The 71,192-nt window shown below is 40.5% G+C and overlaps 5 protein-coding genes across 9 annotated transcripts in view; 2 read left to right on the forward strand and 3 right to left on the reverse strand.

The window, feature by feature from the left end:
- The window catches only part of si:ch211-160d14.6 (equilibrative nucleoside transporter 4), a 14,607-nt gene extending 4,155 nt beyond the window's left edge, over nt 1-10,452 (forward strand). For both annotated transcript variants that reach the window (XM_017717299.2, XM_017717298.2), the window contains exons 4-11: nt 1,175-1,288; nt 1,543-1,671; nt 2,631-2,705; nt 2,810-3,084; nt 3,738-3,861; nt 4,922-5,109; nt 8,176-8,416; nt 10,169-10,452. In XM_017717299.2, coding sequence (XP_017572788.1) covers nt 1,175-1,288; nt 1,543-1,671; nt 2,631-2,705; nt 2,810-3,084; nt 3,738-3,861; nt 4,922-5,109; nt 8,176-8,416; nt 10,169-10,320 — 1,298 coding nt within the window. In that variant the 3' untranslated portion in view covers nt 10,321-10,452. The remainder of the gene's footprint in view (nt 1-1,174; nt 1,289-1,542; nt 1,672-2,630; nt 2,706-2,809; nt 3,085-3,737; nt 3,862-4,921; nt 5,110-8,175; nt 8,417-10,168) is intronic.
- A 13,477-nt stretch (nt 10,453-23,929) lies between these two features.
- Nucleotides 23,930-26,209, forward strand: LOC108439099 (endonuclease domain-containing 1 protein-like). The gene is made up of 3 exons (XM_017717300.2): nt 23,930-24,050; nt 24,623-24,944; nt 25,052-26,209. Exons 2-3 carry the CDS (start codon nt 24,651-24,653, stop codon nt 25,757-25,759), a joined length of 1,002 nt encoding a protein of 333 aa, XP_017572789.1. The 5' UTR covers nt 23,930-24,050; nt 24,623-24,650; the 3' UTR covers nt 25,760-26,209.
- Nucleotides 26,210-41,062: 14,853 nt separating this feature from the next.
- Nucleotides 41,063-47,755, reverse strand: LOC108439100 (endonuclease domain-containing 1 protein-like). Of its 3 annotated transcripts, none has more exons than XM_017717301.1 (3): nt 47,690-47,755; nt 42,379-42,714; nt 41,063-42,260 (listed from the first exon to the last, which is right to left on the reverse strand). In XM_017717301.1, the coding sequence occupies exons 2-3, from the start codon at nt 42,670-42,672 to the stop codon at nt 41,631-41,633; spliced, it is 924 nt and encodes a 307-aa protein (XP_017572790.1). In that variant the 5' UTR covers nt 42,673-42,714; nt 47,690-47,755; the 3' UTR covers nt 41,063-41,630. The 3 variants fall into 3 exon arrangements, with proteins under 3 accessions (XP_017572790.1, XP_017572791.1, XP_017572792.1); XM_017717302.1 differs by having other exon boundaries at nt 42,379-42,711; nt 47,690-47,744; XM_017717303.2 differs by having other exon boundaries at nt 42,379-42,745; nt 47,690-47,719.
- A 5,395-nt stretch (nt 47,756-53,150) lies between these two features.
- Nucleotides 53,151-57,632, reverse strand: LOC108439101 (endonuclease domain-containing 1 protein-like). Of its 2 annotated transcripts, none has more exons than XM_017717306.1 (3): nt 57,564-57,632; nt 56,616-56,942; nt 53,151-53,940 (listed from the first exon to the last, which is right to left on the reverse strand). In XM_017717306.1, the coding sequence occupies exons 2-3, from the start codon at nt 56,925-56,927 to the stop codon at nt 53,425-53,427; spliced, it is 828 nt and encodes a 275-aa protein (XP_017572795.1). In that variant the 5' UTR covers nt 56,928-56,942; nt 57,564-57,632; the 3' UTR covers nt 53,151-53,424. The 2 variants fall into 2 exon arrangements, with proteins under 2 accessions (XP_017572795.1, XP_017572793.1); XM_017717304.1 differs by having other exon boundaries at nt 56,616-56,945.
- Nucleotides 57,633-59,687: 2,055 nt separating this feature from the next.
- Nucleotides 59,688-62,607, reverse strand: LOC108439102 (endonuclease domain-containing 1 protein-like). Its single transcript, XM_017717307.1, has 3 exons — nt 62,560-62,607; nt 61,574-61,902; nt 59,688-61,466 (listed from the first exon to the last, which is right to left on the reverse strand). Exons 2-3 carry the CDS (start codon nt 61,874-61,876, stop codon nt 60,939-60,941), a joined length of 831 nt encoding a protein of 276 aa, XP_017572796.1. The 5' UTR covers nt 61,877-61,902; nt 62,560-62,607; the 3' UTR covers nt 59,688-60,938.
- Nucleotides 62,608-71,192: the final 8,585 nt, after the last annotated feature.

Raw genomic sequence — 71,192 nt, forward strand, 5'->3', positions numbered from 1 at the left:
TCATTTCTTTATACCTAATATTAATATTGCTGCTGTTCTGCACTTACCATCCACTACCTTGTACTTTCACTCACTGGCCACTTTATTAGAAACACCCACCTTGTACTTCTGCTCACTGCCCACTTTATTAGAAACACCTATTTTGTACTTCCACTATCAGAAATCCCTACCTTGAAACTTCCCGAGGTTGCTGGAGTTTTTACATGTCAGTGGCACTGCTAGATTAAGACTACAACACTACCCAAAAAGTAACCAAACAAGTGGCTCTGTGGTCAGAAACCAACCACTGGTTAAGGTCTAGAGGATGGCTAACATGTTCATCAACAGATGGGCTACAGTGTCTGTTCACTCACTTGCCCCTGAACTGTGTTATTAGGAAATTGCAAATAGAGACTTGCATGGTTTTCTATGCCTGAGTTATCTGTTGGCACTGTAACAGCAACAATGACAACCACCCATTTCCTATACATTGATATCAGCTTTTCACACTGAGTTGGAGGAAATCTCACCCACTCTTATTTGCAGAATTGCTCTAATTCAGACACATTGTATTCCTTTTGAACATAACCTGCCCATTTAAGGTCCTGCCACAGCATCTCAAAAGATATTAAGCCAGGACTTTGATGAGATCACTGCCTAATATAGTTGCACAGACAGTTGACCAGATATTCTCTTGCAGGAGTTTCTGGTGGAGAGCACAATTCATGGTTAAGTAAAGTGTGGCAAATTACCCAAATTGCCCTGAAGCACAGCATCACACTACCACCACCGTGTTTCACTGTTGGTGGATGTTCTTAATGTGGAAAGCTGTGTTAGCTTTACTCCAGATTTAACCTTGTCTTCCAAAAAGTCCTCCACTCCGTCTTCCACTTTCGAATCAACAGTCGATAAAGCATTATTCCAAAACATTTTTATGGCAAGTGTGAGATGAACCCTTATGTTCCCTCTTGATTAGCAGTGGTTGTTGTCTTGCAAATCTTCCATGGATGCAATTGTTGCTGACCTTATCTGAGGTCAGTGTGGCCTGTGGCTCCTTAGATGTTTGTCTGGGTTCGTTTCTGATTTCCTGGATGAGCCATTACTGTTCTCTTGCCTGGTTGGCTGCATTATACGTCAATATACTGCTCTCACTCTCTTACTGGGGGTCTCTTGGTGCCTCTCTATCTTCTCTCAGGCTCCTCTATTGTGTTTGATATGAGTCTGACGTATATACTGGTGGCTCTCGGTGCTGTCATCCTGAACAATGCTCTGGTGGAGAGACTGAGCCTACACACACGCATTAGCGTCGGTAAGGACACACAAACACACATACAAAACAATGTGTTCCTAAATAATATGAAATAATATGAAATAATAGTAAATGATATTAAATAATACGGCCATTCATAAACAGTATGAGTTATTAGCTTTGCTTAATGTGTTTGGAATTGGCTTCAGTCCTCTGGCATCTTTCTGCCTGTATTTGTAGAATAACTTGAATAATTGATGTTTGACATTTTGCTGTGTGTGTGTGTGTGTTTGTGTGTGTTTGTGTGTGGGTAGGATATCTCTTTGCACTTGGTCCTCTGGTGTTTGTGAGCGTGTTTGATGTCTGGCTAGAACTGTTTAACTCCCGGCAATCCTATGCTGTGACTCTTGCTGCAGTTGCTATCGTTGCCTTTGGATGTACAGGTTGTAGCACACACACACACACACACACACACACACACACACACACTCACACACACACAAATATATATATATATTTATATACCGACTAGGCATAACATTATGACAACCTCCTTCTTTCTACACTCATTGTCCATTTTATCAGCTCCACTTACTGTATAGCTGCACTCTGTAGTTCTACAGTTACAGACTGTAGTCCATCTGTTTCTCTGATACTCTGTTACCCTGTTCTTCAGTGCTCAGGACCCGCATGGACCCTCACAGAGCAGGTACTATTTGGGTGGTGGATCATTCTCAGCACTGCAGTAACACTGTTGTAGTGGTGGTGTGTTAGTGTGTGTTGTGCTGGTACGAGTGGATCAGACACAGCAGTGCTGGAGTTTTTAAGCACTGTGTCCACTCACTGTCCACTCTATTAGACTCTCCACCTTGTCGGTCCACCTTGTAGATGTAAAGTCAGAGACGACAGCTCATCTGCTGCTGCACGGTTTGTGTTGGTCATCCTCTAGTCCTTCATCAGTGGTCACAGGAGGCTGCCCACAGGACGCTGTTGGCTGGATGTTTTTGATTGGTGGACAATTCTCAAACCACCAATCAAGGTGTTTAAAAACTCCAGCAGCACTTCTGTGTCTGATCCACTCAGACCAGCACAACACACTCTAACACACTTCCACCACATCAGTGTTACTGCAGTGCTGAGAATGATCCACCACCCAAATAGTACCCGCTGGTTCTGTGGGGGGGTCCTGACCACTGAAGAACAGGGTAACAGAGTATCAGAGAAACAGATGGACTACAGTCTGTAACTGTAGAACTACAAAGTGCTCCTATATGGTCAGTGGAGCTGATGGACAATAAATGTAGAAAGAGCAAGTGTTTTCAGTGTTATGGCTGATCACTGTATATACAGTATAGTGTTTAAATGTATTATGACCTTAATTTTCCTATTTTGACCTCTGCAGTGCAGCAGTCTAGTTTCTATGGATACACCGGGATGCTGCCGAAGCGGTACACCCAGGGTGTGATGACAGGAGAGAGTGAGCTGAAGCTTTTGCTACTACAGCAACAATACACAACTGTGTTTAGATGTAATTCCTGGTTGTTGCTGTTTTTGTTATTGTTTATTTGTTTACTTGCCCAGGCACAGCAGGAGTGATTGTCTCTCTGAGCCGGATCTTCACTAAGCTGCTGGTGGAGAACGAAAAGAACAACACCATTGTTTTTTTCCTCTTCTCTGTTTCCATGGAGACCCTCTGCTTCCTGTTGCACATGCTGGTGCGACGGACACACTTCGTCCGTTATCACACCAACCAGGCTCGCCATGGAGACACTTGGGTCAAAGGTCAGATCGCGGCACCAGCACAGCAGCAGAGAAGCAGATATCAGATACACCGTGACATCAGTACAGAAGACGAGGTAATGTTTGGTTATTGTTATTAACTTTCATTTGCTGTACATATAAACCTAATGTAAAGATAAATACTGTATTAAACCATCAAACAGGTGGACCATAGCACCAAATGGGTGGGCCGTAACTCCAAACAGGTGGACCATAGCACCAAATGCGTGGAACATGGCACTAAATGGGTGGATGATTGCTCCAAATGGGTGGACCATAGCACCAAATGGGTGGAACATAGCAACAAATGGGTGTATGATTGCTCCAAAAGGGTGGATGATAGCTCCAAATGGGTGGGCCATAGCTCCAAATAGGTGGACCAAAGCTCCAAAAGGGTGGATGATAGCTCCAAATAGGTGAACCTTAGCTCCAAATGAGTGGACCATAGCTCCAAGTACGTGGATGATAGCGCCAAATGGGTAGACCATAGCTCCAAAAGGGTGGATGTTAGCTCTAAATGGGTGGGCCTAGCATAGCATAATTTCAAATAGCTAGACCATAGCTACAAACGTGTGACCCGTAACTCTGGCTGGACCATAACACCAAATGGGTGGACCGTAACTCCAAATGGGTGGACCATGCTGGCCTTCAGTTGTTAGTATGTGGTCATTAAATAAAGACAGTTGGGTGAATTTATAATTGACCGATCTCTCTGTCTCTGTGTCTCTAGGATGGTCCTATCTCAAATGCTCCTGGAGAGGCTGATGCTCCTAACATCATCAACAGTGATGGAACATATGTCAGATTTGATGTTCCCAAACCCAAGACCAAGAGGACGTGGACCAGTGTCAAAGGTGAGAATATCATCATCATCATCATCATCATCATCAGTGTCACCATCATCAGTAAGATCTTCCTAAAGTATTCTGGGATAAAAGTTAATCAACACGTCTAGTGTTTCGTTTGTTACCTGCTTTGATTGGAAAGTTGGGCCTTTACAAAAATTTGTAAGTCTTCACTCCATGACTTCAGCAGCTTTACCTGTTCTTACATTTTAAGAGAGTTTGTTGACTTTTAAATTGCTAAACAGTGCAGCCAAGTGGTGCATCAAAGCAATGATAATCCTGCCAGTTCTTGTGCATTAGTTTACTTGCTAAAAGTGGTAGTTCACAACAAAAATGCATTTTATTTTTTAGCAATCAAAGTCATACACAACATAATGAAAGCATTTAGAAATCACTTAATTTACTTAATTAAATGGTAATTAATGCATGAAAATAATCAACGGTTTTTCGTCAGTCTTAAAGGGTTTATGCAGAAATGTTTGATTTATTTTGTCCAAGTGTAAAAAATGTGGATTGAACCCCCTAAATAGCCAAGAGCCACTGGGGGTCCATGCTTCCATTCCTCACTTTGATAAGCCTATCCCAGCAGTCATCGGGGGGAAGGCAGGATACACCCTGGACAGGTCGCCAGTCCATCACAGGGCAGACAGACACAGACAGTCACTCACACACCCAAGGGTGTGCAATTGGCCTGACTGCATGTCTTTGGGCTGTGGGAGGAAACCGGAGAACCCGGAGGAACCCCACGCAGACACGGGGAGAACGTCTTGCTCAAGGACACCTCAGTCATGTGCTGTCGGCTCTGGGGATCAAACCGGCGACCTTCCGGTCACGAGGCTGGTTCCCTAACCTCCAGCCCACGACTGCCCAAGCATAAAAACCTTATTATGTAATTTGTCTGAGCAGTTAAGGGATTAAACGCTGACAGTACATTCACCGATCAGGTGTAACATTCTGACCACCTCCTTGTTTCTACACTCATTGTCCAGTTTATCAGCTCCACTTACTCTATAGCTGCACTTTGTACTTCTACAGTTACAGACTTGTGTATGTTCTCTCTCTCCTTTAGATGTGATGCTGCGGAGGTGTGCGGTCGCTTGTGTGATCTGGCCCTACATGCTGTCCATCTCTGTGACCTACTTCATCACGCTGTGTCTGTTCCCGGGACTGGAGTCCGAGCTGCAGAACGAAACGCTCGGAGAGTGGCTGCCCATCCTCACCATGGCGCTGTTCAACATGGCCGACTTTGTAGGCAAGGTGAGAGCGCAGACTGCTCAAAGGTCACTCGCCCAGCAGTAGCACAGCGGTAGCCAGAATGTGAATCGGTGCCACCTGAAGAGCTCTGGCACCTTTGGTTTTCATGAATTACAACTGGACCTGAGCTGTGGGAGTGGAAATAAATGGAAATGCAAATCGCTGCCAATGCAGTCTTCATAGAAGCTGTTTAATTATCCAGCGTGATGAACCGTACTGACTGAAAACAACACCCATCAAAAAGCTGGGTCCCACTTCATAGTAAGTGTCTCTAATAACTGTGTAGTTACATGTGAACAACATATGTAACTACTAATGATTTAGTCAGTGTTACAGGCGGATACAGAAGTACACTTTATGTAATTATACATGTGTATCAACTTTAATTTTGCCTCATGTAATTACACAAGGGTAACAACATAAGTGTAATTATATTTGTAGTCAGACTGGAACCGTATATATTATTTTTGTTCAGAAGTATTTTTTTGTGCTTCATTACTACACAGTACCTGTATTAAAAACTACACAGGAACCGTCAGTTTATTTTAAAGTGTAACTAACATTACACTACACAGTTACATGTGTAGAAGATGTAATCCATGTGTAATATTGACTAAATCATCAGTAGTTAAAGTGTTGTTGCATGTTGCTGTTGTCGGAAAAAAACCTCGTATCTCCAAAATGGCAACTTTACAGGAGAAGGAAAAAACTTACTTTACTTTTAATGTACGTCAATGGAACCAGATTTATTTCTAAGTGATTTTGGGTCATTTCTCTCAGTCGAGTCATGATGAAATTTACACACAATATAAAGAGCAACATGTATTTTCAAGTTATGTCAAAAACTGAAAAATGTCAAAAATGGAGATACGAGGTTTTCTTCCGACAACAGCGATATTTTATTGATGTGTAACTCCACAGTCATTAGAGACTATATAAACTGGGACCAAAAGTTGTTCGTTTTTTGTTACTACATGAGGGGGCATTTTATTTGCCATGCTTTGCTCATATCTTGCACCAATTTTCACGGTCGAGTAATTACATATCCAGTATTTTCTGCGGTTTGTCTCATGTTAAACGAAATGCCAGTATAAATGAATGTGTGACTCATATAATGCTTTGAATTTGAAGTGGCCTAGATTATTCGCCGTTATTTATACTGTCAAATCAAAAGTGATTTTAAAGAATTTTGTCCTAAATATGTTGAATTAATTAAGCTATTGGGATGGAAACCTTTTGGAAACGATTTGTTTTAATCACATTTTCATGATATCAGTGTTGAGAACTCCATATAATTATCCCCCACTTCCGAAATCTTATCTTAACCACTTGTGATAACCACAGTGGTGGGGGCACACATTAAACCTTCCACATCAATGTGTATTTTCCATTGAACTTTTTACATTGTACTTCAGCCTTTTTAGTGTATCTATACCAAAGATATACTTTATGCTCCCACATGTTCTCCCTGAGACATATTGGTGCTTCTTAGATCCCAAATTTAAAAAGGGAGCACCTGTAATCAGGCAAGTTAGAATCTGCTACGTGCATTAAAGACCGTAAAACTGCTCACGCTCAAAAACCAGTCCTTCTGATGGACTTTGCACTTTTGTGCACCAGCATCTACTAGATTTGCAGCTACAAAACAATGAATGAAATAACCACTGCCCATAATATTTACATTTACAGCATTTGGCTGACGCTCTTATCCAGAGCGACTTACAATTTGATCATTTTACACAGGGAGGCCAAGGCGGTGTTAGGAGTCTTGCCCAAGGACACTTATTGGTATAGAGTAGGGTGCTTGCCCAGGTGGGGGATTGAACCCCAGTCTACAGTGTAGAAGGCAGAGGTGTTAACCACTACACTATCCCAACCACATAATACTGTTATGTACTGTAAATGAAAGCTATGTTCTGCTGCAATCGTATAAAACTCAATACACATTGCTAACACCACTGGCTATGTAACTAACTAGCCTAGCTGACTACACCAAAATGTTTTAGTCAGATCAGTTTAAGCTGAAGTAATATGTGATTAAGTCCTTAATAGTTCTTAACAATATAGCTGAAGGTTTGAAAAGAAGCTAAATAGAGTCATTCTATTTGGTTTTATTGATTTATTCTTTTAGTTTGTAGATGCGAAGCACCTCACAGCACCTAGTTTGAAAGTCACTCACTCACTCATGTTTAGCAGGTTGAATATTGTCCATAATGGTGCTATTAGCATTCAACCAGCTTTTGGTGCTGCATCCATGACACTATATCTTTGTTTCAGAAGAAAAAAGCATGTTCATGTTCTTAATGTCTCTAGAATATTATCTTGCTGGGTTTCTACTGAAGTGTTCTATTGCAGGTATTCTTAACCTGGAGGTCAGGACGCCCTCTGATCCCAGGGTAGTGATGCCTTAAGACATATACCTTAATAAACACAGAGAACATTATTTCGATGCGTGCAGAAAAGCCCTTCTGAATGGCTTGACCAACAGGCTATGGAAAACGGGATCATTTCAATGATAAATTTGTTTCTGTCGGGGAGGTTAAGAACCTCTTGTCCTATTGGACTTAAATTCAGTAATATGCTTAAATGTATCAGTCTAAGAAGAATAAAACTGACGTTTTCCTGAAATGTGAAACTCCAAGCCCAATGCAATGCACTTTTACAGTGTCAAAGGTGAGAATATCATCATCATCATCATCATCATCATCATCATCGTCAGTGTCACCATCATCAGTAAGATATTCCTAAAGTATTCTGGGATAAAAGTTAATCAATAAGCGTAGTGTTCAATGTGTTACCTGCTTTGATTGGAAGGTTGGATCTTTACAAACATTTGTAAGTCTTCAGCAGCTTTACCTGTTCTTACATGTTAAGAGAGTTTATTGACTTGTAAATTGCTAAACAGTGCACCCTAGTGGTGCATCAAAGCAATGATAATCCTGCCAGTTCTTGTGCATTAGTTTTCATGCTAAAAGTGGTAGTTCACAACAAAAATGCAGACCCAGTGCAATGTGCTTTTACCCAATAGATGTTGATCCCTAATCAAAGTCCTTTTCTTGTCTCCGTCAGATCCTGGCTGCTTGCCCATATGAATGGGGTGGTGTGCAGCTGCTGGTGTGTTCTTGCATTCGTGTCCTCTTCCTGCCCCTGTTTGTGATGTGTGTGTCTCCAGCACAGCACCCCCTGCTGGCTCACCCAGCCTGGCCATGTGCCCTCTCCCTACTGCTGGGCATCAGCAACGGCTACCTGGGCTCTGTGCCCATGATCCAGGCAGCGGGCAAAGTGCCACCACAACAAAGAGAGCTGGCAGGTGAGCTGAGAGGTAGACAGAGAAACTCTGGGTGTACTTCCATCACCACTTTTGATGAACTAAAAAGTTCTAGAAGAACCTGCACAAGAACTGTATAGTTGCTGAATTAGTTCCAGTTTTGAGTTCCCTGCTGGAAAGTCCTAAGCTGAGACCAGCTTTTGGTACTAGCTGGTTTTATGGTACGTCTTATGGTATGCTGACCTGGCTGTCCTGGTCAGCAAGCTGTTTAAGTTCAGCTGGTTGACCATCATACGGAATGTTTTCATTTGTTTAGCTGGTACGTTAGCCAGATAACTCAGATAGCCAGATAACTCAAGCCCAAAGCTGAGGACTGTCCGGTAGGAATGTGCCTCAGCTCTTGCCCTTTTGGACAGGCTTGACTTTGGGCTTGTCTGTCTAAATTGAGTGAACTGACTCCCCGGGTCAACCAGCTTAGCTATCTTAACCAGCTTGGGTCAGTCAAGCTGTTTTTACCACCAAACTACAAAAGAATATAATCTTTACTTAAAATAAGCTTAACAACATAGCTACTGCATCATATTCATTTTGCATGTGGGAAATTCCCAATTTATCTAAACATATGACATTTCTGGTGATTTTTTCATTCCGAGTTGACTCTGATTCTTTATAAATTAGCAGGGTTTACCAGCATTGTTTAACATCTAGATGGTTTTACATTTCTTGAATAGTGCTTAAAAACATTCACTGCGTTCCAATTTGGTGACCCTGTAAGTGAAATTAAATACAGATACCACGGTATGTTTGGAGATGGCTGTGGATGGGATCTTATCTGAGTGTTACCTATGAACAAGTGACCTCCAGCCCTGGTCCTTGATAGCTTCCATAAACTAGACTCTGCAGGAAGGTAGCTCTTCAGGACCAGGGTTGGAGACCACTGCTATATACAAAAGTGAGTGGAAACTGGTTTTACTGGGTCATTTAATCGATTACCAGTGTAGTTTAGTGTGAATATCTTTGCATTTCCCATTTTGTTACTGCAAATAATTATTATGCATTTTGCTATGTCCTCTATCAGTATATTAGCTAGAACCTGTCACTTCAGTGTAGTTTAGCTAGACGGTTTTAACACATCATCATTTACTTTAGACAATCTTGGTACCTTTTTAAATTTATCAAAAATTATTACACAGCATTTTGAAAGTACTTATTTGGTACTTTCGAGTTTGGACCTCACACTTACCTGGTTAATACCTACATTCCTTAAAAAGATGGTTCTTCAAGGGCTCTTTAGTTAAGACAATTTTTTTTATATAGAACCCTGAATACCCAAAGAACCATTTGTAAAGCATTCTTTGCATGGTGAAATGGTTCTTCAGATTGATGGAGAATGTGTATATGGTTATATACGAAACCTTTTTAAAAACGATAACATTCTTGTAACAAGTAAAGAACCTTTTTTGGTGTTACATGGAATCCTTTTCAAAAAGCTTCTCTATAGAAACATAAACAACACATTCTCCATCAATCTGAAGAACCATTTCATCAGGCAAAGAACCCTTTAAGCATGAATAAGCAATGCATGGTTCTACATAGAACTCATGGTTCTAAATAGAGCTTAAAAAGCATCTCCAAGATTCCTGGACCTATGATCCAGGAGCCCCACTGGTTCCTTCAGTATCAAAAGTTCCTGAGAAGGTTCCTGTGGTGGAAGTGCTCCTCTTTCAGATGTGCAGGACTGAAGAAGCTCATTTGAGCTGAAAGGAACCCTGACTTTACTGTTTATTCTTGCAGGGAACACCATGACTGTGTCCTACATGGCTGGCCTGATGCTCGGCTCTGCAGTGTCCTACTCAACCTTCAGCCTGACCTCAGGCTCAGCACACACACGCACACTGAAACTCAACTCAACACTCTCACTGCACAGCTACACACCTGCATTCTGACACCTCTCAAGCTCACTCTGAACACACTCATACACACATACAACCGCACACACTCATTAGCAGTGCAGCAGTGCTGCTAAAGAAACCCGGACGCCGTCTTCTGTCTGGATCAAATAAACACAATTCAGCCAATTCCTGCTGTGCTGGGTTTTCTAGCTAGCATGTGTGTCTATTGTAAAACACTTGCATCTTCATGTCAGAGAGTGTGTGCAATACAGAGAGTGTGTGGTAATAATCCGATAACTGCAAAAAATCTGATTTTCTCAGTGATCCGATCAATGCATGTATTTGCACTTGAGCAATCAGATAATGTGAAACTCTGGGTCTACATGAGTCAGACAGTAATTAGATTTCTGCTTTGCACCCAGTCAATACACTCACAGAAGAACACGTGACTGTAAGGGCCCAGCCTGCCATGCCATGACTCCAATTCCCAGAAGCCCTCGGGCTGATTAGGCCCAACCTGGCAAACCTGTGGACTCCTCTACTTAATGCTGTGGCAAAGAGCAGCACTTTGGCATACCTTTGTCGAGGGGTGACCAGTATGGTACATAGCCCATGTGGGTATTTAAACAAAATAAAAAGCAAAAAATAAAGGAAAGGAAAAAAAAACAGGAAAGAGGGTCAGAAAAAAACTAAAGAGCAAAATTGCCTCAAAACTACTTAAAACCCAAAAGAAGGCTTGATCAACCAATGGCTCCAAGCCATACAAAAGTGTTTGCTCCACTAAGAGCAAACAGGTGAAACGTAAAGTCTGCTTTCCTCTTATAATTAAAGATAAAGTAATTTTTGTGTTCTGATTATTTTTTATGTCACTTTTCTAGTTCAGCCTTTGTTTGAGCATGCTGCTTTCAGCATCCCCTTTGTTTGCCTTTTCCTGCCTTTTTTATTTCCCATTTGTTCACACTCCATTGCCTCAATAAATTAATTTAAGACACTTTCTCATGGGTTTTCCCATCTGCACTTGGGTCCTCCTCCCTCCTGTGACGTAAGCCTAATGTAAAACTCAAACTTCATGCTGTGGCTTTCTTTTTTTAATTGCACCGCTTTGCCTGAAAATATGAACATACATCATCTAGATGATGAAGAATATTTAAATTCTTAATTTCGTCAAGCAGTGATGCTCCAAAAGTCACGCCAACACTGCTCACTTATTTCTGGTACCACCGTCTGTTTTCACACACATGCAGAGTGAAAAATCATTATTTCAAAATACCACAACAATATTTCAAGAATATGTAATTATTTCAATATATTAAGTCAATATTTTAAGAAATAATAATAATGTATTTGTCTGTTTTTTGCAGTCAGTTATTTACTGGATCATTGAAACAGGATTTTGAATGCAAAACAGATTTCTGTAGTCTTGAGCAAAACTCAAATAAGTCATTATTGCAAGATACTAAGTCCATATTTTAAGAAAACAGGTCAAAATGTTTTACATGTTGGTGCCAGAAATAGAGAAGGGAAAAAAGTGGTTGCAAAGTGAATTATTTCTTTTTTACATGAAAAATAAACCTTTACACTGAGAAAAAAGACATCTTGGCAACTTAATCAACTTAAATCTAGTGAGTATATCTCATATTTCTTAGTATAAAACTATTGTAAGAATATCATGAAATGTTCTAAACTTATTTCTGGACATGTTTACTGTTTGGTGTAATTTTAAACTTAAACTGTCTCACGATATTGGCAGATAATTTTCAAAAAATTTGGTTGGATTAGGCAAAATTGTCTGCCAACAGGTTGAGACATTTTCACTTGATGAAATGACTTAAAACAAGTAAAAAAAGATCTGAAAAAAGTTGAAATCCTTTTAATATTCTTACAACAATCTTAAAATGAGAAGTTGTCTATATATCAACTACATGTGTGTGTGTGTGTGTGTGTGTGTGTGTGTATTTGCAAGGCTATGTACTTAGTATTATCCACCCATTGCTAGGTAGATATAGCCTTGCAGTCTCGATAGACAAACACTGGCAGTAAAATGGGTCATACTGCTGAGCTCGGTGACTTCAAAGATGGCACTGTCATAGGATGTCATCTTTGCCACAAGTAAGTTTGTGAAATTTCTCTCCTGCTAGATCTGACCCTGGTCAGTTTTATGTGCTATTATTGTGAATGGACGCACCTTGGAGCAACAACAGCTTAGCCATGAAGTGGTAGACCACGCAAACTCACAGAGTAGGTTTGGTGAATGCTGAAGTGCACAGTGCCAATCCTCTCTTGAATCTCTCACTAAAGAGTGTCCAAATTGTTTTTGAAAGCAACACCAACAAAAGAACTGTGTTCTGGTGAATGCCAGGAGAACATTACCTGTCTGACTACACTGTGCCAACTGTAGAGAATAGGGAGTATGCTGTAGGGTTGTTTTTCAGGGACTGGCCTGGGCCCCCTTTATCATAAGCATGTTGGACAATTGCATGCTTCCAACTTTCTTGGAAGAGTTTTGGGAATACCCTTTTCTGATCCAGCATGACTGTGCACCAGCATACAAAGCAAGGTCCATAAAGGCATGGCTGGGTGAGTTTGGGATACCCTTGGGATGAAGATTGTAAGCCAGGCCCTCTCATCCAACATCAGTGTCTGACCTCACAAAAGCTCTTCTGGAGCTTCAAAATCTCGTGGAAAGAAAGCTTCCCAGAAGAGTGTCTTGGAAGTTACTTGTCTTTGGTGATGTTCTAAAGCCTTGGGTACACTACACGACTGATACAGATTGTATAAAGACTGGGCATTTCACACTATCTGACTGGTGTCTGACAAGGTGACTGAAATATTGGGGATCACACACTACTCAACTTTTATATTGTTGCTGAACTGGACGGAACTGAACTCCCGTAAACTCACATAACCTCAAAGGAACTGACGTGTTTTCCAATGACTATGAGCAAATGGCAAATAAGCAACCATGAAGCACCTCACTGCTGCTGTTTTCCCTGCTGTTAGCAATGGCACAGTAAAGAAGCACACTACTGTGCCCATCGCACACTACTGGATTCTCTCTCCAATGATCAACTCTTACTGACCCTAAAATCTGACTAGAGGCAACTAGCACAGACTAAACCAGACTGAGAATTGAGGCTAAAATTGGTATAAAACTCACATAGTGAATGTGATCTTTTGTATTCCATGTCAATAGAAGCTGTCTCTACTGAGAGTCATGACCCTGCTGACCCAAAAGCAGATGTTGATGAACTAGTTCTCTGTACTTTTGAGGAAGTACTATTTGGGTACAGGTTGCTGTTTTCCACTGCAGCAGGCCTTCTCTGGATAGATTCAACTTTTCTTTTTTTTGGTGTAAAGGCTGTCTTACTTGCTGATTCTTGATTCAATGTTTTTCTGTCTGGTTTTTCACTGCTCTTTTTTAGCTGTAAAACCCAAGAAATCGTGGCCTTGTTTTTGGGATTGTTTGAGTTCTTGTGGGGACTCATTCATTTCTGCATTGCAGTCTGATAGTACTTCTGATACAGCAGGATTCAATGTCATGGCTGAAATCCACATCATATTTGCTCTGCATTTCATTTGTGCTAATCACTTCAGGGGAACACTGCCATGTGCACTCCTTCATGTATTTCTCTTTAATCAGAGGTGTCCAGGGAAGAAAGTCTGCATCTGTGTTTGCTTTTCCAGAATGATACTTCAGGGTTATGTTGACGTCTACCCAACACTGAACAGTTGCATTCAACTTTTCAGTTGTCAAAACAACATAAAGTGGATTGTTGTCACTATAAACAGTCACTAATGGGGCATAAAACAATTGATCTCTAAATCATTCTGTAATTGATCTTAAGATCTAAAAACTCAAATTTTCCAGAGGGCTTCTTGAAAAGTATAGAGAACCTGTGTATCAGCATCCCTCAAACCCTGCAACCTTTCTTTCATACTGTGCTGAAAAGCAGATGGTCCATTTGTCAAGCCAAACGGAATTCGGCTCCATTCAAACAGCCCCTAGGGAGTTGTATTTTTTGGAATTTGGAATTTTGGAATTTTCACTGATATTGCTTTAATGACAGGCTATACCTTGGTCTAAAACTGAGAATCATGTATTACCTCCTAGGCCCTCAAGAATTCCTTAAGAAAGGGATAGTGTGATATTTTTGCAAGCCTAGATTACATTTGCTAACACAGACAACTGTGGATGCATAAGAGGAAGTAGATTGTCTGATAAAATCTTTTCTCAGTAGGTCACAGATGTGATTTTTTACTTCCTCTTACAATGGGCGTGGAATGGCATTGTGGGTTTTGACCACATGGACACTATCAGTAAGTTTGAAGTCCATTTGCAAACCTTCAATATAGCCTATCTCACCTCTGTTTTGAGCAAAAGCATTGCATGCCTCCCTGAGCATTTGTTTCACAATAAGCTGTTGTTCAAATGTTACAGGATTATTGCTGGACACCACAATGTCTCTCAAGGCTGTGTTTTTTCACATCCCTCAAAGCTTATTTGATAAGTCATTAATTCTCTGCACGCACCCTTTAACAGCCCTGACTGGAAGAGGAATGTCAAGATAAGTTGTATTACTTACACTGATAGTGACCTTCAGAGACACCTTGTTAGTGTTTACCAGCTGGCAGGGGATTTCCAGACAATCATCCCATGGCATTCTCTTATCTGGTTCAATCAACATGCAAACCATTCTCATAAACAGTTTTGTCTTCTATGAGCATCATCACTATTAATACTTTTTTGTATCAAATTCAACAGCATTTCAGCCTTTTCTTGTTCAAGTTTCAAACAGTTTCTTGGTTTCCTGACACTTTCCAAGAATTCATTGCTGTCATGTTCATTGCTTTTTAGGGTTCTCTTCAATTGAATTAAAACCAATGATAGGTTTTTCAATGAGTTTATTTCAACCATGTCTGCCATTCTTTCCTGGTAACTCTACATTGCAATGGGACACTATTTTTAGAGATGTCAGGAACTGTCCCAGAGTCATGTCTGTTTCCCACAGAACCTCCAGTGTTCCCTTCTCTGCATCCTTTTGGCCAGGGACTACCACACTTGGTTGCAGGTATGTGCACTGTCCTTTTCAGACTGTCCTCCTAGGTTGACTGGGAATGATGTACTGGAGCTCTCCTCCATTGAACAGTTTGTACTACATATGATATCTGGCCTATGAGCTCTTGAGAACTGTTCTCTTTAAAGTTGGAAAGCAAAGGATTCTCTTTCACCTCCTTAGGACTTTTGACTGAACTGTATATTAGGAGGCATTTACATTTTCAGGTGTATCAACCAAATTAAAGCCCAAGGAAGAAAAAAGTGATAGTGACAAACTTAAAGTAACAAATTATTGTTAGAGAATTCAGATTTAGAGCACAATATTGTGACGCTACAGAAAGTGTTGCCATCATACAAGTTAATACAAACAATACAAACAATGTCCAAGTCCAAGTCTGTACCAATGGGCAAAGGTGGCACCCAGGATGGAGGGAATAAGCGTTTTTTTTTTTTGTTAATGGGACACAACCAAGAAGCTGTTTAAATTGTACCCAAATGTTTAATGTCGTATGGGGTATTAAGCAGTAAGTGTGTTAAAAATTTTACTTATAAAGTCATGGCTAAAAGCAATGGTTATGGGGGGCACCCTTGGCAAGTCCCTCATTATACAGGAAAATAAGAAAAATGAACAGAATTGGTACATACACTAGTACATCATAATGCATTGTCCTCCCATGATAACAGTATGATGTAATGATTTATGTGAAAAAGGAACATAAACATGAAAAATGAAAATAGCATCTTGTCCAGCTGAATTGTGGAGCTAGCAGTTTCACATCCCTCTGGTACAAGGTCAGTTTCCCCGAAAGTGCAATGCTTTTCTGCCTAATAGCCTGGATCCAATGACATAATGAAATAATAGAACCATCAACAGTTCACTGTCAAACCTTCTCTTCATTTATTTGAGACATTTTTAAATGTTTCATGGTACAATTAGTCACATTCAAGTGTTTCAAATCATCCAACTATTTTTAATATAGACAGCACGAATAAACACAAAATGCAGCTTTTAAATCGTCATTCAATTTATTATAAGATAAAGATTTATTAAAAATCTATATCACCTTTGTTAAAAAAAACAATTGCCTCCTAAACTTAATATCTGGTTGTGCCTTGCTTGGCAGTAACAACTGCAATCAAACGTTTGTGATAACTTGCGAAGAGTCTTTTACATCACTGTGGAGGAATTTTGGTCCAGTCTTCTTTGCAGAATTAATATAATTTGGCTACATTGGAGAGATTTTTAAGCATGAACTGCCTGCTTAAGGTCTTATCACAGCATGCCAATGGGATTCAGGTCAGGATTCTGACTCTGTGCCTCCATTATTTAGTTTCTTTTGAGCCATTCAGAGGTGGACTTGCTTGTGTGCTTCAGATCATTGTCCTGCTGCATAATGCAACTGCATTTGAGGTCACAAACTAACAGGCAGATGTTCTCCTTCAGGATTCTCTTATACAGAGCAGATTTCATGCTTCCATCAATTGACAAGTTGTCCAGGTCCTGCAGAAGCAAAGCAGCCCCAGACCATCACACTACCACCATCATGTTTGACTGTTGGTATAATGTTTTATGGTGGAATGTGGTGCTAGCTTTACAGCAGATGTAAAGTCTTCCACCTTTGACTCATCAGTACACAGAATATTATCCCAAAATTCTTGGGTGTCATCTAGACGTTTTTGGTAGATGCAGCATAAGCCTTTTTGTTGTTTTTTGTCAGCATTGTTTTGCGCCTTGCAACTCTCCAATGGATGCCATTTTTACCCAGTGTGTTTATTGTGGAATAATGTACATTGACCTTAACTGAGGCAAGTGTGGCCTGCAGTTCTTTAGATCTTTGTCTGGGTTCTTTTGTGAACTCCTGGGTGAGTTTTTAACGTACTCTTGGTGAAATTTTGGTAGGTCAACCACTCCTGGGGAGGTTTGCCACTTGGTTCACTGGAGTTCCAGAGCCTCAGCAATGGCTTTGTAACACTCCAAACTGATAAATTTCAAAGACTTCATTTCAGAATCAGAATCCTTTATTGATCCCAGAGGGAAATTGCAGTTGTTACAGTTGCAACCATTTATGTTAAATAATAAACACTTTAATAATTTAAAACAAAGATAAAGAGAAATTTGCAATATGTACACAAGATTTAAGTTCTTACGGATACAGTAAATGGCAATGACTGTGATAATAAATATTAACCATCTAGTATAAAGCAGTTCAAATTATTGTACCTCTGAGTTTTTGCACACAATTATTATTACACATATGAATAGTTTGGTATTGAGTTTTGCATAGATGGACCACGCTTTGTGAATCACACACTGAGAGAGGAGTTATAAGAGTTTGATGGCCACAGGTAAAAATGACTTGTGGCGCTCTGTGGTCATTTCGGTAGAATGAGTCTTGCACTGAATGAGCTCCTGTGTCTCATCATGTTGTAGAGTAGGTGGGAGCCATTGTCCATAATGGCCTGCAGCTTAGACAGCGTCCTCCTCTCCGACACTGCCATCAGCAAGTCCAGCTCCACACCCACAACATCACCGGCCTTGCAGATCAGTTTGTTGAGTCTGTTGGCATCTGCCACCCTCAGCCTGCTTTCCCAGCATGCAACAGCATAGAAGATAGCACGTGACTCATAGAAGATCCTGAGCATAGTCCGGCAGATGTTGAAGGACCTCAGGCGCCTCAGAAAAGCCCTGACTGGAAGAGGAATGTCAAGATAAGTTGTATTACTTACACTGATAGTGACCTTCAGAGACACCTTGTTAGTGTTTACCAGCTGGCAGGGGATTTCCAGACAATCATCCCATGGCATTCTCTTATCCGGTTCAATCAACATGCAAACCATTCTCATAAACAGTTTTGTCTTCTATGAGCATCATCACTATTAATACTTTTTTGTATCAAATTCAACAGCATTTCAGCCTTTTCTTGTTCAAGTTTCAAACAGTTTCTTGGTTTCCTGACACTTTCCAAGAATTCATTGCTGTCATGTTCATTGCTTTTTAGGGTTCTCTTCAATTGAATTAAAACCAACGATAGGTTTTTCAATGAGTTTATTTCAACCATGTCTGCCATTCTTTCCTGGTAACTCTACATTGCAATGGGACACTATTTTTAGAGATGTCAGGAACTGTCCCACAGTCATGTCTGTTTCCCACAGAACCTCCAGTGTTCCCTTCTCTGCATCCTTTTGGCCAGGGACTACCACACTTGGTTGCAGGTATGTGCACTGTCCTTTTCAGACTGTCCTCCTAGGTTGACTGGGAATGATGTACTGGAGCTCTCCTCCATTGAACAGTTTGTACTACATATGATATCTGGCCTATGAGCTCTTGAGAACTGCTGTGGTGAATTTGACCTTATTAATTCTATAGTCGTAACATTATTTTCTATCATATTGATTATTAGACTGTGTAGATTCTGGTTGAGTTTATCCTGTGGGCCTCTGACTGAAATATGGTGGAGCTGATTCAGGAGGCAGCTGCACAGGATGGGCCCCCCCTGAATGTAAACAATGCTATATATTAGACTGGGGCTGCTCTGGACAATAACGTATGTTTATACCAAATTTGGCTAAAGAAGATCCATACATCGAAATTGAGGACAGAAACCAGATGGCCACACCGGTATAAAACCTGGAGTTGTAAACGGATGTGTCAGAGAAACAATTGGCTTTTCTCTCCAAGCTTGGTTCGCGAAGGCTTGTCTGTGACTTCGACCTCTCAATGCTAATAAACATCTTTATATGCAAGAGACGAGTGTCACCGAAGAGTTTGTTCCTACACCTTTACAGCATCGCAACTAAAGAAACCACACTGCTCTCTTTAAAGTTGGAAAACAAAGGATTCTCTTTCACCTCCTTAGGACTTTTGACTGAACTGTCTATTAGGAGGCATTTACATTTTCAGGTGTATCAACCAAATTAAAGCCCAAGGAAGAAAAAAGTGATAGTGACAAACTTAAAGTAACAAATTATTGTTAGAGAATTCAGATTTAGAGCACAATATTGTGACACTACAGAAAGTGTTGCCATCATACAAGTTAATACAAACAATACAAACAATGTCCAAGTCCAAGTCTGTACCAATGGGCAAAGGTGGCACCCAGGATGGAGGGAATAAGCGTTTTTTTTTGTTAATGGGACACAACCAAGAAGCTGTCTAAATTGTACCCAAATGTTTAATGTCGTATGGGGTATTAAGCAGTAAGTGTGTTAAAAATTTTACTTATAAAGTCATGGCTAAAAGCAATGGTTATGGGGGGGCACCCTTGGCCAGTCCCTCATTATACAGGAAAATAAGAAAAATGAACAGAATTGGTACATACACTAGTACATAATAATGCATTGTCCTCCCATGATAACAGTATGATGTAATGATTTATGTGAAAAAGGAACATAAACATGAAAAATGAAAATAGCATCTTGTCCAGCTGAATTGTGGAGCTAGCAGTTTCACATCCCTCTGGTACAAGGTCAGTTTCCCCGAAAGTGCAATGCTTTTCTGCCTAATAGCCTGGATCCAATGACATAATGAAATAATAGAATCATCAACAGTTCACTGTCAAACCTTCTCTTCATTTATTTGAGACATTTTTAAATGTTTCATGGTACAATTAGTCACATTCAAGTGTTTCAAATCATCCAACTATTTTTAATATAGACAGCACGAATAAACACAAAATGCAGCTTTTAAATCGTCATTCAATTTATTATAAGATAAAGATTTATTAAAAATCTATATCACCTTTGTTAAAAAAAACAATTGCCTCCTAAACTTAATATCTGGTTGTGCCTTGCTTGGCAGTAACAACTGCAATCAAACATTTGTGATAACTTGCGAAGAGTCTTTTACATCACTGTGGAGGAATTTTGGTCCAGTCTTCTTTGCAGAATTAATATAATTTGGCTACATTGGAGAGATTTTTAAGCATGAACTGCCTGCTTAAGGTCTTACCACAGCATGCCAATGGGATTCAGGTCAGGATTCTGACTCTGTGCCTCCATTATTTAGTTTCTTTTGAGCCATTCAGAGGTGGACTTGCTTGTGTGCTTCAGATCATTGTCCTGCTGCATAATGCAACTGCATTTGAGGTCACAAACTAACAGGCAGATGTTCTCCTTCAGGATTCTCTTATACAGAGCAGATTTCATGCTTCCATCAATTGACAAGTTGTCCAGGTCCTGCAGAAGCAAAGCAGCCCCAGACCATCACACTACCACCATCATGTTTGACTGTTGGTATAATGTTTTATGGTGGAATGTGGTTCTAGCTTTACAGCAGATGTAAAGGACTCATCAGTACACAGAATATTATCCCAAAATTCTTGGGTGTCATCTAGACGTTTTTGGTAGATGCAGCATAAGCCTTTTTGTTGTTTTTTGTCAGCATTGTTTTGCGCCTTGCAACTCTCCAATGGATGCCATTTTTACCCAGTGTGTTTATTGTGGAATAATGTACATTGACCTTAACTGAGGCAAGTGTGGCCTGCAGTTCTTTAGATCTTTGTCTGGGTTCTTTTGTGAACTCCTGGGTGAGTTTTTAACGTACTCTTGGTGAAATTTTGGTAGGTCAACCACTCCTGGGGAGGTTTGCCACTTGGTTCACTGGAGTTCCAGAGCCTCAGCAATGGCTTTGTAACACTCCAAACTGATAAATTTCAAAGACTTCATTTCAGAATCAGAATCCTTTATTGATCCCAGAGGGAAATTGCAGTTGTTACAGTTGCAACCATTTATGTTAAATAATAAACACTTTAATAATTTAAAACAAAGATAAAGAGAAATTTGCAATATGTACACAAGATTTAAGTTCTTACGGATACAGTAAATGGCAATGACTGTGATAATAAATATTAACCATCTAGTATAAAGCAGTTCAAATTATTGTACCTCTGAGTTTTTGCACACAATTATTATTACACATATGAATAGTTTGGTATTGAGTTTTGCATAGATGGACCACGCTTTGTGAATCACACACTGAGAGAGGAGTTATAAGAGTTTGATGGCCACAGGTAAAAATGACTTGTGGCGCTCTGTGGTCATTTCGGTAGAATGAGTCTTGCACTGAATGAGCTCCTGTGTCTCATCATGTTGTAGAGTAGGTGGGAGCCATTGTCCATAATGGCCTGCAGCTTAGACAGCGTCCTCCTCTCCGACACTGCCATCAGCAAGTCCAGCTCCACACCCACAACATCACCGGCCTTGCAGATCAGTTTGTTGAGTCTGTTGGCATCTGCCACCCTCAGCCTGCTTTCCCAGCATGCAACAGCATAGAAGATAGCACTAGACTCATAGAAGATCCTGAGTATAGTCCGGCAGATGTTGAAGGACCTCAGGCGCCTCAGAAAATAGAGACGACTTTGGCCCTTCCTGTACAGTGTTCTTAGCCCAGTCCACTTTATTGTCAATATACACACCCAGATATTTGAATTCCTCCACCGTGTCCACACTGACCCCCCTGATGGACACAGGGGTTACCGGTACCTTGTCCCTCCTCAGGTCCACCACCAGTTCCTTTGTCTTTGTCACATTGAGCTGGAGGTGGTTCTGCTCTCACAATGTGACAAAGTCCTTCACCATCACCCTGTACTCTTCCTCGTCAACCTTGCTGATACATCCAACTACTGCAGAGTCATCAGAAAACTTCTGAAGGTGGCAAGTCTCTGTGCAGTAGCTGAAGTCAGTGGTGTAGATGGTGAAGAGGAAGGGAGAGAGGACAGTTCCTTGTGGAACTCTGACCACTCTGTCCAACATACAGTGCTGCAGGCATACATACTGTGGTCTGCCAGTCAGGTAGTCAACAATCCAGGGCACAAGGAGGGCATCTACTTGCATCACTGTGAGCTTATCACCCAGAAGAGCAGGCCAGATGGTGTTAAATGCGCTGGAGAAGTAAAAAACATGACCCTCACAGTGCTGGCTGGCTTTTCCAGGTGAGTGTATACTCGTTTGAGCAGGTAGATGATGGCATCTTCAACTCCCAGGTGGAGCTGATAGGCAAACTGGAGGGGGTCCAGAAAAGGCTGGACTATGGGTCGGAGCTGATCCAAGACGAGCCTCTCTATGGTCTTAATGATATGGGACGTCAGTGCCACTGGCCTGTAGTCCTTGGCATCACTGGGTTGTGGCATCTTTGGAACAGGAGCAATGCAAGACATCTTCCACATTATAGGGACCCTCTGGAGACTCAGACTTATGTTGAAGACATGTTGAAGTACTCCACAAAGCTGGGACGCACAGGCTTTAAGTACCCTGGGGGGATCCCATCAGGGCCTGCAGCCTTGTTTGTGGGGAGTCTCTTCAGTTGTGTTCTCACCTGGTCAGCAGTGAGACTCACTGTAGAGGTAACGGGTGGTGGGGGGGTGAGATGGGCTGTCACAGGAGGGGGGCAGGCTATCAGGAAGGAGAGGGGGGGTGGGTGGAATGGGCTGCTGAGGACTGGCAGCAGAGGAGTCAGGATGGGGGAGGACAGAGCCTGCAGTGTCAAATTAAAACTGTTAAAGAACAGATTTAGCTTGTTGGCCCTGTCCACACTGACCTATGCCCCTCCGTTGTTGCTGGACCTGAAGCTGGTGATGGTCCTCATTCCACTCCAAACCTCCCTCATGTTGTTCTGCTGGAGTTTCGACTCCAGCTTCCTCCTATGTTTGTTCTTTGCCTCCTTGATAGCTGTCTTCAGTTCCCTCTGGATCGTTCTCACCTCCTCTCTGTCTCCAGCTCTGAAGGCCCTCTTCTTCTTGTTGAGGAGAGCTTTAATGTCCTTTGTTACTCACAGCTTGTTGTTTGGGTAACATTTAACAGTCCTGGTTGGGACAGTGGATTCCATGCAGAAGTTAATGTACTCCGTGATACACTCTGTGAGCCTGTCAATGTGAAGCTCACAGAGTGCCAGCCAATCAGTAGCTTCAAAGCAATCCTGCAGTGCCTTGTAAGTCTTCTCAGACCATTTACTCACCTTCTGCGTGGTCACAGGCTGACTCTTCACCAGCGGCACATAACAGGGACTGAGATTCACCAAGTTGTGGTCTGACCTATCCAGAGGGGGACGGGGGAGCAGCATCCTTAACATTAGCATGCAGCAGGTCCAGTGTTCTGAATTTGAATCTCATCTGTATTTGAATCTCTTTAGAATGTGGCATCATTTACTGCTTTTTGATACTTTCTAGTCTGCTTACATTGCCAGACAGCTTCTATTTAAGTTATGTTTACATTCAACAGATCTGGCAATAATCATGTCTGGGTGTGGCTGGTGAAATTGAACCCAGTAGTCAACTGAATTCAGTTAACTGACTGATTTAGTAGCTAAGGTGGCAACTACTTTTCACCAGGTAGGGCTGAGCAGCATTTTCCTCATTTGAAAACAGCATGTAGTGTCTTGTCTGTATCTTTTTCTATATTGGTTTGTATCTTTGTCTAAGATTAAAAGGAGCTGATGATGTAAGACATTCAGGTGTGACAAATGCAAAAACAGAAGAAACTGCTGAGGGAGCAGTACTCTCAACTCTTGGTTCCTCACCAAGTTTTGTACCACTCAGCAAGTTCCTCACCAAGTTCCTCAACAAGTTTTGCACCACTCAGTTCCCCAGTAAATCACATGTTTTCTAAAACTTTATCAGTGATGAAGACTTCCATGTCTATATATACACATGGAGGCTTCTATATAAACATGTACTCAGAGAGCTGAAGTAGAGAGTCAGAAACAAGCAGACTGCACCTCTTCCAGCACTGACAGGTAAAAACTGAGCTTGAATTCCTTTTGTTGTGTTGTTTGGTTGATTTTTAATGAAAAATCAGACAGTGTAAAACGATCATTTTGAGTTTTACACATTTAGGCCTATTTAACAATTTGAGTCATACAATTGTGTGTTTGAACACTGCTGAGCAAATGAAATGTTCTGTTAATTTTCTAAGTGAAGATAAGTGAACACATCCTCTACAGAAAACACACTTCTGCACATTTTAATAGACAAATACTAATAATTTTCTAAATTAAATTTTTTTTATCAAGACAACATGAAATATAAAATATGCCATAACCTTTCCAATCTTTTGCCACATAACATGTTTTATCTTTTTCATTAAATATGTTGAATTCAGTGTTCTCTGCAAAAGACGTGCTCACGTATTTTTACTTCAGACACATCATTTGACCAAAACTTTGCATATAGCTGTATATGCACACTAATCTAAGTTAATATACCTGATGCTTTTAACCCTGTTTTTCATAAAGTGCTTCTTAGCTTTTATTTTTTTCCTTTTTTTCTGTTAATAAGCCAGAATGTAGACCAGTTTTTTTTTTTCCAGCATCACATACCGCTTCCTGATCTCCATCATGAGCCTCATCTCTCCGGTGCTGCTTCTGCTGGCTTTCTCTGGATGTTCCAGTGAAGTCGTACCTGATTTTACCGAGACATGCCCTGAATTCTTTGCTATGCCAGGAGGAACTCTGTTTCCTCCAACTATATTTACAGGAAATAATTACAAACAGATCTGCCAAAAACGAGAAGACACACATGAATTTGCAACACTGTATGACACAGAAAACAGGATCCCCGTGTACTCAGCCTACAGGTTTGAAGGTATCAAGCATTGTAAAAGACAAAAGATCTGGTATATTGAACCCCAGGTACGTTCTGTACACTTCTTAGTGCACATGCAGATTGATTTTTTTGGTATGATGCAAGTTCATCATTTAAACAGATGATCTTCTTCTCACTAAACAAATTATTACAGCTTGAAGCCCTCGGCCCAAATATGGCATCTGAATCCAGCAAGCTCAAGATACAAAATCAGGCTACAGGTGAAGACTACAAAAATTCAGGCTATGACAGAGGACATCTGGCTCCAGTCTACCATTCCAGGTCACAGAGCTGCTCTCATGCCACCTTCACCCTCACCAACACTGCTCCACAGAACAGCTCTTTCAACCAAGATCAGTGGAGGATTACAGAGGAAGCTGTGGCTCAAACTCTGAACAGTACGTGCTTACCAAATTCGGCTTATATTGTCACTGGGGTGGTTCCTGGCCCTGATAAAATAAAAAACAGAGTTTGCATTCCAAGTCACTTCTGGACCGCTTACTGCTGTCTAGACAATAATCAGCAAGTGATAGATTCACATGGTTTCTTAGGAGAGAACATAAATGACCCAGTGCAGAATATGACAATCAGGGATCTAGAAGGAAAGCTGACTGATCTGTATGGAAAAGGGGCTTTCCATATATTTGGTGGGAAGTGTAAGAAAATTAGCAGCACTCTTCGTAGGTTTCCCTCATATGATTCTGTGAAAGACCATCTTCTGCATTGCCAAGAAAGGCATTCAACTGCTAAAGATTTTCTTACATGTGTTGAAAGAGTGCATCGGAGGAATCGCTGGAAGAATTCTCATCGCCAGCTGAGACCTTTAGGAAAATACTCTTTCAGAATATCAGAATCTTCATGAAAACTGTGTTAAGTGGGTACTAAGAAGAATTTTTCAGAACAGTTGGTGAATGAGGCCCATTGTTCTCATGTTCTTAGGTATTATTTGCCCTTTTTTAAATGAATCACTAACAGTAAATGCAAAAATTGTACATTAACCCTTATCTATGAAGAAGAAAATGATTATTAACATCACAGTAGATGTATATATGGATATCTATGCATCTTGTGCATTTTCCTCAATACAAATTATAGAATATTTCATTAAACTTCATTTAGCGTTTTTAAAAACTTAGTCACTCCTGGTCAAGTGACATGTTTTGTTGATGTTCTAAGTGAACATTAGTGAACACACCCTCTGCAAAAAGCACAATTATGCAAATTTTGTATAACTTTGTTTAAATTAATCTGTAATCTCATCTTTTTCTGCATTTTAATCACTCAATTTCTGTCAATAAATTCTCTTACAGTATTTTGTAAACTGGTGTTTCTTTGGATTGTTGTGAAAAGTTTCTCTGTAAATTCACTAATTTTAGGGCAGTGTGAAGAGATACTATCTTTAGTCTGTCCTGTTTTTAGTTTTAAACAATTAGAATAATTCAGCTCAGACAGCAATTATAGTCCATCAGAATGGACTGCGTTCATTACCATGAAAGAGTGGCAGTTTAAAAAAGGTCCAATTTAAGAATATTGCACTCAGAAAGTGGGATCAGAAATACTATGGAGCGAACACAACATTCAACATGATTTATATATAGATATGACCGTAGTGCGGGTGAAGCACAGAGAACTTGTTGGTGTGATTATTTTTCCTCTCATTTAAATTTTATTTTATAATTTATACAAAATGTCTTTATGTGAAGCAGCTGTTATTTACACTGATTGTTAGTGTGTCACGATTGGCCCCTCCCAGTCCTGTCCACGTGTTCGTGTTTTGGTTAAGCCCATGTGTGTTTGTTTTGGTTTTTCTAGTCCTGCCCCCTCGTTTCGTGACTCCGCCCCTGATTGTTTTCACCTGTCCCTCATTTTCCCTTTGTTACTTAAGCCCTGTGCACTTTGTCTTTGCTGGTCTTCGTATTGGTCTTTGTTGGATGTATTGTTCTTTGTTGATGTATTGGTCTATGTTTGCTCGTCGTGTTTGTACCATTGGTTATAGTCTGGTTTTGTCATGTCTGCCCCACGATTTCTCCGTATTGGCTCTATGACTGTTCTGACCATGACCCTGCGCTTACCTCCGCACATGCGTCCGCTACCTCGCTACCCGTTACATTGACCATTCTATCCTGCAATTGTGTGTCAGTTAATCAATATTTCTGGGATGCCTTGCTTGCACAGCTGTCTTCAGGTCATGACACAGCATCTTGATAAGATCAAAGTCAAGACTTGAGGTCATGGACTGCTGCCCTAACACTCTCCAGTAAATTGTTTTGATATCCTTTTGAATTAATTGTTCTTTCAATGATTGCAAGACATCCAGGCACTGAGGCAGCAAAACAGCCCCAAGCCATGACGCTTCCTCCACCATACTTCACAGTCAGGATGAGGTTTTGGTTTTGGTGTGCATTGGTATGCGTCCTCCCTGGAACCTCCTGGAACATCCAGGAGGTCCTGTGCAAACTTGAAAAAAGTCTCAATGTTTTTTTAGACAGCAGCAGCTTTTTTCATGATGTCATTCCATGATGACCGATGGCTGTTCTTGTTCAGTGTTTTTTCTAATAGTGGGCACATGAAAAAAGTTTTTTGCAGTTGGTAGAGACTTTGGTAGGTCTTTTGCTGTTATATTGGGTTCTTTCTCACCTTACAGGATTGCCTGTCGTACTCTTCTTAATAGATGTTAAAAGGTCTCTTAAAGATCTTAATAGGAGGCCCATTTTTAGGGAGTCCTGAGTTTTTTTTTCCATTTGTATACAATTTGTCTAACCATGGATCGATATATACATCCAGATCCAGATCCGGTTTCATACATCTCTATGACATGTCATTACTCTTTGCATCAAGGCATGGTTCATAGTAACCTTTTTTTGATGAGAACAGATCTGTCAGTAACCAGGCTTTGTGTGTTGCCTTATTTAATAAGCAAAGTGCCTGTGAAACCTTTAATTCCACTCTCTTCTCCTTAATTCAAAAATATTTTGCCAATTAATTCTTGGAGAAGTCATTAACCTGCTAATTCAGATAGAACAGGTAAAGCAGCTCACATTCCTCTACTGTTCATGTTCAGCTGTTGTTATTGTTGGAAGTGATAGAAAATCCCATTCTAATTTGTCGGCTTGAGTGTTTTAACCATTACAGTAATATAAGAACACATGGTGACTTGTACAAGACAAGGATTTTGCACTTTCATTTGTTTAGGTCTACAATTAAGACTTATACCTTTCTCTTGGTGTACACCACACACGCACTCACCCACTTGAGTACAATGCAGTGAAAGGTGACTCATTTGATCATATCAGTCAGTGGAAGACAGTTGGTGCTGTCTTTCCTTACATATCAAAGTAATGCATGAGAATCACAATCATTTTGACCACATCCAACGTCGAAACACAGATCACTCTTCTTATTGAAACACTTGCGAATTCAGCAGTCTTTATGCCTGAAGCTCCTGCTGTCTGTGCTACAATAATGAACCCACTTTCAAAGTCACTTGAATCTTTTCCTTTTTCTATCTACATCCAAAACTGCAGAAGGTCGAGAGCTGTTCTGACCTGTGGTCCTTAGATAAGCTAGCATCAGCCTTTCAGGTGTCTTTAGTTGGTTAGTGTAGTGGTTAACACCTCTGCCTTCTACGCTGTAGACTGGGGTTCAATCCCCGTCCAGGGCAAGCACCCTACACTATACCAATAAGGGTCCTTGGGCAAGACTCCTAACACCGCCTTGGCCTACCTGTGTAAAAAAAATGATCAAATTGTAAGTCGCTCTGGATAAGAGCGTCAGCCAAATGCCGTAAATGTAAATGTAATGTAAATTTATTAAGTGGAATTTTAGTGCAACAGATCAATATTAAACCAGTGCTATCTGTTGTCTTTTCTTGGGGACAGAAACCACACAAAATGTTTTCCACATAACTAATATAATTCAGCTCAGATTAAAGATGTGCCGAAGAATTCCACACAGATGCTCCTCACGCAGTTTCAGCACCCTAGGTTCAATGGCAGGTGTGTCTGGGTAGGAGAGCCATTGTCAAACTGCACATAGAATTTGGTTTAACTTATTTGCTCATTCACTCTTGCCCTCTGCTGGGATAGGATTAAAACATGGTTGAAGTCTCTGGACACAGCAATGAGTACACTAGGACTCTCGCAATGGTCGAGTGGATGACGTAACATCCGGTATCTCTGTTAGCAGAAGGTGGAATGTACACAGCGCACAGAATGGTGTGGGAAAACTCATGCAGCAGATAGAACAGGTGCATAGCTTCAATGCAGAGTTCAATGTCCAGCTTACAGATTACATACTGTAACTGTGATGTGACCAGGATTACAAAATCTGTTATTCACAAACACAGCCAGCCCTCCTCCCTTTTTCCTGCCAGTTTGTTTGTGGTATCTGCCTGTCCTCACAGTAGTAAAACCATTCAGATGGGCTCAGCCAAGACACAATTCTGCATTCCCAGTATTCCCATTGTGTCTGTGTTAGAGCAGACAGTTTTTCCATTTTATGAGCCAGTGACTGTATGTTCCCCATAATTATTGCAGGAAGGTATAGGTTGTATCTCCATTTCTTTGCCTACTGTTTCTCTCCCGCTCTGCAGCCCCGGTAAGGACATCTCAGCTCTGCTGGAATCACTGGCTGCTGCAACATAAACAAAGCTGTTGTCGGAAGAAAACCTTGTATCTCCATGATGCTGACTTTACAGGAGAAGGAAAAAACCCACTTTACCTTTAATGTAAGTCAATGGAACCAGAATTCTTTCCAAGTCGTTTTGGGCCATTTCTTTTGGTCCATTCATCATGAAATTTTGATAAAATGTACAGGGTAACAGGTATTTTCAAATTATGTTAAAAACTGAAAAATGATGAAAATTGAGATATGTGGTTTTGTTCCGACAGCAGCAATATGTATATTGAATGTTTTCAGTGTAATCATGTAGGAAAGGTGTCACAATTGGCCCCTCCCAGTCCTGTCCATGTGTTTGTGTTTTGGTTTCCATGTGCATTTGATTTGGTCTAAGTCCAACCCCTTGTTTTATAACTCTGCCTCTGATTGTTTTCACCTGACCCTCGTTATCCCTGTGTATTTAAGCCCTGTGTTTGCCTCTTGTGTTTGCCCATCTTTGTTCGCTGTATTAGTCTCTGTTCGCTGTATTAGTCTCTGTTCGCTGTATTAGTCTCTGTTGGATGTATTAGTCTCTGTTGGATGTATTAGTCTCTGTTGGATGTGTTTGAATCTGTTTGGTATTTGTGTTTCTTGTCATGTCTGAACCCCAATCTCTCTGTGTTGGCTTTCTAAACTTGGACCATTTTGACCATGACCCTGGATTTGCCCCTAATAAATCTCACTTAGCCAACACAAGACGCAGTGAGTAAGCGAGACTCCGGTATGTGGTTGTTCTGTTGGGACGAATCTCCGGCTGTTTCTAAGCAGCCTGAGTTCAACATGTCCCAACGCCACCAAGCCAGAGACAGCAAATCCCCTGGCGCTGAGGGAACACGAGCGTCTCGTCGGTCTCGCAAAAAAGCAAAGGACCTTCCCCCCTTGTTTCCGGATGACGAGCACTTAGGTAAGCGCCTTGGGTCTGCTCATCTTGAGCAACGCTGCAGGGAGGAGCAACCTGCAGCGCAAGATGTGGTTAGACGGACGGAGCATTCAGACCCTTTCTATGGTACTCAGCTCGTCCACAAGCGCCACTGCGAGCTGCCAATTGTTCGAGTGAGCCTTGGGAACGGCCGAGTGGGTTCTGTGTCTGTGTGTTCCTCCAGGTTGGAGCCGCTGTCCCCAGCCAGAGAATCTGATCCCGTGGCCGCACCCGGCGGCATTCCTGATCCCGTGGCCGCACCTTGTGGCATTCCTGATCCCGTGGCCGCACCCCGCAGCATTCCTGATCCTGGGGCCGCACCCCGCGGCAAGCCTGATCCCGTGGCCGTGCCTCTGGACCCGCCGCCAGTCGCCGTGCCTCCGGGCCAGTCACCGCGCCTCCGGACCCGCAGCCAGGCGCCACGCCTCCGGATCCGCCGCCAGTCGCCCGCCTGCCCCCATGAACTTCGCAACCCCTTTGTTCCCGCCCTTGCCTGCCTCTGTTCCCCGTGGTCCTTCTGTTCCTTCTTTTGTGTCTCCTGTTTCTGTTCCTGTGTTTTTGCCTTCCCCTGTTCCTGGTGTTGTCCTGTTCCCTTCTGTTGTTTGTGTCCGTTCCCGTTCCCGTTCCCGTTCCTGTTGTTGTTGTTGTTGTTGTTGTTGTTGTTGTTGTTGTTGTTACAAAAGGGTTTAGCAGAATTTAATTTTGTGTATTCATGTCGTATTTGTGTGTGTATATAAATTGGTGTGATTTGATATGTGTACTTCATGTATATGCGAACTAACTACTGCAAGCATTTAAGTATTCACTCAAATGAGGGGATGTATTAACAGGCTTAGACAGAAGTGGGTGGATTACGGTGTTAAGGGGTCAATATTTTTAATAAATGGTTCCCATGAAGTGTTGAATATGGCCATTTGATTCATTTCTATAACATTTATTCTCTCCAGTGATATGTGCGGTAAAAGTAACTTTTTTTCATTGTGTAATGTTTATGGAGTTTCTGGTCTTCCAGTGTTTAAGGATACATTATTTTGGCTACAGTGAGGGCAATGAGTGTGGAAGTGGTGTGATGGTTGTGGGGGTTCAAAATGGTGTAGTCACTCAGTAAACAAAGCAGAGGGGATAATGGAATGCTAGACTCCAGGGTGAGGGATATAAAGTCAATGACAGAGTGCCAGAATTGTTGTATAGGTGGACATGTCCATAAAGCGTGAAAATAGGTATCAGGAGTGTCTAAAGTGCAATAAGAACATATGTCTAGGCCCATATGTCCCATTTTATACAATGATCTTTATATGATCTGTGAATTACTTTATACTGAATCAGCTGAAGATTACTATTAGATGTCATTATAAAAGTGGGTTTGCACATTTGAGTCCAGAAGTCAATGCCAGGAAAGATTCTGAGATCTTTTTCCCATTTTAAAGTTGGAAGTACAATAGTACTATCCAGCTTAGCGAGAAGTTTATAGAATTTTGAAAACAATTTCTTATTAGTTTTTGTTTCACTAATGGCTTCAATTAGTTTGGGTGGGTGACGATGGCTATTTGTAATATTTATTTTAGACTTCACTACAGATTTGAGTTGAAAATATTGTAGGTATTGATCTTTCCCGATATTGAGTATCTGGACCAAATCTTCGAACGAGATAAAGGTGTCATCCTTAAAAAACATGATGCAGATGTGTGATCCCTTTCTTTTTCCATGTAGTGGAGTTATTAAGCAGGAAGCTGAGATTGTGCCAAATTGCAGTGTATTTACATGGTGCTAAGGTGAAATTGGTAATGTTCAGCATTTTCCACCAGGCCCTCAGAGCTGTGGATATGACAGCATTGCAGAAACATGCATTCTGTTTTATTGTGTGATTAATGAATGGAAGGTCTGAAACAGATATTTCCTTTCATATTTCCTGCTCTATTTGTAACCATGAATGATAGTTTTGTTCAGGATGTGTCCAGATATATATATATATATATATATATATATATATATATATAGTTGACTTGCCAGATAATATATATAAAAATTTGGTGCTTCCAGTCCTCCTAGTTCTTTGCTTTTTTGTAATGTTGAAAGTTTAATTCTTGGGTTTTTATTTTTCCAAAATTTAGTTACTGCAGAGTCTAATGATTTGAACCAGTTAGTGGGTGGTTGAACAGGTGTCATTGTAAATAGGTAATTTGTTTTTGGGAGGATTGACATTTTTATAGTTGCTATTATACCAAGTAAAGAAATAGGTAAGTGCATCCAGCATTGTAGATCGTCTTCTATAATTTTCAGTAGTGGTTTGCAATTAAGGGTAAACAACTCAGAGTTTGGAGGATATAGTGATGCGTAGATATTTAAATGGTGCCCTGCCAATGGTGAAGACAGGGAATAGGGTTTGGAGTACACCATTACGACCACCTTTATAGATTGGCAGAATTGTAGATTTGCTTCAGTTTACAGTTGGTGGACAGGAACTAAGTAAATGTCATTCATTACTGTACTTAAGTAGTTTTTTTCTGTATCTTTACTTAAGTATTTCCATTTTGGGTGACTTTTTACTTTCACTCCACTACATTTCAAAGTCTAATATCTGACTTTTTACTCTGCTACATTTTGAGAAATCTGTTGTTCCTTTTGGTTTTTGTGTATAAAAATGTAACATGTAAAAATGAAAGAACTGCAAAATCAGAGCACCAATGATGAACTAACCTAACCTGGAAATAGAGCACAATATAGAAATATGTCCACTTATGCAGTCGTGACTGGCATGTTTGTTTTTTTCTGAATTCATACAAACACCATTTCATTTTATAGTAAATTAGTTTGGGTTAGTTTATGTTTATGAACAGACGCCTACAGATCAACACAGTAAAGGAAAACTTATTTGTGAAACTGAGTTTAAAGCCAGTTTTTATTCAACTTGTAACTAATTTACAAAGTAATCTTAAACTTACACACTTTGCTTGTGTGTAAAAAGTGATTTCAGAGCCACTCGGTTCTCCCTGATGGAAACTGTTTACCTTCAGTGTTTTGTGCTTCTGATCATTTTAATAGACGTCAGCGTCACTAATTAATGACGTTCTATTAAAAGACTGGTTTACCAAGAGAGACGCTGGAGGACTTTCACCTGAAATGAGTTCATGAAGCCAGTCTGGTTATAAAAATGATAACAGGACATCAGAGCCAGAATAGAGTATTTTAGTACTTTTACTTTATACTTAAGTACATTTGAAGGTAAACACTTTTGTACTCTTACTCAAGTTGAGGTCTAGAGTAAGGACTTCTACTTTTACTGGAGTAATATTTTACCTTGGGTATCTCTACTTTAACTCAAGTACATGATTTGTGTTCTTCATCCACCTCTGCCAGTTTATTGAATAGCTAGATATTTTGGAGAATGTATTCATAAGTGCTATTCTGGGCTATTCTAGGCTGATCTTATGTTGTGTGTTTTGTGTAATAATGCCTTTGATGTTTCTATTTTGTCTGATTGCTGATCTAAGATTTTTGTAGTAGTGGAAACATGAAAGCAGGATTCTTTTCACCTTTACTGGGAGAAGCAGCAAGCATCATGTCTGGAAGATGCAAAGGTGTGATTTATGTCATTGGAAGAGAATTGAGAGTTTGGGTTTGGCCCCTTTTCTTTTTCTATTATGGATATTTGTTTGAACTGTTTAGCAGTCTTTCCTAAACAGCCTTCCCTGGGATAGGCTCCAGCACCCCCCCTCGACCTTGACGGAGAAGCGGCTTGGAAAATGGATGGATGGATGGATGGATGTTCCTAAACATTGGGATATCTTACCCTTGTTTTTGGATGCTGAGGAGACAATGCTGTAATGGTGTCCTCTGGGGCATTCATTGAACGCTTCATAAAGTACTTGGTCCAATTAACGTACACTGGCTTTCGTGAACCACCTGACCATAACTCTGTTATCTTTAAAGCGCAGTGGATTAATAGACATATTGTCGCTATCCAGTGAAAAACAAGTATCTCCAAAATAATAAACTTCACAGGAGAGGACAAAAACCTTCTTTACTTTCAATGTAAGTTAATAGAAAAAGTTTTTATTCTAAGAAATTTTGGACCATTTCGATTGGTCCAATTATCATGAAATTTTCACACAATGTAAAGGAAAACTGCTGAGCTGAAATGATGCAGAAAAGTAATAACTGCAAAAAATGGAGAGACATGTTTTTCATTGGACAGCGACAATATACTCCTTTATCAGCATGCCGAATCGTAAGGAGTGTGAGATCTGCTTCACCAGGGAGAAAGCGCTGTAGGTTTTCCTTGAGCTGCATTCTGCTAACCAGCATGTCTGGAAGGACGCTGAAGTCTTGGATGTTAAAATGCTCATTGTAAAGTTTTGGACTGGACCTTCTGACTATGACATTGAGCTCTATTTAAAAAGCTTATGTGAGATTCATTTTAGATAATAAGCACATGCTTTTAAAACCTTATAACAAGACAAAGCTATTCATAGATTCAGATCACTTAAAAGTTATTTCTACAATTAAGGTTAAGAATGAAGTTAGCATAAATTACTGGAAAACACAGACTTTAAAATATCCATTTGCGATATTTTAATTAAAAAATAACTAGCTAGAATGAAGTCTCTAAACTCTCTGTATTAATAAACAGTGTTCATAAGATGTGGGAAATTCTGAAAAACTGTGTTACAATTTCTTTATATAACCAAAATTACGAATCAAGAAAAAGAAGAGATATAACTACATAATAAAGTGAGACCTTAATCTTAAATAAAAATATATAAACATTATATATATATATATATATATATATATATATATATATATATATATATATATATATATATATATATATATATATATAGGCGTGACAAATGATTTATGTGAATTAAAGCAGGAGACAATAAAGCTACAAATTCAAATTGGTGTCAGTTCTGATAAAATTTTAATTCCATCTTGTGTCTCATTTTATAAATAAAGAAAAAAAGTCCTTCATTACCAGTATTAAAGATAAAAATGGAACAGTAGTCACAGAACCTAATAAAGTTTAGTTTCATAGTTAAGTTTCAAGTTTATTTGTCATTTGCACGTCAGGACATTTATGCATTGAAATGCATGTCATGAAGCTCAGATAATCACTCTACAGAAAGTAAATAAGTAAAACATATATATAAATTCAGAAACACACAAAAAAGAGTTATGTGAGGAATTATATAAAGATATAAAAATGGACAAAAACCTAGGAGATGAAATAACGAGGTAGTGTCTGCTATTAGGGAGTTTTTCCTTGCCACTGTCACTCCTGGCTTGCTCACCCGGGGGTTTTTACATTCAAGTTAAAACTTTGTCTTTTCTGGATATTTTTGAGGCTGCTTTGTGACATTAGTTTGATTAAATAAATTTGATTTGGCTTGATTAGATATTAAACAGTTAAATCTTCCAGAAAAAAAATGGTTTTGTCAGGCTCAGACAGAATTATGACGCTTGCAGACCGCACTTAAATAAAATTGGTTTATTAATAATGGGAGTATTCGTAATCAGTCAGCCAGTCCAAGGTCAAAAACCAATACATCAAAACTGGAACAATGAGGAGAGTCCAAAAGGCAATGTCCAAAAAACGGAAACAGGGTCAAACCAGAAATCACAACACTAAGAGGGCTAGGAAATAAGGCAAGGGTGCTGGAGCCTATCCCAGCGGTCATCGGCCGGAAGGCAGGATACACCCTGGACAGGTCACCAATCCTTTGCAGGGCAGACAGACTAGGGGCAATGTAGCATGTCCAAATTGACCAAACTGCATGTCTTTGGACCGTGGGAGGAAACTGGAGAACCTGGAGGAAACCCACGCAGACACGGGGAGAACATGCAGACTCCACACAGAGAGGACCGTGTTCAGCCGGCCAGGGAATCGAACCCAGTCCAAAGACATGCAGTCAGGCCAATTGGACATGCTAAACTGCCCCTAGGTGTGAGTGACTGTCTGTATCTGTCTGTCTGCCCTGCGATGGACTGGCGACCTGTCCAGGGTGTATCCTGCCTTCCGCCCGAAGACTGCTGGGATAGGCTCCAGCACCCCCCCGCGACCCTAACGGAGAAGCGGCTTTGAAAATGGATGGATGGATGGATGGATAATGAAAAGATTGGATGATATTTTAGACTTGATTACATTTAAGGATGAGTAATGTGGGATAATGTGAACATGCCGAGGAAACTGGTGTTTGAAAGTGGGGAGAGTTTTTATGTGGTTGCCCTTATTAAAAAAATATGTATCAAGACATTATTTATGGGACGTATTGAGAATGTACTTTCCTGAAAATTTTATAAAGATGACCATGTGTCTGTATGCAAAATAAAATGTGCAAATCATTGCAAATAAACTCTTTTGAGATCATGAGGGGCGTTGAATGAGGTTGTCCACTTAATGTTGCTCTCTATGTCTTGGCAGTCAGTCCTTTGATTACTAAAATCAGAAAGGATGAAAAGGAGTGGGACCAGAAGAAAGCAAAGTCATAATTTCTGCTTATGCGGATGACATAACAGTCTGAACAGTCTTTAGAAAATTAAAAAGAGAAATAGATATAATCTTTGAGCATTGTAATTCGTATAAACACTTAATGTGTCAAAATCAGAATGTGTGTGAATTGGGGATCCTAAAAACAAAGTTATAGTGGGTATATTAGACACACTCAATAAAGGAGTGGTTCTGCAGGTGGGGACCACAGACCACTTCTCAGTACCTTTCTGCTTTCTGGCTGATGTTTTGGTCACTTTGGAATGTTGGTGGTGCTTTCACACTCGTGGTAGCATGAGACGGACTCTACAACCCTAAATGTTTAAATGATTGATTTAGTAGCTAAGGGGGAAATTACTTTTTTCATAAGGCCAGCTAGGGCTGAACAGCATTTTTCCCTTAACAAATGAAATAATCATTTAAAAACAGCATTTTGTGGTTACATGGGTTATCTTTGATGAACATAAAAAGTAGTTTTGTAAACTGAAATATTGAAGTGTAGCAAAAATGCAAAAATAAAAGAAATTGGGAAAGGGCCAACGACATTTTCACAGTGCTGTAAGATTACGTTATTTATTACTTCCTGGAAAAAGTAACATTTCTTATAACTTATATGTTACTCTGTACCACATTGTCTCAATATATTGACAGATAAATTTGCTTGTTTCAAGCATTATTTATTAAAATAAGCAAAATGATCTGACAAGACAGTGAAATCATTTTACTAAAATGAATTTAGAAAGCAAAATGTCCAGAAATAAATTCAACAATCTTATAATTATTATATTTATTTGTTACTATTAATTATTATAATTATTTTACAGCAATCTCAAGATCAGAAATATTAGATATATTGTCAAGACTGAGAATTTCCCCTGTCAAAATGCCATTTTCTGCAGAGTACATGGTGACACCACACAGGAGTCCCTAACTAAATTAAAAATGTGCTGTTAGAGGGCTGCATTCCTGTCCGTTACCTCAGACCCCAGAATCATTAAATCCACTCCTGGCTTCAAAAGTGGTTCAACTGATGAGCCCCTCCTGAATGTGTGGCTCTAACTCTACTCTGTTTTTTCTCTTTTTTCAATTTTTCACATGGATACACTGCACCATCACCCAACAACCACCAGCATAACATGAAAACAGTGTAAATGCAGATGCTGGTTAACGTACCTGATGTTCAATATACCAGGATGTTAGTCTTTTACAACTCATTCATCCTTCAAACCTGTAGGCTGAGTAGACGGGGATCCTGTTTGCTGGGTCATACAGTGTTGCATATTCATATGTGTTATACTGAATTTGGCAGATCTGTTTGTAGTTTTTTTCCTGTAAATACACTCGGAGGAGACAGAGTTCCTTCTGGATTAGCAAAGAATTGTGGACACCTTTACGACTTCACTGGAACATCCAGACAGAGCCAGCAAAAGCAGCACCGGACTGAGAAGATGGATTCATAATGGAGCTCAGGAAGAGGAACGTGATGGGGAACAGAATCTGCTGCAGGGACAAATCTGGTCCACTTTCTGGGTTATGCACAGGAAAGAAGGAGAACATAAAGGTCCAGGAGCTCTTCTTGACACTCCTGATAATACAGGATTAAATACCTTGTTTTAAAAAGGTCATGTTAGTTTGAAAATATCACAATACAATGAAAGAACATTTTTCTGAAAATGAAACATCCACTGAAGAAAAGTCTGTGTTTGGTCAGGCATCTTCTACAACTTCTACTACTTGTTATCTACATTAGACTTGTAGCTCCAGCGGATTATTTTTCTGAACTATTGCTATAATGAAATGTTTACCGCTAAACCACAAAACATCAGAGGACTGTGTGGCCTTACTCTGGGCACTGAAACTTAATTTAACTTGAGGCAAAATGCTACTTTAAAAAATGTTACTATATACTTCAAAATTTACCTTCTTTCATAAATATAAAAACACCTCATGCTAGTTGACCACCTAACTTCATTTAGATGGAAAATGGTTCATAAGCTGCTACAAAGTTTTCTGCCATACATGCTTTTCTTCCTTAACTTGTGAATTGTAGTTAGTGTAGTGATAAAATACTAATTGGATCCTTTAGTTACACTGTTCTTTGTATTTTATTTCATTATTACCTGTTGCTGCTGAGACCAGTGCAGTCTGCTTCTTCTTGATTCTCTCCTTCATGTCTCTCAGCACACGTTCATTTATAGGCCACCGCATGTGTACATATAGACATGAAAATAGTCTTCGTCAGTGATGAAACGTTTAGGAAACTATGAACTTTCTGAACTTTCTGAGAGCTGAGGAAGCTGAGTGGTGAGGATGCAGCTGCATATTCTAGTTCCTTTATCCCATCAACATTTTTAATGAAATGTCTCGAACAGATAAAGAGAAGATCAGTTATCTCTTTCATTATTTCGGTCAGTGTGTCAAGGCTTGGAAGCACGACAGCATCTGTGCTCTCGAGGAAACTGACCTTGTGTCAGAGGGATGTGATACTTCTTATTTCCGTATTTCAGCTTTGGCAAGATGCTGTTTTCAATTTCCACACTTGTGTCCCTTTTCACTTAAACCACTTCAACATTAAAATAACACTAAATCTACATCTAAAACAAGCCAGGTCTTCGTTTCTATCTTAATAATAAACGGTACCATTACATTTTTTCAATCTTTTTGTTAATCAGTTTTCTCCTTCTTTCTCAAATGTGTACCTGCCCATTGGCCATTTTTACCAGAAAATAAATAAAACAAGGGTGACCTCTAGTGTTTGCATGATACTAAAAGTTGCTTTAAGTAGTTTTATAGACTAGTTTCATGCAGGTGCTTTAATTATAACATTTGTGCAAACATATTGGGACACACTTCTTAATCATTGAATTCAGTGATTTATTCAGTCCTATTGCCACAGGTGTATAAAATCAAGCACCTAGCCGTGCAGCCTGCCTTTACAAACATTATTAAAAGAACTGGTCATTCTGAAGAGCTCAAAGAATTTGAGCGTGGTGCTGTTATAGGATGCTACCGTTGCAACACATCAGTGTGTGAAATTGATTCTTTCCTAGATATTCCATGATCAATTGTGAGTGGTATTATTGAAAAGTGGAAGCATTTAGGAACCACAGCAAGTCAGCTACGAAGTGTCATACCATGTAAAGTTACAGAGGACTGAGGCACATAATGCATAAAAGTCACCAAAAGTCTGTAGCTCAATAACTGCAGAGTTCAAACCTCCTCTGGCTTTAACATCAGCACAAAAACCAGGAGCTTCATGGAATGGGTTTCCATGACCAAGCAGCTGCATGCAAGCCTTACATCACCAAGCACAATGTCCAGTATTGGATAGAGTGGTGTAAAGCACTGCTACTGGACTCTGGAGCAGTGAGAACATATTCTGTGAGAACATATCCTGGAGTGAGGAAATCACACTTCTCTATCTGTCAGTCTGATGGATGAGTCTGGGTTTGGTGGATGCCAGGAGAATGTTACCTTCCTGACTGCACTGTAAAGTTACAATAGTTTACAACTGTAAAGTTTGGTGGTGGAAGGATAATGCTATGGGGTTGCTTTCCAGGGGCTGGCCTAGGCACCTTAGTTTGTAGGTGTAATGTGTAGGTGTCTCAATACTTTTGTCCATATAGTGTATGTGCATATCAGCTGTAGCCTTTGTGGTGTGTTTCGTATTGGAGATGTGAGGTGACAGTGAGTTGGAAGACTTAGTTGGCTCGAGTTTTTTCATGCTAGCTTGTTGTTTCTGGGCCCTTCAGAAGAAACTAAAGCACATTTATTTCACTCCTTTTCATAAAGCAGATCTCTTATTTGCTATATTTGCCTATTATACCTACATTTCTTCTGTCACTCAGAGGGTACTGATCTGACCAAGAACAAAACTGTAGAGCCTGTTAATAAAACAGGATCATTCAATAAAATAAACTCACAGCTCACTCTACAGCGCCCCCTACAGCACCTGAATAGTTGTGATCTGGGATACTTACCACAGCTTTATAAACAGGTGACAGGACAGTCTGGAGAAACACTGTCCAATATGCTGGGCAAGAACTGGAATTGGCTTGACGGCACAATAATAATAACAATAATATGAATATTAATAGTAATAATAGTAGTAGTAGTAGCTCTTTATTATCCACTCAGACATTCTTTATAAAGCACCTCCTCTCTACACGTCCACTCTGCTGCACTGTGGTGGCCTTCATGAGGGATCTTAATGAATTTGGTCTTGTGAAAGTAGCTCCTACACCTGTCTGAACACCACATCTGTAAGACCACTATGAATTAAGTTATATACTATAACTATATAAAAAGCCAAAAGAATGAACAGACCAAAGCTACTATCTCCCCCAATCTGCCCTGAATTTACAGTGAAGTTATTGATTTTACACACATTTTAACTTGTTATAACAGTTTACCAAAGAAACACCAGTTCACAGAGTGCTTAGAGACAATTAATTGACAGAACTGCATTGATTTAAAATAAAAAAATATGAGACACTGCAGATGCAAATGTATATCCACAATTACATGCAAAGGTTTGAACACACCTGGTCATTGACAATGACATTGTGTGTTCTAAGTGAAAATGAGTTCACACGTTCTATAGAGAACACATTTCTGCACATTGTAGAGCATAATAGCAGGAAAGGTAGAAGGACAGCATGGTATATATTAACTTTTTTGACTCCGATTTTTTATAAACATTTCAAAACACTCTTTCATATTCTGGCTTGTTTGGCAGGCTTCAAGGACCGAAAACCAATAAAAGTCTCCAAAGTTGAACTCATTACACATTCCACCAAATACTTTGAAAACTTTTTGATCATATAGAATGGACAGAATAGCATCCAGAGCCCCCACTGACATTTCTTGCACTTGGTTATTTATGTTCCCTCCTATGAAACCACTTGCAGCTTTCACTCGTTGATTGTTGTCTAGACAGCAGTAAGCGGTCCAAAAGTAACTGGGAATACGAACTCTGTTCTTTAGTTTATCAGTGCCAGGAACCACCCCGGTGACGATATAGGCTGAATTTCCCTCACACTTCTCCTTCAGAGTTTTAGCCACAGCTTCCTCTGTCTTCTTCCACTGGCCTCTGTTGAATGACCTGTTTTGTGGGGCGGCGTTGGTGAGGGTAAAGGTGGCATCAGAGCAGTGCTGAGACCTAGCGTGGTAGACTGGAGCCAGGTGTCCTCTGTCATAGTCTGAATCCTTGTAATCTTCATTAACAGCTTGATATGCTAACTGGGTCAAGCCGCATATGCCATACGCCATCTTTCGGTCTAAATTTCTGTCTTCAAGCTGTAATAATTTGTTTAGTGAAAAGAAGAGGAGATCTGTTTAAATAAGGAGCATAAGATGAAAATAGTATAACAAAATGTATGTCTACCAAAACATGATATGTTGCTTTTTAATATACCTGAGGCTCAATGTACCAGTTGCTTTGTCTTTTACAACCCATTAAACCTTCAAACTTGTAGGCTGAGTAGACGGGGATCTTGTTTGCTGTGTCATACAGTGTTGCGTATTCATATGTGTTACCTAGAATTTGGCAGATCTGTTTGTAATTATCTCCTGTAAACACAGTCGGAGGAGACAGCGTTCCTTCTGGATTAGCAAAGAAATCAGGACACGTCTTCTTGAAATCAGCTACGACTTCACTGGAACATCCAGAGAGAGCCAGCAGAAGCAGCACCAGAGTGAGGAAGTTCATGATGGAGCTCAGGAAGAGGGACGTGATGAGGAACAGAATCTGCTGGAGGAAGACATGAAACGGGTTCTATGTTCTGGGTTGTCCACAGAAAAGAAGGAGAAAACAAGGATCATCCAGTCAGCTTTAGTTCTTTAAACACAGCTGACTGTATGACTCAAATCATTCAACTAATACAACAGTGAAACAGTCCCACTTCATATTAAGTGTCTCTAACAACTGTGTAGTTACACATGATTACCATATGCAACAACACTGTAACTACTGATGATTTAGTCAATGTTACAGGTGGATTAGAGCTGTACAGCCTATGTAATTACACAAGTGTATCTTCTACATAGGAACTGTCTAGCGTAGTGTTTAAAGTTACACTTTAAAATAAGTGGACAGTTCCTGTGTAGTTATTATGTAGTTACTGTGTAATAATGGAGTGGTAATATAGCCACTGTTTTGGGTTTAATGCAACACATTTAATTAATGGTATTAAAGCTCCTTGTTAAGATAAGGGGACGTCTGCTGTTCTGTCACATTACAGACTGGTTTAAAGCTGAAACTGGTTACAGTGTCTCAGCACTAGCAACATATATGCTAGCTAAATGTTAGGAAAGCTGGCAGATCCAGTGTAAGTAATGTCTTTGTCAGCCCTGACGCTGTCAGTCTGCCTGCCTTGGACTCTGTTACCTCCATGGACTCCAATTCCCAGCATGCTCTACCTATGGACTACAGTGACTCTGCTGAGCACGTGACACTCCGGCGCTCCGGCTCGCCTTGTTTCTAATCAGTGAGATTGTCTACACCTGTGAACCTGTGTATTTAAGCCCTGTTGTTTCCTGTGTTCGGTGCCGAGTATTATCTAGCCTCTAGCTCTGTTACGACGCGTTTTCCTTGTTCTTTTCCTTTGTTATTTCTGACCTTCGCCTGTACTTCGTTTTCTCCTTTTTTGCCTTGCCCATTGATTGCCTTTCTGTTGCCGTTTTGTTTGTACTTATCTCTACCCTTTAGCCTAGCCCCTTTACCTGGTTTTTGCTCTCCCGTGTACCGACCTTTCTTCAGTCCGACCACCCTCTGGTATGTCTATGTTGCTGCTGTTGTTGTTGTTTCTGACCCTGCCTGTCCCTTACGATTCTCTTGTATTGCCCTATTAAATTTAAACCTTGTAAGATCCATCAGCGTGTGTCTCACCTGTTACGGGCAGTCGTGACAGTCTTAATGTACATTATTAAATACTTCCTTTTACTACTGGAACAAAAAACTCAAAAAATGCTTTTTTTTTTAAGATAGTGCTCCAGTGTAATACAAAATACAATAAGCAACAAGATACAGCGCAACAAAATGAAGCGGTTAGTAACTACATTGTTGCTTCATATGTTGTTAACATGTAACTACACAGTTATTAGCGACACTTAATATAAAGTAGGACCTGTGAAACTTTTAAAGGAAATGCTTGGCAATCTACAGCCCTTTTAAAAATAACAGCCCTTTTAAAAATAAGTTCTGCTGAGCAGAAATGAGTGAATCAGTCAAAAAGAATCAATGAGTTTCTTATAAATCAAACTGTTACAGTGATGAACTGATGAACTAACATTCTGCTTTTTATTGCATGAATTATTACTTAAACATATTTTAATTGTTTTTTATTGTTTAATATTGCTTAAATAATGGAAATGTATTAATGAAATTTATGTGTAAATGGCAACAATGTGTAGTCATGGAAGTACCACAAAATGTAATTTTTCTCTAAAAATATCCTTTTCTTGAAAACACTGCTAAACAAATTTGGATTATACTGAGTGAAATGTATACGAAGTTATTTACACATTTAATATAATTTCAATTGTTAGTTGGAATGTATGGTAATAATAACATTTTAATAAGACACAAGGACATCACTGCTGCCTACAATTTTTACATTTTACATATGTGTGTGTGTGTGTGTGTGTGTTTCAAAGTATGGTGACTACGCATGTGCAAGACTGACATCACTTTTGACTGAACAGGTCACACATTTTGCACGTTTGTGTTTGCTCGTTTCCTTCTGGTTACCTGCTTTATCTAAATATTTATTTTAACTAACCCTTATTTTTCTGTTTGTACACTGACAAAATAACAGCCACCACTGAGCACGAGCTCCGGACACTGAGCAGGGAGCTGCTGCAGTTGGATCAGCAGATTAGGGCTGCCCGGAACGCATCCTACACTGCTGTTTCAAGACCAAGCCTGGTGACTTCTACTCCACCAGATGGAGCGTGACTATCACGTTTAACACCAAGACTGTCTTCATGCCCGCACGTTCCCAGAGCAGGGCTGGGAATGCCAGCATGGCCAGGGAAAGAGAAGATTTTCACCTCCAGTAACTGGTTATAAGCCCTCAGCTCATCGCCTGTTTCAGTGCCTCGGGAGGAGTCAGGGGCGTGTTATTATAATTGGAGACTCAATAGTGAGACACCTTAAAGTGATTTGCTCTGGAAGTACTTCAACTGTCTGTTGTTTTCCAGGTGCCCAGGTCTTGAATATTTCCAAGCGGTTTCCCGCAGCTCTGAGCAAACACAGGGACATCGTCACCATAGTAATTCACGCAAGGGTGAATGACATGTCATCCCGACAGAGCAAAGCCCTCAAGGAGCATTTCAGATTACTTGTAGACACCGTTAAGAAGAGAACCAAGTCCAGGGTCGTCATCCTGGGGCCGCTGCCCACCTACCAGAGAAAAAGCGAGGTATTCAGCAGGCTCTACATGCTGCACTGCTGGCTCCAAGGCTGGTATAAAAACAATAGCGTTTGCTATGTGAGCAATGGGGAATGCTTTCTGGGAGCAACTGGCATTCTAACGCAGGGACAGACTACACCCAAGTGGCTGCGGGTCTGTTATCTTTTCCGGGAATATCGAGAATGGATAGGCCTGACTGGACTTTACTGTAGTAGACAACAAATGGTTAAGGAATATCATCAGCAGACAGGTAAGTATCTTTACTGATATAGACAATGTCCCCTTAATTGCTACCATTCCTCTCTGTTTCTGCTGTCTTAACACTAAAGCTAGTTGTGTGGGGAGATTTTGCTCCAAAAACGTTGTGTATTTAAAAAGTATCAGTAAGACAGGGCAGACAAGGAGGAGGAGTGACCTGTATTCATAATAGCGACTTTATCTGCAAAAGTACCTCTATTTGTGAGTTCATGTCTTTTGAGTATGTTGCAATCAACATTTTCCATGATACGCCTGTGTTAATAATTGTAATATAAAGACCTCCAAAGCAAAATTGTAAATTTATGTAAGAAATTGCGGAATTATTATGAGTAGCATCCACAAACTACGATAAGATTCTTCTGTCTAGGGACTTTAACTTACATATTGATAGTCCTTCAGATAGTAACTCATTAGAATTGACTAGACTTCTAGAAATATTTGGTTTGAAGCAGCACGTGGGCAGTTCTACCCACAAGCTAGGTCACATCCTGGATCTGGTCATCACTAAAGGTTTAAACACAAAGATGTCTCAAATCTCAGATGTTTTCATATCAGGTCACTTCTGTATTTTCTTTCAAATCAATTTAGAAGGTAAAAAGTTCATTCATTTCCAAAATAAAATAGACCTCAGAAACTCAGAGTAATATGATTTTTGAGAAACTTGGTTCTTTAGCTTCTTATATCAAACCTGAAGTATGAAACCTGGGTGTGATCTTAGACTCTGAGCTCTGTTTAACCCCGCATGTAAACACGGTCACTAACGTAGCTTTTTTATCATTTAAGAAATATCGCTAAAGTTCGGCCTTTTCTTTCTCAGAGCGACACAGAGAAACTTGTTCATGCATTTGTTACAAGCAGACTTGACTACTGTAAAGCTCGTCTTACTGGACTTCCTAAGAAAACTACACATCCCTCATAACTTGTATAAAACACAGCAGTGCGCATCCGGAAAAAGTCAAAACAGAGAAATCACATCACTCCCGTTTTTAAGGAACTGCCCTGGCCGCCTGTATCATTCTAGTCTTTAAAGCTCAAAACAACCATAAAGCACCTGCTTACATCACAGAGTGTCTATCCGTTTACATAATCCAAGATCTGCAGAAAGTGGCCTTCTACAGAAAACCTCTGTAAAATGCAGAAAACTTGGAGAGGCCTCTTTCAAGTTATTGACTATGGAACTCAATTGCACCTTTTATTAGACAGTGAAGCTCAGTGCTCACTTTTGAGAAGCACCTAAAAATGCATCTCTTTAAAATAGCATTTAAGTAAAAAAATGTCTTGTGGTGTTTATCTTTATCTTGTGATTTAATCTTCATTTTCTTCTCATTCTAACTAAATACTAATGATCTCTTCTATGCCTATGTTTTATCACATATCTGTAAAGCACTTTGATCTGCCGCTGGCATGAAAAGTGCTATATAAATAAGATGTGTGCATATATATATATATATATGTTAAGTGTGTGAGCCACCTGTAAGGCATCTACAATAAGTTATCTTCAAGAAAGAAAATGTTGTTTAAAGATCATAACCTATACCGTCATTTGTCCTTTCAAAGTAAAAAATGATTTTTCTACAATTAAACAGTAAAAAATAGATTTTATTTGACTGCCTTTTAATAACATTGAGGTAAAGTAATTGTTGCAGCATGGCAACACAATGCAATACAGGGCTAATTCTAACAAATAGTATTAATTGTGACACAACAATAAATAGAAATTCTGCACTAAAATTTGCAGAGAAATGTCAGATTTCTTCTGCTTGGTCTCTGTGGAGGATGTATTAACTTGTTTTCACATCAAAATCAGCGAAATGTATTCTTTGACCTGAGGAGCATTTTATTGTACGACTGCTTAGATGGAAAACAGTTGCAAAAGCTGCTACAAAGTTTTCTGCCATACATGCTTTTCTTCCTAAACTTGTGAATTGTTGTTAGTGTATCGATAACAAACTATTTGAATCCTATAGTTACACTGTTCTTTGTATTTGACTGAATCTTGGTTAAAAATCAACAAAACAAGTTAAAAAAATATGTTCAGTTTTATTTATTTATTACCTGTTGCTGCTGAGACCAGTGCAGTCTGCTTCTTCTTGATTCTCTCCTTCACGTCTCTCAGCACATGCTCATTTGTAGGCCATCGCATGTGTATATATAGACATGAAAATAGTCTTCATCAGTGATGAAACGTTTAGGAAACCATATGTTTGGTGAAAAACTTGCTGAGTGGTGCAAAGTTTGGTGAGAAACTTTTTGAGTCCTGAGAAACTTCCTGAGGAACCTTCTGAGAGCTGAGGAACTTGGTGAGGAATTTGCTGAGTGTCAAAGTTACATTATCTATACTGTAGTTCCTTTTTCCCATGAAAGCGGTGCAGAATAAGACCCAGAGCAAGTTCTTGGACATGGCCTGGGCTGGCGGTGGCCCCACTTGTAGATGATCTTCTGGACAGAAGAATGACTGGTTTCCAGTATTTTGGATATCTTCTGCTCTTTTGTTCTAGGTACAATGATACCCCACACTCAAGGAACAGAGAGCAAATCAATGCAGATGACTGAGGTTTAAAAAACACTGAGGTTTAAAAGTTCCTCCAAGATATTCTCTAATAGTGTTCTAATCATTAGTACCTTATCAAGTGCACCTGATTTCAATTTGACACATATAAAGTACCAAGATCCAGTCTCTGCCACAGGAGTCCATGCTTTTGATCAGGATGCCCCTGGACACCTCCCGGTGGGGGTTTACCAGACACATTGTACTAGGATGAGAGGGTTGTCCTAGGACCAACTGGAGGGATTATATATCCAAGTTGGTCTGGGAGCAGCTCAGAGTCCCCCGGAAGAAGCTGGATGGGCATCCTTACTTTTTCGTTTGACTGTACATACATAAATGCACTGGATTCTGTCAGGAACATCAATAATGCCACCAACTTTGGGATGATCAACATTGCTGCTGAACTGCATTCTGTTTAATTGGACAGCCACAGTTTAAGAAAGATGCCACCCACAGTTTATTACTTCCAGAACACTGTACCCAGAAAGTGGGATAGGATCATATACTGGAGAGAACGCAGCAAACAACACTTATGTCTGTGGGATATTTATCTATAGATATAGCCATGAGGTTGGTGAAGCATAAAGAACTTGTGGGCGTTCCTTTTTTTCCTGTGGTTTTGTATTACACCTATACAGCAGTGGTCTCCCACCCTAGTCATGGAGAGCGACCTTCCAGCAACCTTTTGTTCCAGCCTGTACCCAGTAAACTGTCCCCATTACTTAACTCTAACACTTCTGATCCAGCCAATCCGAGACTTGGGAAGAGGTTGATTAGATGAAACAGGTGTCTTAGATGCAGAACCAGATTGAAACCAGGCTCTGCAGGAAGGTAGCTCAACAGCACCAGGGTTAGAGACCACTGATGAAATGGATATATTTACTTTATGTGGTGAAGTGTGTGAGTGCCTTCTTTTTGTGTTTTGGGGGTTTTATTGCATTTTTAGCTTAGATGTGATTTGCTGATGTTTGACTATTGTGTTTGTAAAAGAGCTTATGCTAAATTTGTGTTGGTTTTAAAGACCAAATACTTTTCATGCTGCTCCAAACAGCTAGCCAGCGTGTTCATAGATATGCAATATCCATGCAATCCAGATACCTAAATGACCATTGTCTGCTTTTAGCACAGGGTGCACAGTGGTTAACACTGTCGTCTCACAGCCAGAAGGGCTTGGGTTCAGTTACCCGGTCGGGCAACCAGAGTTTGCATGTTGTCCCCATGTCTATGTGGGTTTCCTCTCACAGTCCAAAGACATGCAGACAGACTAATCGGACATGCTAAATTGCCCCTAGGTGTGAATGTGTGTATCTGCCATTTGATGGACTGGCAGCCTGTCCAGAACACTTCCTGTCTAACACCCAATGATAGCTGGGATAGATTCCAGCTTCCCCTCGTGACCCAAAAGGATACGCAGCTTAGAAAGTGTGTGTGTGTGTATACGTAGCACTCCATATGTACACAAGTGCAAGCAAATGGTCAAAATAAAGAAATCTGCTTTGATCATTTTCTATGACACTGTGACTGAGCTCTACCATTGGTCTTTATGGTTGTATTTCCATCTAATATGTATCCTATGTCTATATCTATTCTATATCTATGACAGCTATTATACAATTAATGTTGAAATTTTTCAAATTTAGATCATAAATGTAGATGTGATCTGCTGTGTCTTTGCCCAAGAGAGATCCCATCACTCCATGTAAGCATACGATAAGTGAAAATCTAAACAGTAATTCACATTTCTTCTGGCTATATTAGCTTCCTTGCATACATTTTATTGGTGTGTTGCAAATATAGTGTCAGAATCACACTTTAAATAATCAACAGCATACAGAAATTTTCTGGTTATTACGACAAAACAAATTTGGTGAAAAGGTTCACTAATAAGTAAGTCGACTAATAAGTAAGTTTCGGCTGATTTAATCAGAAGAACTCATCACATCGCAATATGTGTGTGTTTGTTTTGACCCATCCAACATGTCAGATGTGCAGCAGATCACCACGATTGAGGACAACACAGCATCTATGGGTGCAAGGAGTGCTGAGTCCGGGCAGAGACAGTGTGTGGCGGTGGCTGAGGAGTTCAGCCAGCTAGGTTGATTTGACCGAGGCAGGCAGCGAGGATAGTACGGACACTGAATATAGACTTGAGTCTGAATGTCAGATGGAATGATACAGCTGAACGAGCAGAAAGAGTTCAGGAGTGATGAAGGTCTACAGTGAGAGAGGATTACGTAAGATAATTAAGTTGGATAACAGTTAGTTTGGTGGCTAACTAGCAGCAGCCAGATAAACAAGGTTGCTAATGTCAGTGTGTATTTCCTAGTGTTTAAAATGTGGCAGGGATGTTGTCCCCGGGTGGAAGGTCAGACTATGAGGTGACCTATTTATTGATGACTACTGTAATGTTTACCACTGTAGGTTTTTCATAAGTATTACTAAAAAGGATACCTTTAACTTCATATCTGTACAAATATACACTCACCAGCCACTTTATTAGGTATTACCTTGCTTGTTAACACAAATAGCTAATCAGCCAATCACATGGCCGCAACTCAATGCATTTAGACATGTAGAGGTGGTCAAGACAACTTGCTGAAGTGCAGACCGAGCATCAGAATGGAGAAGAAAGGGGATTTAAGGGGCTTTGAACGTGGCCTGGTTGTTGGTGCCAGACGGGCTGGTCTGAGTATTTCAGAAACTGCTGATCTACTGGGATTTTCACACACAACCATCTCTAGGGTTTACAGAGAACGGTCCGAAAAAGAGGAAATATCCAGTGAGCGGTCAGTTGTGTGGACGAAAATGCCTTGTTGATGTGAGAGGTCAGAGGAGAATGGGCAGACTGGTTCCAGATGATAGAAAGGCAACAGGAACTCAAATAACCAACCAAAATCTCTGAGGAACGTTTCCAACACCTTGTTGAAAGTCTGCCACAAAGAATTAAGACAGGTCTGAAGGCAAAAGGGGGTCCAACCCTTTACCTAATAAAGTGGCCGGTGAGTGTACATGTGCCTTTGTTATATTAAAAAGTTCTTTTTAAACCTATCTATTACAACGTTAAATGCACTGGAAGGAGTGAGGACACAGAGTAGGGTATAGAGGCAACAAGCTTTTTTTATGGTCACAAAAACTTTAGCTGTACAGACATTACAGCGTTGATTGTGCTCAGCTCCTCTGGTTCTCTGTGTCTCTCTATTTCTCCTTTCTCTCTAGTCTCTGCCTGCCTACTGAGGAAAGGCATGGATATAAATAGGCTGGCAGAAACAACACTACTCAGTCTGCTGGTCCAGCGTGACTCTCCTCCACAATAACATTTTCCTATTTAGTAGTCCATACACATAGTTCAATCTACTTCCTGACTCCTCCCCTCCAGGTAACTGCTACAGAGTTGGCTAATGTTAATATATTTTTAAAATTGCTGTATTGTTTTCATAGTGAAACTGACAACTCACACATTTTATCTTGAATTTCACCCATCTATCCATCCATTTTCCAAGCCGCTTCTCCCTAAGGATCACAGCCTATCCCAGCAGTCTTCGGGCGGAAGGCAGGATACACCCTGGACAGGTCGTCAGTCTATCGCAGGGCAGACAGACAGACACAGACAGTCACTCACACCTAGGGGCAATTTAGCACGTCCAATTGGCCTGACTACACGTCTTTGGACTGAGGAAACCGGAGAACCCAGAGGAAACCCACGCAGACACAGGGAGAACATGCAAATTCCACACAGAGGGGACCTGGTCACCCGGCCTGGGAATCAAACCCAGGCCCTCCTCGCTGTGAGGCGACAGCGCTACCCACCGTGCCACCCTTATTTTGAATTTTTGTTCATTCATTTATTTTTATTTACCTCCAAACTTCCCAAGTTTTAATGTACATATTTGTGTATAGTCATTTTTAGAATGTCAAAAAGATGGGGAATAAAAATGAGAGGTATAGTGTAACGTGTCAAACAAATTCAGACGCTCGCAGAAGTAGAAACAATAAGAGGCTTTAATGAACACAATCCAAGGTCGTCAAAAAACAGGCATGGGTCAGTTCCAGAAAGCTTAAGAATACGAAAAACACAATCATACCACAATGGCGAACAAAACAGGAAAGACAAAAACGTGGTCAAAAATACAGGCAGAGGGTCAAGATCCAAAAAACAACCATCAGGCAAACAATCCAAAAGGGCAAGGCAAAAGCCACAAACTCAAAACAACAAAGCAAAGGTCAAACGCAAGAAATACAAAACCGAATAAACGCTCAGTAGCTCACAGAAAGGAGGCAATACTTCACAATAATCCTAACTAAAGCCCCAGGCTTAAATACTGAGCTAAATCAGTCATGTGAGCATAAACACAGTTGATTCGAATTAATATTCAGGAGCACGAGACCGCTGATAGGAGCGCTCAGTCACATGTGGAGTCAGGCGACCTCCTGGAGAGTTCTGGGAGGTTGAGTCCAGGTAAGTATTGTTATCTGTAGTTTGTGTAGCAGTCAAGTGATCTCTCAGAGGAGTCCAAATCAACTGAGGCACTTGGAGGATGTGTGATATATAGATCATAAGATGTGTGAAAGGATACATAATTAGAAATGAACATGTGCATGGGATTGCATGCTTTTAAATGTCTTCTCTTCATAAAATACAATAAAAAAAGTGGCACCCGAAGTAGCACCACACCTCCAGAGGTGGTGAGGCAAAATATACTGGCTGTAAAATCTAAAATCTAAATTAAAAGAAGAAAAAAGGAAACCCTTGACTTTTGCTAAAATGTTGCAGTCGTGAAAAAAAAGTTTTAATTTGCGTAATGGCTGTGTTCTATTTGTAAATTCAGTTTCTGAAACTAGTGAAACTAGCGACTCTAAGAGTTCACAGATTCCAGCCACAATTCAAAATGCTGTTATTCTAGTGATGCTGCAGACTTTACAAACTGATATGCACAAACTTTTTATTTTACTTGCTTTATTGATGTCAGCAAGAAGCAATTGTTAAAAACAAACAGTTTGACATTTATGAAAAATTACCGGTAGAAACCGATTGATTAAAAGGACAAAAAGTGAAAATTAACATAGATTTCAATGCAGATTTCTTCATGTAGGTAAAGAGAGAAAGTGAGAGATTTTTTTTGGCCTTTTTCTGATGCATAGGATGCTCTCCAGTATGATTTCTTGAATGAATTGAAGTTGAAACCTTTTTGGTGAGACTGAAATGGATGTTGAACCTTTCAGCCAGCCTGACCCTCGGATTGAATTAATTACATTTACTCCCAAAAACACGGAAAACTTTACCGTACTCATCGCTCAGCTTTCTGTCTAGTTCTTTGACTGACATTTCCTTCACTGGGACATTTTTGTTCTCTCCTATGAAAGCACCTGAAGCTTTCTCTTTCAGATTGTTGTCTAGACAGCAGTAAGCGGTCCAGAAGTGACCGGGAATATTAACTCTGTTATTTAGTTTATCAGGGCCAGGAACCACCCCAGTGACGATATAGGCCGAATTTCCCTTACACTGCTTCTCCAGAGTTTTAGCCACTGCGTTCTCTATTTTCTTCCACTCTCCGTTGTTAAATTTATCGTTCTGTGGAGCGGCATTGGTGAGGGTGAAGGTAGCATTAGCACAGCTCTGTGATGTGGCGTGGAGGACTGGAGCCAGATGTCCTTTCACAAAGTGATGAGTGCTCGTTCCTTTGTAGTCTGCGTTGACAGCTTGATTATTTATATGTTTCACATTGCTTTCAGATGCCATCTGTGGGCCCTTATCTTCAAGCTGCAAGAATTTGTTTAAGAACAAAAAGGAGTCATTGAGAGGTTTTACTGTCATTTTGCTCTATATTTTAATTTTGCAGTTATGTATTACATTGAAGTAAATAGTTAGTGTTGTAATTAAGTCAACTGCTGCTTCTTGACACACTTACCTGATGTAAAAGGCCATTGAACTACACTGAAAGTTTGAACGCATTTCTGTATTTTTCTGTATTAGCAGCATTATAGGCATGTGCTCTGTATGTTGTGCAAAGCTAAAGCAGCAGGTTTTTCTACCTGGACAGAGCTTTGAGGAGACTACCTGGACAGAGTCTTTGCAATAGGCTGATGCTTGCGAATATACACTGTAAAAAATTGCTGCTCAGGTCAGCCTAAAAGTATTACTTCATACGGGAACGAGTAAATAACTAGTTTTGTTCAACCTAAATAAAAACTTTAGATTAATTTTGAGTTAGCAATAAAACTAGTTTAATTGCTTGTTACTAGATGAAGCTCCTTTTTTTTGGTTGATCTGATAAGCTCATTTTTACAGTGTATATACATTTTAAAACTAGCTGTTTTTATTTTTGAATGTAGTGATTTTCAGGCCTTTTCATGCAGCACCACCCCGATCACGTTTGAAATGCACTATTCCACGTTGCTTTGTGATGTCGCAACTGTAAAGACAGATTAGTATCAGAAAGGCAATTAAGTGATAATCTACATTATGGAGTGGAGGTGCTTCTGTGTGAATTTTTGGGTGTTGGGAGGAAAAATCAAAGTCATCCAAGTGCAGCAGAAAACAGAAAAAAATGGGAGGAAAGCAAAAAGCTTGTTGCTACACTTCCAAAGCCATCAACAATTTTTCAGTCAGAATTGAGTTCTGTGCAGGTTCTGCAGACTGTACACAATGTTAGTGTTAATGTTTGTATGGATAGTATAGTAGATAGTCAATATATATATATGGAAAAACAACAAATCTATTTACTCATATGTTACTCACATTATCTCAGTATACTGGCAAATAATTTGGCTTGATTCATGCCTTCTTTTTTAAAACATGCAAAATGGTCAGTCAATATAGTGAGATAAAACACTGAGGTATAAACAATGTAAATTTTATCTCAAAGGTACAACCGTGGTTTTAATGTCCAATTGTACATCTCAAAGTCAAAATAACTTAGGAAAACATTTCAGTGGATTATGGTACAGTTATGTTCCCTGACTAAAGGTACTAAGATGTACCCTTGAGGCTACCACCCTTTTGACAAGAGGGGAACTTCCCAGTGAGAGTTTAGTACCTTTGTTTCTGAGAGTGTAAATGTGGTTCTCATGATGATTCTCTCCTGAATGTGTGGCTGTAATTCTACTCGTTTTTTTCCCTTTTCACATGGAAGCGCTGCATCATCACCCAACAACCAGCAGCATAACATGAAAATAGTGTAAATGCAGGGATGGGATAGCCACTGGGGGCGGCACGGTGGCGTGGTGGGTAGCGCTGTCGCCTCACAGCAAGGAGGGCCTGGGTTCGATTCCCCGGCCGGGTGACCGGGGGCCTCTCTGTGTGGAGTTTGCATGTTCTCCCCGTGTCTGCGTGGGTTTCCTCCGGGTTCTCCGGTTTCCTCCCACAGTCCAAAGACATGCAGTCAGGCCAATTGGACGTGCTAAATTGCCCTCTAGGTGTGAGTGACTGTCTGTGTCTGTCTGTCTGTCTGCCCTGCAATGTTCTGGTTACCTGTCCAGGGTGTATCCTGCCTTCCGCCCGAAGACTGCTGGGATAGGCTCTAGCTCCCCCCCGCGACCCTGACGGAGAAGCGGCTTAGAACATGGATGGATGGATAGCCACTGGAAAGTTAGTAGCTAGCTACTTTGTGACTACTCTCCCAAAATTTAGCTACTTTTCCAGAAAAAGTAGTGGCTACTTTTAATCTACTTTCAAAGCTTGACTGACAGATTGTTTGTGTATCTTAATCTGACACACCAAATAAACCTAACTGATAGTTAGGTTTCAGTTCATTTAGTGTGCCAGAAAGAAACAATTGCAAATAAACAAAAATCTGGCAAATGACAAGTGACTTCAGCCTCTCTGAAATTTCAATGTTGAGAGACATTTTACAAGGAACTCTACTTTCGTGGACAAATTTCCTGACTGAGATGGGAGAAAAGCAGCTGTAGGTTAAGGTTGCTGAGCTAAAGGTTAAAGCAGAGCAAAGTAAGTCTGCATTTTTGTTTATATTTAGTGTATTTATATTTTAGTCTATAATTTATATTATCTAATATATAGCACATACTGAGACGTATTTACAGCCGTTATGGTAAAACAGATAAAATTTTGTGGCTCCCAAGATGTTTTAATTTTTTTTTGAAAGGACAAAACGGCTCTGTGTAACAATTGTTTTGCGTCCCTTTAGCTAAGTCTATTAGTAAGGGGTGACCAACACGTGACCGTCTGCTGGAACTGTCCACGACTCAGTCAGTTATCGACTGCGTTCTATGGTTCAGATTTTGTGTGGATTGCCTGAAGCCTGTAACAAAATTGTAGGGAAAATTATCACTATAGCTACACAAAAATGTGTGGGCACTACTTACTGGCTATATTTCATACAACCATAGCTGAAAAATTGTAGTTAGCTACAAAAAGTGGTGCACTACTTAGCTGCTCCCCCATCAGTGTGTAAATACAGTTGCTGGTTAATGTACCTGAGGTTCAATATACCAGTTGCCTTGTCTGTCACCACCCTTTCTCCCTTGAAACTTGTAGGCTGAGTAGACGGGGATCCTGTTTGCTGTGTCATACAGTGTCGCATATTCAGGAATGTTATTTAGAATTTGGCAGATCTGTTTGTAATTATTTCCTTTAAAAACAGTTGGAGGAGACAGAGTTCCTCCTGGATTAGCAAAGAATTGAGGGCATGTGTGGGTGAAATCATTTACGACTTCACTGGAACATCCAGAGAGAGCCAGCAGAAGCAGAGTGAGGAGGGTCATGATGGAGCTCAGGAAGAGGGACATGATGAGGAACAGAATCTGCTGGAGGAACAAGTAAAAGAAAAACTGGTCCACTTTCTGGGATGCACAGAAAATAGGAGAATATAAAGGCGCAGGAACTTTTCATGACAATCCTGATAAAGATGTAGTTAAATACCATGCTTTAAAATGTTCGTTATTTTGGTTTGAAAATACCACAATACAATCAAAGAACTGAGAAGTTTCTGAAGGGAAACATTCATTGAGAAAAGTCTGTGGTAGCTCAGGCATCTTCTGCTTCTACAACGTCTACCAGTTGTTTTCTATAATACACTCGTAACTCCATTGCACAAAAACGTATTACTCTTTATCATTTTGAGATAAACTTTTGGCCTAAATGTTTTTTTTCTTTTTTACCACTTCAATCTATAGTACTGTATAGACTGAAGTCCCTACTCAGAAAGTTTACATCTCAATTAAAAAATTATGCTGAAATAATAATAAATTTAAAAAAAACGAAACGAGTTGAAATACCTTTATAGATCTGCAACACTGAATATGGAAACATCCCAATTCCCTTCCTTAAACTTGTAAATGACATTGTTTTTCCAAAGATTCTTGCTGACAGACAAACAAATAAATGAGAAATAAACTAAACAGGAGGTTAGACTCAATTCCTACCTGTTACTGCTGGGACAGATGCAGAGGCCTCACCAAGGAGTGCTGGTTCTCTCCTTCACCTCTTTCAGCTCATGCTTCTATATATATATACAATTTTACAACAAAACGTGGTAAGAAATTTTGTGAGGAACTTGGTGAGGAACTTGGTGAATGGTGAAGAGATTGGCAAGTGGTGTGGATGAAGCAACACACTGCTGTTCTTCAGGCAAGTTCCTTTTCTCCACGTTTTGGCATCCATGCCAAGACCAGCACAACTCTTGATATATTAAAAGGATTTCTTGTCACCACCACTGCCAAGAAATCTAAGTCTGTAGATTTGTCTATGGTGAACTATTTCACTCTGAATGACTGTACATCTCAATTACTGAATTACACAGGAAGTCAGAAAAAATTGAGTTCCAGTTCAAATGACTTAAAGGGAGCAGGGCCAAAGTCTACCTTCAGAAGATCTTCAATCTACACTGTTTGCGGTGGGAAACCAGATGGCTGTTCAGAACGTTCTCCTCTTTGAAAGGGATGAAACAGGCCTGCTTTGCACTCCAGATGGTTCAGACCTCTAGTAGGTTCAGTGATGTTTAGATATGTCATTAAGAAAGCCATGGAAGGTGACTTGGATGGCTTCAACCGGTGACCGTTAATTAGTTCAGTCAGAGGCATTATGACCTTCAAATGTTGTGAAGGAAGACTGTCTCCACCAGGACTTAAGTTCTTGGCAGTTCCAACAATGCAGATCAATCATCTCAGAGGCCCAGGTTTGCTCTTCTTATACAAAAGAAAACATCTTTGTGCAAATGCTTCCATTATAAGCCATTTATAAATGAGAAAACTACCAAACAAACAGCTCCACTTTTGTATTGTTTATCAATACAATCATAATTCTGGCAATTATGTCATGTAGGGTTTTATATGATTAAATAATGAATTTATTGTATAATAAGTGCATAATTATTATTTTATTAGCAGTGGCAATGTAAGGTCATGCATAACACCAGAGTACAACATAGGGCTGGCTTCAACAACACACACACACACACACACACACACACACACACACACACACACACACACACACACACACACAGACACACACACACACACACACACACACACACACACAGCACGCACACATCTTTCAAGCCACTTCTCCCAACAACAAACAATACAAACAAAAAAGAACTAAGAATGTCTTTAATACTGACTGTATTTAGTGTATAAAATAAATAATAGCTCAGCAGGTGGCTTGATATGTAACACAGTAGTATTTACAGTGAGTCACTTCCTCTAAATGTTTGAGGTTGTATCACAGAGATATTGACTAAGATCTGTGGCCATTGTGGAGGCGACAGCATTGCGCTATTGACCAACTTAGTCTGTAAAGTGACAGTATGTTGTTGTTTTGTCTCTAGTATGAGGAATTCTCTGAACAAACAGTAATAGTGCATTAAAATATCTGCTTTTTGTAGAAGTGTCAACTGTTTCCCTTATTAATCCCACAACAGCAAAGTTTAACTGCCACATTTGAACCCAACTGAGCAGTGAAACACCACATTCACACACTGGAGGCAGTGAGCACACTTGCCTGGAGCAGTGGGCAGCCCTATCCGCAGCATCCAGGGAACAGTTGGAGGTTAGGTGTCTTGCTCAAGGGCACTTCATTCACATGCTGTATGCTTAGGGGATCGAACCAGCGACCTTCCAGTCACAAGGCTGGCTCCTCTAACCTCCAGCCGACGACTGCACACAGCTCTTCATCAGAGCTCTTTCAGAGCTGACTCATACTGCCATTTAACCTTGCGTAGTTACACACTTGCATAGCTGCCTTTGTAAATGTTATGCAGGTAATTTAATACTAAATGTTCTTTTTTATGAGATTTTTCTGTATTTTGTCCATTTTCTGCATATGAGCAGCCATAAAGAGGTTCTCTCACCTTCACATAAAACAGCAACCAAAATACAGAACACAGTTAATCTAACTACCCCACTTCCAAAAAAGTTGGCATGCTGCACAAAATGTAAATAAAACCAAGATGCAATGATGTGCAAATCATTTAAATCCTATATTGCAAAGAAAGTAGTACAAAGACAACATACCAAATGTTGGAACTAAAGCATTTTATTGTTTCATTTTGATTTGATGCCAACAACATGTTCCAAAACAGTTGGGATGGAGGAACAAAAAGCTGGTAAAGTTGTTTTATATAGCATCATAGAAGCACAATGTTTAGTTCTCTAAAGAGCTGTTCAGTTATTGCAGAGATGGTGTATGAAAGTGAAGAGCTTTATAAAGTTTAAACGACTGACATTTGATGTATATGTTCTATATCAGTTAAATGCTTTCCCTAGAACCATATTTACAAGTGAAAAACACTTTAGGAAGGAGAGTCGGAAAAAAACATGTTAACAACATGTTAATAAAGTTTTTAATTTTGAAACCTTAGTAGCAAGAAATGCATAACTGACTGATGTTGATCAGAACTTTAGAGCAGAGTCAAAGGGATTCTTGGGGCAGATTTCACGATAAACTGTTTTTTGTACACATGCAGCGATCTGTTTCTTGATGCTTTCAACATTTGATTCCAAAGGACCACTTCATTTTCCAGCAGTGCTCTTAAAATGGCCCAAACTGCTAAAAATGACAGGAACTTGTTTTAAGGCTATTAACTCTTTCTTTTGGAGATTTTAAGTGAATTGATAAACATAAACGACTATGTGCTTTTAGCAACTGGCAAGTAAACTGTATGAAGGCAGGCGGTCCTTTAAGGAAGTTTATCTGGAGATCACTTGTCTTAGGTTGGGGATCACTTGTCTTAGGTTGCTCAGAAGGCCTATGAAAAGGTTTCTGGTTGTTATAGATCAGTAGAAGATAAATGGCAAGCATTCAAAAAGCCATATCATCTAATCCCTGGATCTTATGTCAGCTGGATGGCCTAAGTGAATGGAAATGAATTACACATGAAAAGTGCAATGCACAAATAAGATATGCAAGTTTAAGTCTCTTGAGTTATGCTTGTGAACATAACCTTGCTAAAATCTGTAAATTTTCAAAAATATTTCAGAATTTGAAAGTAGGGGTCCTCAGCATGAACAGCAGATGAACGTTTTTGTCCCTACGTTCATAGCAAATGTGTTAAAGTACTTTTCTAAGTACACTTATTTGACAGAAGATCACTGATTTAAAGTACAAAAGCCAAGTTAGGAATCAAGGCACTCACAAACACATTTGTCAATTTCAAAATGTTAAATAAGGTGATTTTTAAAAAAAATTGCTACATTCTTTACGTAATTGTTATATTTGCTGGCTTTTCAGCCATCATTGTTAGTCATCATGGCAGAATGAAGAAATCCCCATGTATATACTGTAAATCTATAACTGTGTTATTCACCGGGCAAATAACAACGTCCACCAAACACGTAGAATGGTTTCATGTAGAACTGACTTAGATATTTCTCAAGTTCCTTCAGATTCACAGGGCTCACTGGCAGATCTGCATTACGTCCAATAAATCCACCTGAGAGTTTAGTTTGACGATTGTTAGCAAGGCAGCAATACCCAATCCAGACGTAGTTGGGCACATTCACTCTGTTATTTAACCATACACTACCTGGCACCACCCCAGTAACAACATAGGAATCATACATTGAGCATTTTTGTTTCAGAAGAACAGCTACATATATCTCTGTTGCCTTCCACTTGCCTTTCTTGAAAATGCTGTTTTGTGGAGCGGCATTGGTGAGGGTGAAGGTAGCGTCAGAGCAGGCCAAGCCTCGAAAGATTGGAGCCAGATGCCCTATATCCAAGCCAAAGGTCTTCCTGTTTGCATAGTCTTTGTTGACAGCTTGATTTTGTAAGAGAGTCTTGTTGGTCTCAAGTGCCATTTCTCGCCGTGCAGAAGCATTGTCAAGCTGTAAGAGTTTAAGGAGAAGTAAAGGATTATCTGTTTAAAAGACAAAGTACCATCTTGACAAGAAAACTATGAAATTCAAAAAAGGTACAAAAGTGATTTACACACCTGTGGTTCAATATACCAATCTGTTTGTCTTTCACAATTGCTCAAACTTTCAAACTTGTAGGCTGAGTAGATGGGGATCCTGTTTGCTGTGTCATACAGGGTTGCGTATTCATATACGCTTGCTCGAATTTGGCAGATTTGTTTGTAATTGTAACCAGCAAATATGGTTGGAGGAGACACAATTCCTTCTGGATTAGCAAAGAATTTAGGGCATGTTTGAATAAAACTATTAACGACTTCACTGGAACATCCAGAAAGAGCCAGCAGAAGCAGCACTGGTGCGAGGAGGTTCATTACGAACATGTGACGTGTCAAAAACAGGGAATCTTCTGAAATGAAAAAAGCAAAACTAGTACATTTTCTGCATAAAACAGAAATGCTAAGTATTTCTTTCTATATAAGACAGAAATACTAAGTAGTATTGCTTATTTATTTAACGCTTTAACATTCCAGGCTTATTACATGCTAAGGCTTATTATTCATTAACTACAGGGACTTCAATGCAAACTAATGGAGTTTAGGTTATAGAAGCATGTAATAAAACTTTGGGCCCACTGGCAAGCCCATGGCTTGGTAAGGGGTTAAACTAGGGGTGTCCAATCCTGGTCCTGGAGATCTACCACCAAGGAGAGTTAAGGAGATCCAACACACCTAGCTCTAATCTTCAGATACCCCTGAAGGCCTTCATTACCTGGATCAGGCATGTTAGGCTAGGGCTAGAACTAAAGGGTGGTAGACCTCTAGGGCCAGGATTGGAAATTCGATAAGAATCATTTAATGGAAATATTTAATATTTAATAAAAGTAGTTGGGTTTCAGAACTTTTTTACAATGTCACAAGGGGATTAGTTACAAAATAGCTTGAATGCTTTGTTTAGGTCTTGCAAAGAAGCTCCAACATAAAGTAGGCTAAAGTAAGACAAAGACCTGGTTAATTCGTTAAAAATAAAAAGATTTTTAGTTCCTACCTCTAGATTTAGTTCCTACCTCTCACTGCTGGGTCCAATGCCAAGTGTGCTTTTTCCTCTCCTTTGTCTCTATTATTGTGTGTTTGTATATATACCTATACACCAAAGTGAAAGTATACTTTGTCAGCGAGTAGTTTATTATTTTTTTTACCATATGTTTGGTGAGAAACTTGCTGACTAAGAAAATTAGGAAGGAACGTGACTAGTGGTGAAGAACTTGCTGAGTGCAAATGATGTTTTTCCATGACAAAGCTTCTTTTTTGCTATGGAACATTTTAATATATGTTTGTAAATGAACTTTCTCGAAGTGACTTGGCACACTGCTTCATGGACTATTGGTTGCAAAGCATCAGTGACATAACTACTCACAGTATTACTAAGCTTCACACCTTCAACAGTTCAAACACCTTCAACACTTCAAAGTCTGAGCTAAACAAATAGCTTTTCTGAGGTCTTGAATTGTGTCTGGGTGTAGCCTGAGAAGACCAGCTCTCTAAGGGCTCCTCCAGAAACATGACAGGACAGGGGTGTCCATTCTTATCTGCAGGTGTGGCTGCAGGTTTTCATTCCAAAACCTGCAATACACTTGATTCCCCTAGTCTAACCCTCTGAAATTGATGATGTCATATGCGACATCAAAGGACATTATAGATAATAGAAAAAAATATTTCATGGACGCTGCATACTGGAGATGTACCTACATTTGGCTCAGGAGGGTAGTGTTGTTTTGGTGTCGAGTCAGGAACACAGCCTCTGATTGGTCAACAGATTCAACCCAAGGCTTCTGTGGATGGCTAACAGCCCTGCTAACAACAACAATAACTCTTTTCAACATGGAGAAATGGATAAATAGTCACAGAAGACATCTAATGTTAGATTAGTCATTGTGGATTAATTTTAGAAAGTATCCAAAAAGATAGCTCAATGCAGTTCAAGGCTGGATTAGAAAGCTTCTGAAAGGGATACCATCACACTGAAACCCTGCAGGAGAGAAGCGGTACCTCTGGAGAACTGATGGAAGTAGATAACTCAAGGGTGATACCTGCTGGAGTATTGTATTAGAGTCAGCAATTGTATCGGAGACTGCTGAGTTCACATGAAGGGCTTCATGGCGTTTCACCTGCGGTCCGGAAGGGCAGACTTGGCAATCAAAGAGAAAAAAAAAGAGTATACTGGACCTCTGGATTCTTGAACTCATGGGGATCAAGCACTTTGGTGAGAGAGATTCACTGGTGTAAATTTTGCATGGAGCAATTTGGCCAACAGAGAGACAGAGTAGTTGGTATCTGCACTCTGGAGGAATGCCAGAGGAGAGACAAGGTGGGGTGAAGAGTAGGATATTGGCAAGTGGGATGGTTGGGGGCTGGTGGAAAGAGTGGATGTTGAGTCAGTGATGACAAGATGTGTCAGAGCTAGAGAAAGTGTTGGAAGGAATGTGGAAGGAGTTGGAAGGAAGGTGGAGTGTTTAGAAGATGAGAAATTAGAATTTCAGAAGAGAGTAAAGAAGAGAAATGAAGAGAGGGTGGCATCACAAGTTATGTAAGAGTCTTCTTTGAAGCACTTAGTAGTTCTTAGTGAGAATATCAGAGAATATTGTTTCTAGTGGGTCTGTTTTTGCAGTAGTTCTGTCCATCTTGCAGTAGCCCCTAAACACTATGCTTAAACTACGCTGTGGTTGGCATTTTGCATGACAATCAGACGTTCCTTTCTTATTAAAATAGGCGGTTTTTGGTCATGTTAAATGGCCAAATGTACCAGACTCTCTGATGATTGGCAGAAGTCTTGGCTGTGAGACTAATAGTGAGACAAATGAAATGTTCACAAAATTTAGTTTTTTTTGTGTACTTGGAAAATTTTAAGGGCAAACTAGTTAGCTCATTGAGGCTAACCTAACCACAGATGAGTGCACTCCTCACAATCCCCTCCTGCCACGTGTGTAAGATCTGCGTTACACAATTGACAAGTAATGTGCTTCCCTAGTCTGAAGTGGGTAGAGTACTTTAAACCCTTTCTCAATACAAAATGAAAACCCATCCAGATGCAGGACAAAAAGGCTATCCAGGCTTTAGTGATATACAGGTTTTGTTGACTAAACTGTCCTTTAAAGTGCTTGAGCTTAACCTGTGACCTCTTTCTTTTTAGTGCTTATCTGTCTATTGCTGGTGAGCTTTAACTTGTGACCACTGTTCCTCTTTTTTGGTACACTTTGTCTGTCCCATCACTGGCACACATGCTCAAATAATTTTTATGACCAGTGAATATTTGATATGTATGGGGGTTGTAGTTTCCACAAACTGCTTTGAAGACCTCTTTCATAGCTGATTCATATTGCTAACTGGCATTCACCCAATCTTAGCATATCTAGCATATCTATATCTATATTTATATCTAACGTTTCCGGTAACTGTTGATCAGTCCTGCACACCAGCTTGGAGGAATTTTAGCCCATTCCTCTGTATGGAACAACTTCAACTCTGGGATGTTGGTGGGTTTTCTCACGTTAACTTCTCACTTCAGGTCCTTCCACAACATTTCGATGGGATTAAGGTCAGGACTTTGACTTGGCCATTCCAAAACATTAATTTTATTCTTCTTTAACCATTCTTTGGTAGAATGACTTGTGTGCTTAGGGTCGTTGTCTTGCTGCATGACCCACCTTCTCATGAGATTCAGTTCATGGACAGATTTCCTGATGTTTTCCTTTAGAATTCTCTGATATAATTCAGAATTCATTGTTCCAACAATGATGACAAGCTATCCTGGCCCAGATGCAGCAAAACAGGCCTAAACCATGATATTACCACCACCATGTTTCACACATGGGATAAAGGTCTTATGCAGGAATGCAGTGTTTTCCTTTCTCCAAACACAACGCTTTTCATTTAAACCAAAAAGTTCTATGTTGGTCTCATCCATCCACAAAAACATTCGTCTAATAGCCTTCTGGCTTGTTCACGTAATCTCTATGCACACCATTGTTGTTCAGTGTCCTCCTGATGGTGGACTCATGAACATTAACATTAGCCAATGTGAGAGAGGCCTTCAGTTGCTTAGAAGTTATCCTGGGGTCCTTTGTGACCTCGCCAACTATTACACACCTAGCTCTTGGAGTGATCTTTGTTGGTCAACCACTCCTGGGGAGGAAAACAATGGTCTTGAATTTCCTCCATTTGTACACAATCTGTCTGACTGTGGAGGATTCCAAACTCTTTCGAGATGGTTTTGTAACATTTTCCAGCCTGATGAGCATCAACAACCCTTTTTCTGAGGTCCTCAGAAATCTCCTTTGTTTGGGCCATGACACACTTCCATAAACATGTGTTGTGAAGAGCAGACTTTGATAGATCCCTGTTCTTTAAATAAAACAGGGAGCACAGTCATACCTGATTGTCATTTCATTGATTGAAAACACCTGACTCTAATTTCACCTTCAAATTAACTGCTAATCCTACAGGTTCACAGAATTCTCATTAAATTTTTAACAATGGAGTAGCAGGTGCCTTTTCTGATGCCCTTTTAAAATTGATGATGGCCTCACTGAATGATCATTCTAGCTTGGTGCAGAACAATCTTATGAGGTACTGATAGACTCTTATGTGCACTGCAACATCATGCCCCTAACCATCCATCAGTGTTGCCTCATTACTGCATTTAGTCCCATATGGGAACATAAGCTAGGATAAGTGGAGTGAAATGTGGGCCTGCATTCTGCTACATCGCATCAACCCAAAAAAAAAAAAAACCTTAATGGTCCAGCTCCAGCCTCAACAGGCACATCTACCAGTTAGCACACCACCTACCACTCTTATTCAACCTGTACCAGATAATTGATGTCATCTCCACTATGTTTACTGATTTTCTGTTTGCCTCCCAAGGTGAGAATGAGGCTGCTATGCATGCTGATTCTCCTTGAACATCCAACTCCTACGGTTTAGCAACAGTACTCAACATCAAACACCATGGAACACCTTCTCTGAGGTCTACCTCTTCTCCTTCTACCTGGCAGCTCCATCTCCAACATTCTTTGCCCAATATATCCACTATTCCTCCTCAACATATGTCCAAACCATCTCAACCTGGCCTCTCTGTTTTATCTCCAAACTGCTCCACCTTCACTGTTCCTCTGATCTGCTCATTTCTAATCTTGTCCATCCTTGTCACTCCCAACGAAAATCTCAGCATCTTCATCTCCGCCACCTCCAGCTCAGCCTCCTGTCTTTTAGACAGAGCCACAGTCTCCAAACCATACATCATAGCAGGACACACTACTGTCTTGTAAATCTTCCCTTTCACTCTTGCTGCTATCCTTCTGTCACACATCAGCCCTGACATCCGTCTCCACCCACTGCATCCTGCCTGCACCCTCTTCCTCACCTCTTTTCTACACTGTCCATTGCTGTGGATGGTTGACCCAAGATATTTGAAGTCATCCACCTTTACGACCTCTACTCCTTGCATCTTCACCTTTCCACCGGCCTCCCTCTCATTCATACACGTATTCCGTCTTGTCTCTACTGACCTTCATTCCTCTCCTCTCTAGTGCAAACCTCCACCTCTCCAGATTCTCTTCCACCTGCTCTCTATTCTCACCACAGATTACAATGTCATCTGCAAACATCATGGTCCATGGAGCCTCCTGTCTGACCTCATCTGTCAACCTGTCCATCACCATTGCAAACAAGAAGGGGCTCTAAGCTGATCCCTGATGTAACCCTACCTTCACCTTGAAACTCCACCTTCACTCCAACTGCACACCTCACCACTGTCTCACTGTCCTCATACATGTCCTGCACCACCCTAACATACTTTTCAGCTACACCTGACTTCCTCATACAGTACCACAGTTCCTCTCTTGGCACCCTATCATATGCCTTCTCTAGATCCACAAAGACACAATGCAGCTCCTTCTGACCTTCTCTGTACTTCTCTACCAACACTCTCAATGCAAAAATTGCATCTGTGGTACTCTTTCTGGGCATGAAACCAAACTGCTGCTCACTGATCTGAACCTCTCACCTTAGCCTTGCTTCAACAACTCTTTCCCATACCTTCATGGTGTGGCTCATCAACTTTATACCTTTGTAGTTACTGCAGCTCTGCACATCACCCTTGTTCTTAAAAATGGGGACCAGTACACTGCTTCTCCACTCATCGGGCATCCTCTCACTCTCCAGGATTTTGTTAAACAAGTCCACTGCCTTCTCTCCTAAACATCTCCATACCTCCACAGGCATGTCATCTGGACCAACTGCCTTTCCATTCTTCATCCTTTTTAAAGCTGCCCTCACTTCCACCTTACTAATTCTCTGCACCTTCTGATCCACTATCTCTCACTTTCACTCACTAGTACATTTCCCTCTCTATCCTTTATCAGCCTAACCTGCTGTACATCCTTTCCCGCTCTATCTCTCTGTTTAGCCAAACAATACAAGTCCTTTACTCCTTCTTTACTGTCCAGCCTCTCATACAGCTCATCATAGGCCTGAGCCTTTGCCTTTGCCACCATTCTTTTCGCTATGCGACTAGCCTCACAGTACTCCTGCCTACTTCCTTCATCTCTCTGGTTATCCCACTTTTTCTTAGCTGGCTTCTTCTTCTGAACACTCTCCTTGACTTTCTCATTCCACCACCACTCTAGGTTCACACTACACAAATTTTTCAGTCGTCAGGTTTTTGTGCCGTTCACACTACATGACTGGTTGCGCTGTAATTGCGAGTCTTTCGGTTGTTGTGGCTTTCACACTATATGACTGATCGGCGACACAAGCTCACGAATTAAACAACTTTCACCCTGGGGAATCGCCGACTCATCTGGCTGCTGTCCAAAAACACGAGACCACACGAAAACTAAACTCTCATGAGAACTAGCAATACCATGTAGAAGATAGGTAATTTCCAAAATGGACGTCAAAAAACAAGCAATCCGAGTTGCCACTGCGCTGATTTGTAGTGAGAAAAGAAAGAAGAAAAAGGAACATCAACTGTTCCTCCATTTCTTGTGTCCAAGTAGAGCGAGAACCTCTTGTAGGCATTATTCTGTTTGTGTACTCCTCGACTAGTGCGCAGAGAGATCTTCAACGGTGACGCGGTTCTCTCTCTACGCGTTCCCATTGGCTGTAGCTAGACGCTGCTTTTGACTCACAGTCGCTGACGGGGCTAGATATTAAACATGCTAGATATTTGCCAGGTGTCTGCAATTAGTTGGCAACCACTCTGCGACGGCTCGGCGAGGGTCTTTCAGCCGTTCACACTACATGACTGAGCGAGCACCAAGTGACCTCCGACCACAGTCGGCGACTGAAAAACCAGGCTAAAATCGTGTAGTGTGAACTAGGCATTAGCTGTAGTTTCCCAGTCCTCAGGTAGCTCCTCACTGCCCCAAGGGCCTGTTGCAATTTTTCCCTGAACTGCCTGCAACCATCCTCCTCCTTCAGCTTCCACCATCTAATCTTTGGCTCTGTCTTCACTCTCTTCCTCTTCTTTGTTTCTAATCTCATTCTACAGACAACCACCCTATGCTGCCTTGCTACACTTTCCCCTGGTACCAATTTACAATCTCCAATCTCCTTTAGGTGGCATCTCCTGCTAAGGATATAATCCACCTGTGTGCACCTCCCTCCACTCTTGCATGTCACTCTGTGTTCTTCCCTCTTCTGAAAATACATGTTCACCACAGCCATTTCCATTCTCTTTGCAAAATCTACAACCATCTGACCTTCCGCATTTCTGTCTTTCACACCACACATACCCAGCACCTCTTCATCCCCTCTGTTCCCTTCACCAACATGTCCATTGAAGTCTTCACCAATCACCAATCTCTCCTCTCTAGGGACACCATCTACCACTTCATCCATCTTACTCCAAAATTCCTCTTTTTCCTCTAACTGACAACCAACCTGTGGTGCATATGAACTGACCACATTCAAAATTACACCATCAACCTCCAACTTCAGGCTCATGATCCTGTCTGACACTCTCTTTACATCCAGAACACTTTTCACAAGCTGTTCCTTTATCCCTACTCCATTCCTCTTCCTCTCTACACCATGATAGAACAGTTTGAATCCACCTCCAATGTTCCTGGCCTTGCTTCCTTTCCATCTGGTCTCCTGCACACACAGAATATCTACCTTCCTTCTCTCCATTATGTGTGCAAGCTCTCTGCCTTTACCAGTCATTGTCCCTATGTTCAGAGTCCCTACTCTAACCTCCACACTCCTGCCTTTCCTTCTCTCTCACTGCCTTCTAGCCTGCCTTCCTCCTCTCCTCTTTGATGGTCTTTGACCTACAGTAGTCCAATTTCCACTGGAACCCTGCTGGTCAATAGCACCAGAGGTGGTCGTTGTTAACCCAGGCCTCGTTCGATCCGGTATGGCAATCATATTTGTGATCCACATGATAGTTTTGCCACAAGTTTTACGCCAGATGCCCTTCCTGACGCAACCCTCACCATTTATCCGGGCTTGGGACCGGCACCAGAAGTACACAAAGTACACCCCTAATGGCTGGTTTATATTGAATAAAACCGCTGGTTTTCAGAGAATAAAAAGTGTTAATCAGTTAAAGAGAGTCTGTTAGCAGCTAACAGTGATTTTTAACTGGCAGTTCCTCTGACTGGATTTTATGGGAACATATTTCAACAATAACAACTGCGCTTTTTCAAGCATGTTCATATGTCATTTGAAACATCTTCTTGAGAGTTTATGCCCATAACATTCCCATTCTTGCTTAAATTTAAGTTCCAATTGGCTGCAGTGACTAAAACAATAATGAACAACACTGCTGTTGCTCAATCAGACATTTGGGCCATTATCTCAAAATATAGCAGTCGCATGAAAAACAAGGAGGATTTATCAGTGATCATTACATAAAAATAGTGTATAGTAAAGTATAATCGCCAAAATAGTGACTGGTGATGCTGCCAAGGACCTCCCTGCCATTTCATTATCATCATCATCATCATCATCATCATAATCATCGTTAACCGCTTAGTCCAGATCCTTATCACAGTAGCAGTTGAGAGAGCAGAGAATCCCAGATGACCCTGTCCCCTGCTACTTCCTCCAGCTCATACCTGGGGACCCCAAGCCACTCCCAGGCCAACTTGGAGATAAAATCCCTCCAGCAGGTCCTAGGACGACCCCAAGGTCTTGTTCCAGTAGGCCGTGCCTGATACACCCCCACTGAGAGGCATCCGGGGGCATCACAAGATCCTTCTGTCTATCCTTTCTGGCCTCGGCATTTCAGGAACAGCATGGAAGTGGTTTGAGTCCTACCTAGAGGGGCGCTCCTACCAGGTAACATGGAGGGGCTCAACATCCACTCCATGCAACCTCTCCACTGGTGTTCCTCAAGGTTCAGTTCTGGGTCCTCTCCTATTTTCTCTCTATACCCGCTCACTCGGACATGTTATTTCTTCTCATGGCTTTTCATATCACTGCTATGCTGATGACACACAACTCATCCTTTCTTTTCCTCCTAATGACACACAGGTCTCGACTCGGATCACAGCATGTCTGGCAGACGTTGCATCGTGGATGACAACCCACCACCTCAAGCTGAACCCAAGCAAGACGGAGATGCTTTACATCCCGGGATCTTCTGGTATTCGGTGTGATCTCTCAATTTCCTTTGAGAACACCCTGATTACTC

Source organism: Pygocentrus nattereri, chromosome 12, assembly GCF_015220715.1.
Source record: "Pygocentrus nattereri isolate fPygNat1 chromosome 12, fPygNat1.pri, whole genome shotgun sequence".
In the NCBI taxonomy this organism is placed as follows: domain Eukaryota; kingdom Metazoa; phylum Chordata; class Actinopteri; order Characiformes; family Serrasalmidae; genus Pygocentrus; species Pygocentrus nattereri.

Bases quoted from the DNA above. Each gene is read 5' to 3' on its own strand.
- LOC108439102 (XM_017717307.1), bottom strand. From the start codon at position 61,876: ATGTTCGTAATGAACCTCCTCGCACCAGTGCTGCTTCTGCTGGCTCTT. The intron at 61,467-61,573 runs GTGTGTAAATCA...AAACTCTTACAG, and splicing joins ATTGGTATATTGAACCACAG to CTTGACAATGCTTCTGCACG.
- LOC108439099 (XM_017717300.2), top strand. From the start codon at position 24,651: ATGAGCCTCATCTCTCCGGTGCTGCTTCTGCTGGCTTTCTCTGGATGT. The intron at 24,945-25,051 runs GTACGTTCTGTA...AAATTATTACAG, and splicing joins TCTGGTATATTGAACCCCAG to CTTGAAGCCCTCGGCCCAAA.
- LOC108439100 (XM_017717301.1), bottom strand. From the start codon at position 42,672: ATGAACTTCCTCACTCTGGTGCTGCTTCTGCTGGCTCTCTCTGGATGT. The intron at 42,261-42,378 runs GTATATTAAAAA...AAATTATTACAG, and splicing joins ACTGGTACATTGAGCCTCAG to CTTGAAGACAGAAATTTAGA.
- LOC108439101 (XM_017717306.1), bottom strand. From the start codon at position 56,927: ATGTCCCTCTTCCTGAGCTCCATCATGACCCTCCTCACTCTGCTTCTG. The intron at 53,941-56,615 runs GTACATTAACCA...AAATTCTTGCAG, and splicing joins ACTGGTATATTGAACCTCAG to CTTGAAGATAAGGGCCCACA.